This window comes from Hypanus sabinus, chromosome 6, assembly GCF_030144855.1.
Source record: "Hypanus sabinus isolate sHypSab1 chromosome 6, sHypSab1.hap1, whole genome shotgun sequence".
NCBI lineage: Eukaryota > Metazoa > Chordata > Chondrichthyes > Myliobatiformes > Dasyatidae > Hypanus > Hypanus sabinus.
In genome coordinates this window covers 145721176-145793264 of record NC_082711.1, presented here as the reverse complement: position 1 = coordinate 145793264, position 72089 = coordinate 145721176, and the positions used below count along the sequence as shown (strand labels likewise).

The following is a 72089-nucleotide window of genomic DNA, read 5'->3' as shown; positions in this document are numbered from 1 at the left end:
TAAGCATGTACTTTTTTCCTAACCTTTTAACAATTATTTGCATTTTGTAATTGACACAGCTGTCTAGTCACTAGTGACTTGGCATTTTATAAATTCTGTTTATTAACCATTATTGTTTATCAAGTTTTTATCAATATAATAAATGTAGAATAATCTTCTGGCAATGTTTTGCAACAACAACTAATTGCTTACAAAAATTATATGATTTTGAATTGAATTGAAAGCAAAATAATGAGCCTTTCGGGAATGACAAACTGTCAAAATTTGCACTACTGTATATTAACAAACAATTCTGTACATGAAGCTCAGATTTGGGCAAGATCATGATGTCACTTGTACGATGCAACTTTCAGGGAATTTGAAGTAGAGATTTTAGATGCATTGGTTGTAAATCTTCCATTTTAAGTTTCAGTATACCTCTTACGTGAAGTTTATTGTATTTTCTAATACACAGGCTAAGAGTCAGAAATGCAAGTAAATGAGTGGAGGGGAGCAGGGTAGAGTGTTGCAATCTGTGGCAATGCTGCTACTGGAGGAAGTGAGAAAATATTGTTGCATGTACTTTATTTGCAATGCAAGATAAATACATTTGTCAATGGGAAGAATCTTGAGGGAAAGTCATAGTCCTAGAGTTATAAAGCACAGAATCAAGCCCTTTACCCAACTTGTCCATGTCAATTAAATTGTCTACTTGTGATAGTTGTATTTGCCTTTATTTGACCCATATGCCACCAAACTTTTCCTATCCATGTAGCTGCCTAACTGTCTTGTAAACTCTGTAATTGTATCTGCCTTTACAGCTTCCTCTGGTAGCTCATCCATAAACCCACATCCTTCTGTTTGATAAAGATGCCCCTTAGGTCCTTCAAAAAAAACTTGATTCTGGAATTTAGATCACTTCAAAATAGTGTTCGAAACATTCAAATGTAATGAGAAAGAAACAATATCGCCATCCACCGAGTATCAATTCTTTAGCTTCCACTAGTAAATGAAATAATTGCATCTTTCCTATTTAGACTCGACTGAGAAATACTTCTTCCTTGATGGGTTAAAGCTAGCAGATATAATAGTTGCAACTGTGATAAGATACTTGTTTGGATTGGTTGTTCAATCCCCAGCTTTTTTTCCAAGGATCTGATATGAAGGGCATTGCTGGGTATGGCGTGCATCAAGGAATTTGGTACATAGCTTTAATTGGTTGTAGGAAGTAAATAAAAACTTTGCAACAGTTTTATTTAATGGATTTTAATCCAGAGGAAAAAAAATATAAGCTCTAGCTCATAGCATTATAACATGTTTTATGTTCTTGCTGTTTTCAGTGCTTATTTTCGGTTTTGTTCAGTGTGGAGGAGTGCTATTCCTTGACAGAGTAAAGACAGTACAAGATACTTGGCACAAAGGGCCAAAGGGCCTCTACTATGCTGTACAGTTCTATGCTCTATCTCTGTGTAACCTGCAGGTAATACTGTGTGTTATTGAACAGCAATAGTCATGTGACTTTACATCACTCTGGAGAAATACTACTCTTATTCTGATCATCCTACTTATACAGCAAAACCCACTGTGTTTGGAAATCTAGTCTGAAATGTAGAATGAGAACATTTCATTTTGACAGAGGGTTAGTCAATGCTTTTATTTTAAATCTACAGTTTCTATCAAGCTACAAAAGTAATAATGAAGCACGTGAAATTCCTTTGGGCAATGCAGCTACTTATAATTGCAGGTAGGTCAAATTAAAGTTCAATTGTAATTTTGATTATATAAGTAAATTTTCTTAACTTCTTTAGCAGTCCCTTAAAGAAGTAACATTAGAGGAAATGAGCAAAATTGCCATAAAAAATATAGTCGTAAATTTTCACAATTTCAGTCATTACCCCTTTCTTAAAGAAATGAATACAGCTCAACATGCGCACACATTCAAAATTTTGAAAAAAATTTAATAACTTTTAGTGACCGTTTATATTGTAAGCTTTGTGGTCACAATTCTGTATAGCAAGAAGATGCTGTGTTGCATCAAAGGATCAGTGAAGTGATGATCACATAAAATATGAATGGAATTACCAAACTTCTTCCAGCTCTGACCAAAATTTAAAATAATCACATATTATACAGTATTTGACATATATGTCTTCATCGGCATAGAAATTGTCCCTTTTGGCAGTTATCCTTTGGGCATTTTCTGCTAGGGAGTAGTTGCATAAAGGCATCTCTAGTGACCAGAGTTCAATCATGACCTTTGATGTCTGTCTGCATGAACTTTGGACGTTCTGACTGGGAGCACATAAGTATCCTGTGGACCTTCTGCTTCTTTGCACCTCCAAAAGGTGTGCTGCTGGGTTAATTGCCAACTGTATGTTCTCCCTGGAGTTGATGGGGGCCAGGAGAATCAATGGGTGGGGTATAGATATGTGAGAGCAATAAATTTACAGGGGAAGAATTGGGAGAGTGGGATTGATGAGTCTGAGAACTGGCATAGATGTGATGGGCTTAGTGACCTCCAATGTCATAAGCACTGATTGGTTTCAGAACTGCTCTGCACCTGACAGCAAGACACTGCAGAGAGTTGTGGACACAGCTCAGCACAACACAGAAACTAGCCTCCCCTCTGTGGGCTCTGTCTGCACTTCATGCTGCCCTGGTAAAACAGCATCCATAGTCAAAGATCCCATCCATTCCAGACTTTCTCTCTTCTCCCCCACTTCCTATCAGGCAGAAGATACAAAAGTCTGAAAGCATGTACCAGCAGGCTCTAGAACAGTTTCTATCCTGCAGTTATGACTATTGATGGTTTCTTAGTACAATAAGGTGGACTCTTAACCTCAGAGTGTACCTTGTTATGATCTCGTACCTTACTGCCTGCCTGTGCTGCACTTGCTCTGTATTTTAACACTTTATATTGCAGTATGTTATTGGTTTACCTTGCACGATCTTAATAGACTGTTGTGATGAATTGATTTGTATTGATAATATGCAGTCAGATTTTTCACTTTATATGTGACAATAATAAACTAATTTACTAATTTAAAGTCCATATAGACAACATCAACCACCCTGCTTTTATCAGTTTCTCAGTTAACTCTTCTGGGGGAAAAAACTCAAGCATTTATAGAGGCAGGGTTTCCACTGCTTAAGCAATGGTGACTATACCAGGCCATCCCTGCCTCTCCAAATGTACATTGATTTTATTCCTGGACATTCAAACATACCGTGCCTTGAAAAATATTCAGACTCCACATTTTGCTGTCTCATTTTCTAAAGTTAAAACATATTGAAGTAGGATTTTGAGCTAATCTAGAAAACATTGTGCATCATGTCAAATCAAAAGACAAATTCTAATCCCTGTCAACAAATGACTAAAAATTAAAAGCCAAAATTGTGAGGCTGAAAAAGTTTTCATCCCCTTTGCAATTACTGCACCTACTTTCCTACTTTACCAACTCACCCAATCTGTCGATGTAGAAAACTGGAAGGTCACCTGTTTTCAATGAATTAATAAGAATGAACATCCCTCTCTGTGTGAGGTCCAACAGTATGGCAGATTTTCAACAGACCAAATCAAAATGAAGACAAGAGCATTCAAGGCAAGACAGGGAAATGATAGTAGAGAACCATAATTCTGGGGAAGGGGACAAAACCATCTCATAGGCACTGAACATTCCTTGCTAACTCAGTGCAGTCCATTGCAAAAAAGTGGAAAAAATATGAAACTTAGCCACCGGAGAAGAATGTCATCGGTCATTCTTAAGTGTGTTGCAGAACTGGAGATGAAGTTCACGGCTCCACAATTTCGTAAGGCTTTGTATAAAAAGGGATACTTATGGAAGAGTGGCAAAGAAGAAGCCCTGGCTTAAAAAAAAGCATATCCTTGCCTGTAAGTACTTTGCAAAGCATCACTTAGGAGATACTATAAAGGTGTGGAAGAAGGCTTTCTGGTTGGATGAGACTAAAGTGGAACTATTTAGCCTCAACACTAAATGGTACACGTGGAGTAAATCTAATATTGTGCATCAGCCAGGTAACACCATCCCTACTGCAAAGTATGGTGGGGGTAGCATCATGCCATGAGGATGCTTTTCAACAGCAGGGACTGGAAATCTAGCCAGGATTGATGGGAAGATGAATGCTGCTACATGCAAGGAGATACTGGATAAAAACCTGCTAGTCTCTGCCAGCAAGCCTAAACTACCAAAGAAGTTCTTCTTTCAATTGGACAACAACCCAGAGCACATTGCCAGAGCAACGATGGAGTGGCTTCAAGTGAAGAAATTGATGTCTCGAGTGGTCCTATCAAATTCCTGACCTTAATCTGGTCTAACATCTCTGGCAAGACCTCAAGATTGCTGTCCACTGCCGCTCCCCAACTAACCTGGCATAACTTCAGTAGTTTTACTGGAGGAATGGGCAAATCCTGCTCCATCATGTTCTGCAGAGATATACTTACGCAAAAAGCCTCTTGGCTGCAATAGCTGCGAGAGGTAAGTACTGAGCAAAGGGAGATGAATACTTTAGAACAGCTGCCATTTCTGCTTTTACAGTTTTAGTTTTTCATGCTTACAATTTTCCCTGTTTTTTTGTTCTACTGTGGGAGAAAAAAGAGCACATGATTCGCTATTAAAAATTTTCAGTTAAATTGACCAAAATCCCTGATTGCAATACTCATTTATGTGAACAAAGTGTTTGGGGGCTGAGTACTTTTAAAAGGTACTGTACAAATTAGGATCATTTGGAATCTCTATCCCTTTGATTTCCAGTTTTAGTTGGTGTCCTCCACTTCTGCTTCAAGCACGTACCTCTCAGCTCAGAGCAAGGACATATGGCCGAAATACTCTGCTGTAGTGCTTTCTTGCTATTCCTGTTTACTGACTATAACATCTCATCCCCTGCTTATTGATGATCCTTCTACATGTCTTATAAATATTCAAAGACTCTTGTTCCAATGTCTTTTGAGGAAGACTCATGACATTCTGAGAAGGAATAAGAAACACCTATAAAGGGTAACCCACTTTCTGTAGGTGGAGCTCCTCAGCCTGGGAAGGCAGTCCATCTAAGAGAGGGAAAACTCTGATTTCAAACCTCCGCTGCCTTGCAGCCGTACCCACTTACGGGAAAGGCTTCGGGAGTAAATCCTGAGGACAAATCCAGGGCTGGAGTCCCTAAGGCAGTCGGATGTTGCCTTCAACCTCGCTCTGGCAACTCCTGTGATGACACTGATGCCAAGCTGTATCGGCCTTTGCCCTTCCCTTGGACAACATCGGTGTCATGGAGAGGGGAAACTTACAGCATGGGCAACTGCCAGTCTTCCATACAACCTTGCCCAGGCCTGCGCCCTGGAGAGGACACGCCAGTAGACTTACCAGGCACAGATCCATGGTCTCGCGAGACTAACGGATGCCACCACTTTCTGTAGAGACTATTCACTTTGTGAGTTAATGAACTGTTATTCCTTACAGCCCTCTCCTTGCTGCTCCTGTCACTTGTTATACTTTTTGATACAGATTTGAAGCAGAATTTACACAGATCACAATATGTTGGTGAATAAATGAGTCAAACCTAATGGCCATCATTGGTTACAAACAGAACTTTTTTGTTTTATTCTATTATAGATATCATTTGAACTTTTTAATTTGTATCTGATATGTTTTGAATAGTGTGTTTTTCAAATTGTTAACAGGTAGTTGTGTATTACTTTGCACAATATCAGGGTTACAATATTTTGATTCCACTGCCCATGAACAGTTTATTGCAGCGTCTAAATGTTAAAACTATAGTAAATTATATTTAAGAGCATAGAGGAATTTCAGATGTAATTCAACGGAAGACCCTTTATGCCACCGTCACCACCATTTTATTTTGTATTTCATATTGTTTTGCTAATCTTGTCCTATTCTTTACAGTAGATGGATGCTGGACCACAAAAGGGAAAAGGCAGTTGTAGTGTTTGATTACATCAGAAGTAGATGTAATAAATGTTTTATTTTGGCCATCTTTGTCTCCTGCAGAGAATGCCCATACTTTGGTATTTCTCCCCACCTTTGCACATGCTAGTTCTATAGTGACATCATAACAGACAGGTGTGTTATGTAACAATCATGTTGTCATACAGGTGTTGGAAGCGGCACATCTTTCCAGAAATTCTCTGACCTATCTCCACCACTAGAGAGTGTCTTGTATCTAATAATAGGATTTCAGCTCAAATTTTCAAAGAGCTAAAATTCTTCAAAATGAAATGCAAGATCCTACAGAAACCTAAATATTAAAGTTGTAGTAGACACCAAAGAAATCTCTTGCCATTAAAACTCAGATCTGCCATTTTGTTCTCTTCTGGGGTCAGGTAGAAGCATGCCTACTGAATGTTATCCCAAGAATGAATAATAAGACTCGAATCAACCCACTTCTGTCAATGATTTGAAGCTTTGAGGCATGAAGAAGCTTTGAAGTTTTTCATTAATAATGAAACAAAAGACGCAATTTCAAATTGACTGCCTTTTCTAAAATTGTCATGTTATGAATTTTCAAGAGCAAAGGCCAATCTCTTAACACGAAGAAATCTGCAGATGCTGGAAATTCAAACAACAACACACACAAAATGCTGGTGGAACACAGCAGGCCAGGCAGCATCTATAGGGAGAAGCGCTGTCGACGTTTTGGGCCGAGACCCTTCAACGGCCGTCTGCCCGAAACGTCGACAGCGCTTCTCCCTATAGATGCTGCCTGGCCTGCTCTGTTCCACCAGCATTTTGTGTGTGTTGTTGCCAATCTCTTAATGTTAGTGTCTGTGTCTGTTTTTGTCTTTCTTTTCTGCCCTTATAACACCTTGCCTCAAATGTAGTACCTGAAAATTGCTGAACTTTGATATCATAATCAACATGTATCTGACTATGATTTGATGCTTTTCCTTTACCTTTGTTTTCAGAAACCTGACATTTTGAATTGCTAAACAATCCAGCATGAGCAGCCGAACAAAACACCTTTCCATGTTTGAACAGCACCCTTAAGTCAATATCTTACACCTTTTTGTAACTATTTAAATCACTAAAAATCATTATGGAGATTTAAGGAAATAATTATTTATTTAAACTGCTACTTATTGATAAAAGATGTTACCAGGAAAATTTTCAACCTATGGGTTTGTAGTTGATCTGTCTGAGGGTTTTCTTCTTCAGTGCCCTATTATAGCCCTTGCTCCTCGAGGTAGTCTTCCAAGAGTTTCATAGGAGACTATAATCTCAGATTAACATGAAGCATCAATAATGTAATTTTAGACTAATTTTATTCTCAAGCATTTTGATCTCAAGCATTATAACTTGTTCGGTAGTATATTGCAAAAGAAATGGAATATATACGGGAAGTTATAATTTTGGAAAGGAAAATGCTCTATTCAGGCTTTCATTACTACAATATTTAATTTTCATCAATAAAATCTCCAAATAGTGATGAAGAGCCACACAGCTGATCCATACTCTTGCTGTATTGAATTACTGAATCAAATTCCACAGTCCAGATAAGCAATGTGAAAAATAGAAAGTATATTAAAAATATGTTGCATGAAATATCCAAAAAGTCCTTCCATCTACTTATTTTAATATCCCAGAACTTTCGGTAATTGCCCCCCCCCTCTTCTCTCCTTCACCATTTCCCATTCCTGTTGCCCTCCCTCACCTCTCCTTACCCTGCCCATAACCTCCCTATAGTTTCATCCTCCTTGTCCAGCTCTTTATCTCTTTCGCCTACTGAGTTTCCATCTCTTTATTTCCCCCTCACTCAGTTTCACCTATCACCTACTACCTTGTACTTCCGCCATCCCTCCTCCCAGCTTCTTACTCTGACTTCTCCTCTTTCTTTCCAGTCCTGATAAAGTGTTTTGACCTGAAACATCAACTGTTTACTCTTTTAAATAGATGCTGCCTGCCTGGCCTGTTGAATTCTTCCAGCACTTTAGTGTTGGTGAATGAGACTTCACACAATGATTCTTGACTGGCTTACCCTAGACAATCTCTGTTCTTCCAGCACCCAAGATGTCTCTAATGTTGATGTCTCATCAAGTAATCTGTAGATTTACTCAGTGACAATGTTATTAGGTACACCTGTACACCTGCTTGTTAATACAAATATCTAATCAGTCAATCATGGCAACAACTCAATGCATAAAATTATACCAACATGGTCAAGAGGTTCAATTGTTGTTTAGACCATAAAATAGAATGCGGAAGCATGTGATCTAAGTAATTTTGACCATAGAATGATAGTTGGTGCCCAGTAGGGTGGTTTCATATCTCAGAAACTGCTAGTCTCAAAGGGTTTTCATACTTAACAGTCTCTAGGGTTTACAGACAATGGTGTGGGAAAAAAAACATCAAGTGAGTGCCCTTTCTGGGGGCAAAAATGCCTTATTAATGAGAGAGGGCAGAGGAAAGTGGGCAGGCGGGTTCCAGCTGACAAGAAGGTGACAGTAACTTAGATAACCATACATTACAACAGTGGTGTACAGAAGAACATCTCTGAACCCATTGAACCTTGAAGTGGATGGGCTACAGCAGCAAAAAACCATGAAGACTAGTGGCCACTTTTTTCAGTATAGGAGGTACCTGATAAAGTGGCCACCTATTACAGTATTACACTTGATAAATCTGGGGTTGTATTTCTTGAACTCTCCAAGTTGGCATTTCACCACTCTTTGAAGCACTGAGCTTTCAACATGTTACAGCTGTTGAGAATGCAGGTGTGCTTGATCTAGGTACGTGACTAGGCCAGCAAAAATTTACTCAATGTATTTACTGTATTTCACCAGCATCTCAATTATTAAATTTTCACCCAAGAATGTTTAATGGATCTTACTGATTTGATGCTTGAGCTTCTACAAAGAATGTAACAGATTAGTGAAGCACCAACATAGAATAGAGAAGACATTTATCATCAAAGTATTCTATTTTGGAGATGCTGCTTGCCACCAATCATAAAAAGCCCTCCCACCCTTCCATACAATTTTCTTTCCACTAGTTGGCCTGATATCTTCCTTCCTAGATTATTTTACTAATAGAATTGCTGAAGAAAGATTCAAGAACAAGCCACAGGGTGTTTATGGGAAACCAGCTGGGAAGATCATCAAACTTAACTGCCTGCTCTCTCAGGCTGGGGTCCAGCATCCATCTGCACTGAAGAATAAGATGTGCTTAATGAAGCTTAATGCTCTTCAAAACACATTTACCAGGTAAGTGAATCAGTATTGCTATACCTGTACAAAATCACAAAGTCTTTCTGTTTAAGCACTTTGCACAAACATAGCACCAAGAAGATACTGAGGCAAAGGATGTATTCACCAGTACATTTTTTCCATATTTAGGGCTCTATTCTCAAAGGTCTTGTCCTTTATTTTAGTCCTCTGTAGCACATCAGCTTTATTGGTTGTAAGGTATTGCAGCTGGACTCCATCTCAATGGAGAACATGCAGAATATACAGTAATTTACATCCAAGCTGTGTTGATGATATTTTAGAATAAAGTTTCAGTTTTGAAATGAATTGTTTTCTTGTATCCCTTCTGAAAACAAAAAAAAATGTAGTTAAATGTCACAGTAATGCTAGAATAATTGAACAGAGTTGGAAAACTTATTACTATTCTGGTTTTAGAGAATTTGAATAATTGAATTTGAGTACAGGCTGAGCCTGGGTTAAGAGCTCTCGACTTATGGACACCCTACATATGAACAAGCTTCCATGATATTATCAGCATTTTGGCCATAACTTGGTGAAAGATCAGCAATATATTTCTCTGTCTGAACTGAGAGATGTTCAGGTGGTAACATCTCCAGCCAGCCACAGTCCTTCACCTGCCATGGAAATGACTTAATTAGGAACATAAGGCACCCTCTTCGGACTGAACCACGAATTATCCCAAAAGTTATTTATCATGTCATTGCAATTATCAGTATTTTATGACAAAGTTCCTTGGAAAATGAATAATAAAACATTAGACAGCTAAATTAACTCCTCACTGGTATTTCAGATTAGAATTCTAGATTTGAGAAACTAGTTTATACTTATTATTCTGCCTAGAAATCTTTCAAATAAACAAATATATACAGATTACTTAAATATTAATTTGAAATTTAAATGGGAATAGGCAATATTTTGGTAGGCCCATTTTAATAACAGACCTCCCTCCTCCTAAGTTCTAGTGTGTTTGATTTTCTGTCATTTGTTAAGAATAATTAAATAAAGAAGATACATTATCATTCCTGGATGGAATCTTATTCTTTCATAATCACAAATCCTGCAGGTAGATTCATTTTTGTTTGGTTTAGAATGTCATTGAACTGTCATCTTGCTCCATATACAGTGCAGGATTGATTGAGAGGCATACATGCTGTCTCCAGTATATTGATATAGAATTAAAAAAATAATACATAAATATTTATTATTCCAAAAATACCTAACATTGTAATGTACTTATTTGTCATTCTCAGTAAGATATAAGAAAATCAGTTTGAAGCAATTGTGTCAGTGAAATTCAGAGTGATAATTTCTATCGTGATGGAATTGATGAGCTGCCTTCTTAAAACACTGTAATGATACTATACAATGCTGCTAATTGGAGTTTCAGTACTTTGACCTATGATAATGAAACATAAGTGAAATGGTGCATAATTTGGAATGACAATTCTCCCACTCACTTTTGTTTTGCTTGTAGCTTTTGGAGGTTGCATATTAGGGAAGGGCTGGGGTAATTACTGTTGATAAAACACACTGTTGACATATTCAAGAAGATTGCATTGACCTGGGTAATGTTTAAAGTTCTTGAATAATATTAGGACTGTTGCCATCCATAGAAGTGGGTAGTTGTCCTTCAGACTCCTGTCTTGTGCCTGTACTTTGTTGGGGTCTGTGAGCCAGTCACTGTAGAATTCACAACTTCTGAGTGATACTGGAGTCAAGACATTTAAATAGTATATTTGAATTCCTGACCATTTGGTGCCCCCTGGAGTATTGTTAGTGGAGCTTTGTCTACAGTAATGGATGCATAGGAGATAGCATAAAAATGTTTTAGTTTGATAAATGACAAATGGAGATACACACTTTGCAGTTATTAATGAAAGGTTAACCTTAAACTTTCTATTGAAGAAATGTTGAAAATGATTGTATCCAGTGGCAATGGTAGGGGGGCTCAGTCAGTGGTCATTTGGGACTGATGTAATTGGTCTAAGTTACTTAGTACTTTTTTGTCCAAGGTATGATTCTAGTTACCAGTGTGCTTTCTCCACTTTTGTAGCTAGTCATTGATAGCAAACTCAGTTAAATGCTGCTTTAATACTAGGGGGTAATTACACTTATTTCACCTAGAATTCAGCTTGAATATATGTTTGGCTCAGACTAGATCAGAGTAAGTATTCAGGTGTTTTTGGTACAAACCAACATGAGCAAGTTGTTTATAAATGCCTTCCAATGGTACTGCTGGCAACTGTTCACCACTGTTATTAATTAGGAGTAAGGTGATGTGCCAGTAACAGCCAGGCTAGGTGTATCCTGCTTTTCATGGTCAGAATATACCAATGAAATTTTCCTCCTCCCTTGATGAAAGACACTCTAGTACCTACATAGAAAGTTTAGCTTAATAGTCAGGCAGCTTTGAAGCACATCACTTGGGGAAAGAAAACAGATAAGCTATTGTCATGCCCCAAATTTTCTATTGTCTTAATGTCTTTGAGGTGAATTGGATCGACTGAAGACCAGAGTTCATGTTATTGAAGACCACTGGAGAATGTGAATGGGAGAGATCCATTTAACTAACAGTAAAATTCCTCGTCAATAAATTTTATTTGCCTATAGTGACACCCAGTGGTCCATTCTAGAAGTGTGTGGTTCCAAGAGATTGTTCTATTGTTAGAGGAAGTCAAGTAAAACCTTTAGGTTTCTTATATATTCAGTTTACTATTGTTATAAAAGTCTTGAAACTTGACATGCAAGTGCAGCAATCAGCTAGTCAAGACATTGTCACATCTTCCTGTATACAAGTATTCCTTTAAAGAGGTCTATTGCAGTTATAAAGTTTTGGTGAGACACCTCCAGGTGTATGCTGTGTACACTTCTGATTTTGTTAGCTAAAAGGGAATGTCCTTGATATAGGGAGTGGAATAAAGACCTACTGGATTAGTTGGTAGGGCAGCAAGTTTCTTGTACAAGAAGGGATCAATAAGTGAGACCACACTGTTATGCGACTGGCCTGTTCGTTCCAATATCCCCTTTACTTTGGGTCTGACTACCTGAAGGTGCTGGGGATCTGGTTTTGAGAGGCTGAGGCATGTAACAAGAATTGGGTGGAGTGGATTAGGAATGTCAAACAAAAATTGGATCTGTGGAAGCTGAGGAGGACGTCATTATCAGTTGTGATATGCTGTCAGGGCTACTGTCCCTGGTGTAGGTGTGGCTTGTACCTCACTACTGATGATTTCCAGTTTATCTAGAGGCCCAGAATGGAATAGGTACGGTGGTCCACGATGCATGTCCGCAAAGAATAAGGGGTAAAATGTACCAAATGTTTCCTGTCAATCTGATGACCAGCTTCATGTGTGGCTGCATCAGGCACATGGGAACTCTTTGGTATTTTAAGGACTGGAAGTTCAACCTGTGCCTGATCTTGCAGAAGGCAGGCCTGGCTCTTTACCATGCAATATATAAGACGTTGCTGCAATACCTGTCTTATGGAAGAGTTCTTCCATGCACACACTTTTGACCACAACTCCATCAAGTAGTGGTCAGTACAGACACTGGGGACAGAGACACTTTGGATTATGTGGGTTTGTTCCTTGAGAAAACAATCCAGCCATCTGATAGAATGATTTATTGACAGACATGACCAATAAACACTAAGATCTCACTTGGATGGTGGTGAGAAGGGCCCTCCTGGTCAGAGCCTTCCTGTACAGATAATATATCACCCCAATGTACTCTGCCTTCAAGACAGCTGCAGTGGGGAGGAAACCTCTTTGTAGACTCAGGATTTACTGAGAGGGTGTAGAGATGGATCTAAGATGTCTATTATTTATTGAATTGCCTGCACTGTTTTGTGCACTTTATGCAGTCTTGGGTAGGTCTGTAGTCTAGTGTAGTTTCTTTTTTTCTGTGTTGTTTTCATGTAGTTCAGTGTCGTTTTTGTACTGTTTCATGTAGCACCATTGTCCTGAAAAATGTTGTCTCGTTTTTACTGTACCAGCAGTTATGGTTGAAATGACAATAAAAAATGACTTGATTTGACTTGAAGGGTCTGTTTTCCAGTTGATCCAGTTGTGTAGTACAGCAGCTGTGTAATAGAGGACTCTCCAATGAGCTGTTCCCAGGAAAACACATGGAGGCAGACATAACGTGCTGCTGGAAGGTCATCACCATAGTGAAAGATGCTCTTTGGTCTGCTCAAAACTTGTTGGGCTTTCAGCGCAGCGAGATGTCTAATACTGCTATCTGGCATAGCCCAGGCTTCAGGAGTACATGCTGTGAGATGCACTGAAGATTGGTGCAGCCAATGCCAAGTCTCTGTGAGGATGGAGCAGTCTGCTCCCTCTGTACATAGGCAAGGAGAGATGGGTGGGAAAACCCTTCAAACAAAGAAAAGGGTGCATCACCCCAGAGCACTACACAGCTGGCATAGTGTTATATCTTTTTATTTCATTGTAAAAAAAAAGTTAGCCATATTAAATTTATCGGCCAAGTATGCATGTTTTATGAATCATATCTTCCTTTGTATAGTTTTTAAATTATGAAATAAAAAAGATTGAGCACAGTAAGCCTTCATTCTATACAGTTAAAAGTACCAGAGGTAACCTCAATAACACTTAAAAATGCTTCCAGGGCTCGATCAGATGGACGCAGAAAGAATATTTATCCCTGGATGAGGAGTCTAGAAGCAAGTGTCACAGTTTCCCAATAAAGGGCAAGCTGTTAGGGAAAAGAGTGGAAATTCCTTCACTCCAAAGTAGTGAGTGGTTGGTATTCTTTAACTCGAAGGGTTCGGGAAGCCCAATCTTTGAGTTCATTCAAAGGACAGATTGATTGATTTCCAATAAATTGGTGTGTTATTGTCACATGTACTTAGGTACAGTGAAAAACTTACCTTTTGCACCTCAGAAGATATGGACAGGGGAATGGAGTCGAAGTGAAAGATTAATAATGATCTTGCTGAATGATGCCATAAGGTCTATTTATGCTCCTATTTATTGTCCTTACAGGGTAATATTTATGACTGGCTGTGATTTCTGATTTTTTGGACATTCAAAAGAAGTTTTCATTTTGCAGTGATTTTGGTGTGTGTGCTTCACTGTTGTGCAACATTAGTCACCTGATCAATCATAAACTGTAGAGGCACAAATCTCAGAGATAGCCCTTTTAGAACTGTATCCGATGCCGTATTTCAACTTGCAACCTCCCTATCTACAGATGCTACCAGATCTGATGAATTTCCTGGATTGTCTGTATTTATTGAAGATTTTCAGCAGCTGCAGATTTTGTTCCTACTCCAATACCTATTGTTTAGACAATTTCAGAATCAGAGTCAGGTTTATTATCACTGGCTTGTGATGTGGAATTTGTTAATTTAGTAGCAGCAGTTCAATGCAATACATAATCTAGCAGAGAGAAAAAAAATAAGTAAAATAAACAATGAAGAAGTAAATCAATTACAGTATACATATGTTGAATAGATTTTAAAACATGCAAAAACAGAAATACTGTATATTTTTCTAAAAGTCCAAAGATTAAAAGTTCATTTAGGAATCGGATGGCAGAGGGGAAGAAGCTGTTCCTGAATTGCTGAGTGTGTGCCTTCAGGCTTCTGCATCTCCTACCGGATGGTAACAGTGAGAAAAGGGCATGCCCTGGGTTCTGGAGGTCCTTAATAATGGATGCTGCCTTTCTGAGACACCGCTCCCTAAAGATGTCCTGGGTACTTTGTAGGCTAGTGTCCAAGATGGAGCTGACTAGATTTACAACCTACTGCAGCTTCTTTTGGTCCTGTGCAGTAGTCCCTGCATACCAGACGGTGATGCAGTCTGTCAGAATGCTCTCCACAGTACAAATATAGAAGTTTTTAAGTGTATTTGTGCCACGCCAACTTCCTTCACACTCCTAATAAGTATAGCCGCTGTCTTGCCTTCTTTATCACCAATCTGCACAATCTAGTTAGGAAGTCAAGGATCCAATTGCAGAGGGAGGTACAGATGCCCAAGTTCTGCATCTTCTCAATCAGGACTGTGGGAATGATGGTATTAAATGCTGAGCTATAGTTGATGAAGAGCATCCTGATGTAGGTGTCTGTGTTGTCCAGGTGGTCTAAAGCCGTGTGGAGAGCCATTGAGATTACATCTGCCGTTGACCTATTGTGGTGTCAGACAAATTGCAGTGGGTCCAGGTCCTTCCTGAGGCAGGAATTCACTCTAGTCATGACCAGCCTCTCAAAGCATTTCATTACTGTCGATGTGACTGCTACCGGGCAATAGTCATTAAGACAGCCCACATTATTCTGCTTAGGCACTGGCATAATTGTTGCCTTTTTGAAGCAAGTGGGAACTTATGCCCATAGCAGTGAGAGATTGAAAATGTCCTTGAATACTCCTGCTAGTTGGTTGGCACAGGTTTTCAGAGCCTTACTAGGTACTCCATCTGGACCTACCGCCTTGTGAGGGTTCACTCTCTTTAAAGACAGCCTAACATCAGCTTGTGAGACGGAGATCACAGGGTCATCAGGTCCAGCAGGGATCTTCACAGCTGTAGCTGTGTTCTCCCTTTCAAAGTGGGCATAGTAGGTGTTGAGTTCATCTGGTAGTGAAGCATCGCTGCTATTCATGCTATTGGGTTTCGCTTTGTAGGAAGTGATGTCTAGCATTACTTCCAGAGTTGCTGTGCATCTGATGTTGCCTCCAACCTTGTTCGAAATTGTCCCTTCACCCTTGAAATAGCCCTCTGCAAATCATACCTGGTTTTCTGGTACAGGCCTGGGTCACCAGACTTGAATGCCACAGATCTAGCCTTCAGCCTCCCGGTTCATCCATGGCTTTTGGTTTGAGAATGTACAGCAAGTCTTTGTGGAAACACACTCATCCACACAGGTTTTAATGAAGTCGTTATCAACTGCAGCATACTCATCCAGTTTCGAAGATGAATCCCCGAATACAGTCCAGTCCACCAATTCAAATCAGTCCTCACTGGACTTGTGTGCATGGCAATAAACTTCACTTAACAAAGGCTAATCAGATTAACTGCTGTTTAAATTGACAACCAGGGGTTAAAGTAACAATGATAAAGGAAAACAAGCGTATATTTGTTAAAGCCAATTATTGTTAAGTAACTCAACAGGGATTTTTGATGAGTTAAAAGAGTTTCAATGAGGGAAATGTAGTTGATTTGACAGATAGACTTCCAAAATACATTTTATAAAATCAGTCATTAGGAAGCACGTGGAATAAAGGGAGCAATAGCAGCATAGATAGAAAATTATCAAAGAACTGTTTGTTGATTTCAGGAAGGGGAAGAGTAATTAACATATGCCAGTCTACATTTGAGGATTGGCACTGGAGAGAGTCAGCAGCATTAAATTACTGTGTGTTAACAGCTTAAGAAGTAGTGAACTTTCCCATTTTATCACAGGAACATCCCTCTTCACCATTCGTAGTATCTACAGGAAGTGCTGTCTCAAGAAGGAAATATCCATCATCAAAGATCCCCTCTAAACTGGCCATGCCAAACTTTTGCAGCAGCCTTTGAGCAGGAGGTACATAAGTGTGAACCTACGTTTACCATATTAAAGAACAGCTACTTCCCTTTGACTGTTTGGTTTTTGAACCAACTGACACACTATGACCACATTGACCATCTTGCAGAATAATCATTATAGGGGTTTATTTTAACTAGAATTGATTCATTGGACTTAATTTTATAATGGCAGCAATGAATTTTACATTTGTTTCTTCTTGTAACTTAACAGTTGTGCCACCACCCTTAAAAGCCCAGACATATCTTCTAACAAAGAGATCTGCATTCACACCTTAAGGTGGCTTGGTTGTAGTTACTTGACACTTATTGCTTTTACCCTGCTAGGTTTTGGAGTTGGAGAGTGGAGAGGGAATGGTAGGAGCTTTAGGTAAAGGGAATTAATTTGCTGATCACATTAGTGAACAATGCAATTGGATTCTACTGTTAACAGGCCTTGAAACATTTGTGATTGGCAATGTTGCAGAAAATAAATTTTCTCTAAAGATATCCTTTGCATTGTAAATCACAAAATTGAAATATGGATATATTTGAAATATTGAAATATATATTGAAATATTTCAAAGGCACTTGGATGGGCACATGGATGAAAGAAACTGGAGAGCTATGTGGTAGAGAAGGGTTAGATTCATCTTGGAGTAGATTAAAATGCTGGCACAATATCGTGGGCTGAATGGCCTGTACTGTGCTGTATTGTTTTATGTTCTAAAATCTCTCGTTCTGGAGTTTCAGGTCTGATTGTTTGAAAATGTAGTCAGCCTAGTGCAGCTGGCTGAGTGTAACCAGGACCTCAATACTGAGCATACTGGCCTGAGAAAGGACACTGACATTGGCTCATTATTCCTTCCAGAGAATTTGGAGGACTTTGCAAAGCTGCTGTTGGTAAGGCTTTCTCAGAGCCTTGAGATGATGCTGTAAGGTACTGGAGTCCAGAAAAATGGGCAAGAACATTGATCACTGTTGCCAGGAGATCATATAATTTATACTTAGTCCCAGGCCTTGATCTTCAAGTATCCTTTTGGTCAATCAACCTGAGGCTGTGCTTCACATTGTAGATAATGATCAATTTCTTTTCCAATGCCCGCCTCACACAGTGTTGACTCCAAGGTGGGCATTTTCCAGGTTCTCACAGATCTCTGTCTATTGAGATGTTTGCAAGTAGTCAATGTTTACAAGCTGTTGAATACTTCAGGTATCATCTGCAGAAAGTTTTCAAAGAACTGATTTCGTAGGTGCAAAATTGTCAAATTTAATTCAGTCAGAGTAATGATAAAGTAGTTCATTTAGGGAAGGCAAGCAAGGCAAAAGAATACACAATAAATAGTCAGAAACAAAATCATGAGAAAGTTTGCAGATGCTGAAAATCCAAAGCAACATACTCAAAATGCTGGAGGAACTCAGCTGGTCAGACAGCATCTAAGGTAATGAATAAACAGTCAATGTTTCGAGCCGAGACCCTTCTTCAGTCCTGGGAGAGGTGTGAATAATTTAGATAACTTCCTTGGCTAGCATAAACACTGGGGTGAATGATCTTTCTATGCTATAAAATTTGATGATGTGCATTGATCTAATACAAAAACAGTTTGTTCAAAATATAAAAAATCCACTCAGAAATGTAGAAAATAAAAAATATTTAGGACCATGGTTAGTATTAGGAAAGTCAATGAGTTTATTGTTTCATGGTATATATACCAATTGAATAACCAGCCCATCAACACTTGCAATCAAAGCTGACTTTGAATGAGAAGATGGTTAATATCTGTAAAAGTGTGCTCGGATGTGAAATTACCCAAAAGAATCATCTTCAGAAAAGGAAGATAAAAGCTGAATACTGAGGAAGTAGTAAACTTTATTAAATGCAAACACACTTAAAACTCATGAAAACATCTAGAAACAGGTTTAGCATTGAGAATATATAAACATTATGTATAATATGTTTTACATTTTGTTTCATTTCTTAGCATTCCAAGTGAAGGCCACAAAGGATATTGAAGATTATTATCAGAAGGCAAAAAGGTCTGCAGATGGAAGAAGAATTTCCGCTGGGGATCATTATGAGAAGGCAAAAAAAGATCTCAGTGATGAAGAGGAATATGAGGATGATGATGATGAAGATGCTGATCATACTGATTATAGTGAAGCTAAAGCTGAACAACAAGTGCAGAAAACAGGAAAAGCATTGGACGAGGAAACAGAGAAAAGAAAATTTGCCAGGGAGATTGATGATTATGTGCGTTAGTTACAACTAAGGTTCCAATTCTCTGTCAGGTGTTCAAAATTTGATTGGTCAACAGCAGCTACTTAGAAGTAATAAGAAAAAAAATAAAGATTTCTACATGTCTCTTTGCTTTTGTTAGTCATACAGTTTGCATTAAAAGTATGATGAATTATGATCACATTCCACTATAGACCCATTGTGGTGACAGGCAAATTGCAGTAGGCCCAGGTCATTGCTTAGGCAGAAATTGATACTGGCCCTGACCAACCTCTCAAAGCTCTTCACAGTAGATGTGAGTGCAACTGAACGATAGTCTTTGCGGCAGCTCACCTTGCTCTTCTTGGGCACTGGTATGATTGTTGCTCTTTTGAATCTCCAATGCAGCAGAGAGAGATTTCTCAAACATTCCCACTAATTGTTTACACAGGTTTTCATTGCCCTACCAGGTACACCATCAGGGCCTGACGCTTGTAAAGTTCACCGTCATGAAACATATTCTGACGTCAGCCTCCAAGACAGAGATCACAGGGTCACCAGATCCTGCAGGGATTTGCACAGATGTAGTTTTATTCTCCTTTTCAAAGTGTGCACAAAAGGCATTGAGCTCACCTGGATCTGAAGCAACACAGCCATTCACTGATGATAGGTTTCGCTTTGTAGGAAGCATTGGCCTACAAACTCTGATGTACAGAACTGTCATGCATCCAATTCCCTCTCTGCCTTCAATCAGAATCATTTTATCACTCTTAAAATAGCCTTCACAAACACGAGAACGTCTTGTTGCGTACCCCGTAACTGGGTCACTTAGCAGCAAAGATAGAGAGGTCCGTTGAAGTCTGATGGTACTATTTTTAACAGTATTTATTGATAAAAATACACAAAAATAATATCAATGCAAACATACAGATGATATACGTCGTCAATACTAAATCTAAAAGCACGGGTATAATAATAATAATCGATAAGGAGTAGCTCTATCGTTGTCTAGGGGATAATGTATTGTCCGATGGAAAAATAAAAGTCACTTTAGTTCATTCAAGCTGCAACTTTTTGGCTGGAGAGAAAGATGGGTTAAAACTTGCCCATTCCTTTTATGATGTCAATCCTTCGAGAGTCATTGGGAGTTGATTTCCCCATTGTTAGCTAAAAACCGTTCTTCTGTGGTCAAGGCACACCGATTCCGGGGCAAATGGAAACGGACGCATGTGGCCTTCCCACCGGCTTTTGCTAATATGGGATCGCTAGCGTTTCTTCTGGTGCGTTTGAGGGGCTGTTCCCACAGACCCTCTTTTATCCTGACTCACAGGGTCGCAGATGTCAATCAGGTTGGGATGATGCCATACCCCAACCAGCCCACTTTGCCTGAGGGCTTCCACGTAGCACAGTATTTTAATACACAATTCCGTCTCCAAGAGACAATGGCCGTTTCCCGTAGCTTTATATCGCCGGGGTGGTGGGGGGGGGGGGGTCAAGACATTCCAACTGTCTCTCTCTCATTTCCTGGGTCTCCTGACCCAAATCAATAGCGATCCTGCGACTCTCAAAAAGGAGGGGGGGGGGGCTGCAGGTGTAACAGTCCAAAACAACGCACACAAAATGCTGGAGGAACTCAGTGGGTCAGGCAGTATCTATGGAATTGAATAAACAATAGATGTTTTGGGCTGAGACCCTTCTTCAGGACTGGAAAGAAAGGGGAGACACTCCAGAATAAAAAGGTGGGGACAAAGGAAGGATGCTAACTGGAAGGTGATAGGTGAAGTCAGACAGGTGGGCAAGGTAAAGGGCTGGAGAAGAAGGAATCTGATAGGAGAGTGGACTGAAGGAGGAGGGGACCCAGGGGGAAGTGATAGGCAGGTGAAAAGACAATCAAAGCCAGAGTAGGGGAGAGGGAGGTAAAATATTTTGAACTTAACATTTATTATTATTTATTATTGTCACATGTACTGATTAGATTCAAACTAAAGCCCAGCTCCCTTCTAATTGTTGCAAAGACACAACATAGAACCATAGAACACCAAGCACAGTACAGACCCTTCAGCCATCCATGTTGTGCTGACCCATATAATCCCTAAAAAAAAGTACTAAACCCACACTATCCCATAACCCTCTATTTTTCTTTCATCCATGTGCCTGTGCAAGAGGCTCTTAAATACCTCTAATGTTTTAGCCTCCACCACCATCCCTGGCAAGTCATTCCAGGCCCTCACAACCCACTGTGTAAGAAAACTTACCCCTGATGTCTCCCCTAAACTTCCCTCCCTTAATTTTGTACATATGCCCTCTGGTGTTTGCTATTGAAGTCCTGGGAAACAGGTACTGACTATCCAGCCTATCTATGCCTCTCATGATCTTGTAGACCTCTCTCTCGTCTCCTCTCATTCTTCTACGCTCCAAAGAGAAAAGTCCCAGCTCTGCTAACCTTGCTTCATATGACTTGTTCTCCAAACCAGGCAACATCCTGGTAAATCTCCTCTGCACCCTCTCCATAGCTTCCACATCCTTCCTATAATGAGGTGACCAGAACTGAACACAATACTCTAAGTGTGGTCTCACCAGAGATTTGTAGAGTTGAAACATAACCTCTCTACTCTTGAATTCAATGCCCCTGTTAATGAAGCCTAGCATCCCATAGGCCTTCTTAACTACCCTATCAACCTGTGCAGTGACCTTGAGGGATGTATGTATTTGAATCCCAAGGTCCCTTTGTTCATCCAAACTCTTAAGTAACTGACAATTAATCGTGTACTCAGTTTTCTGGTTTGTCCTTCCAAAATGCATCACCTCACACTTGTCCGGATTGAACTCCATCTGCCATTTTTCTGCCCAACTCTGCAGCCTATCTATATCCTCTTGTAACCTTCAACCACCTATAGCTTCATCCACAACTCCTCCAATCTTCGTGTCATCCGCAAACTTACTCACCTATCCTTCCACCTCTACATCCAGGTCATTTATAAAAATCACAAATAGCAGGGGTCCCAGGACAGATCCCTGCGGCACTCCACTAGTCACCGACCTCCAGGCAGAATCCTTCCACAACTACCCTCTGCTTTCTTCCTTTAAGCCAATTTTTTATCCAAACAGCCAAGGTTCCACTTATCCCATATCTCATGACTTTCTGGATGAGTCTCTCATGAGGGACCTTGTCAAATGCTTTGCTAGAGTCCATGTAGACCACATCCACTGCCCTACCCTCATCAATTTCTTTTGTTACCTCTTCAAAAAACTCAATCAGGCTCATGAGGCACGATCTTCCCTTCACAAAGCCATGTTAACTATCCATGAGTAGACTGTACTTCTCCAAATGCTTATAGATCCTATCCTTAAGAATCCTTTCCAGTAGTTTTGATACCATTGACTTAAGACTCACCGGTCTATAGTTCCCAGGTTTATCCCTATTTTTTAAACAAGGGAACGACATTTGCCATTCTCCAGTCCTCTGGCACTTTGCCTGCAGCCAAAGAGGATCATGGCTAATGCTCCTGCGATCTCTTCTCTCAATTCCCACAACTACCTGGGGTATATCATATCCGGCCCTGGGGATTTATCAATCTTAACATTTTTAAGAAGATCCAGCACTACTTCTTCTCTAATCTCCACATTGTCCAGCACACAGGCCCGCTCTACTTCAACCTCATCCTGATCAAGATCCTTTTCACTTGTGAATACTGAAGCAAAGTATTCATTTAGGACCTCCCCAACCTCCTCTGCCTCCAGGCACACGTTGCCTTCTTTATCCTTTAGCGGTCCCACCTTTGTTCTCGTCATCCTATTCTTCACATACGCATAGAACACCTTGGGGTTCTCCTTAATCCTACATGCCAAGGCCCTCTCATGCCCCCTTCGGGCTCTCCTAAGTCCTTTCTTTAGCTCCTTCCTGGCTACCCTATATTTCTCATAAGCCCCTCCTACTTCCTGCTTCTTATATCTAACATATGCTTTCTTTTTCCTCGACGAGTTGTCTCACATGTTTCGTCAGCCACGGTTCCCTTTTCCTACCAGTTTTTCCTTGCCTCAGTGGGACAAACCTATCCTGAACCCAGCTCAAGTGGTCCCTAAACTTCTCCCACATTACTTCTGTGCTTTCCCCTTTGAACATCTGTTTCCAATTTACTCACTAGTTCCTGCCTCATCGCTTCAAAGTTAGCCCTTTCCCAGTTAAGCATTTTACCATTTCGTCTGATTTTATCCCTTTCCATAGCTATGCTGAAGCTAAGGGTGTTATGGTCACTCTCACCAAAATGCTCCCCACCAAGAGGTCTGTCACCTGACCAGGTTCATTACCCAGAACTAGATCCAGTATAGCCTCTCCTCTCGTTGGCTGGTCCACATACTGTGTCAGGAATCCTTCTTGAACACACCTGACAAATTTAGCCCCATCTATCCCCGTTGCACTCAGGAGGTGTCAGTCAATATGAGGGAACTTGAAATCACCCATAACTACTACCCTGTATTTCCTGTTCCATTCTAAAATCTGCCTGCTTATCTGCTCCTCGGTGTCCCGAGGGCTATTTGGGGGTCTATAGACTACTCCCAGCACAGTGATTGATCCCTTCCTATTTCTGACTTCCACCCAGACTGACATGTTGGAATAAAAGGATCAATTGATTATTTACTTATCCATTCATTCATTCATTCATTTATTTTTTGATAAAGTCCTTCCAGCACTTCAAGCCACACCACCAACAACTCGATTTAACTCTAGCCTAATCACAGAACGATTTAGAATGACCAATTAACCTACCAATCAGCATGCATTTGAACTGTGGGAGGAAACTGAAGCATGCATAGGAAACCCGTGCGGTCACAGGGAGAATATACAAACTCCTTACAGACAGTGATACAAAAGGAATGTGGATTGCTAATACTTTAAGATGTGCGCTGGCCTGTTAGGTGACTGAAGAAGGGTGTGTACCCTCCAGATCAACCCTACAGCCATCCATGACAGTGGCTGGCTAAAACTGTCAATGTTTTGCAACAACAACAAATGTACTAGAAGAACTCAGCAGGTCATGCAGCATGTGTGAGGGAAGAAACTGTTGACATTTAGGGTGAAAAATCTGCATCAATTCTTTTCCCTTCATTTATGTTTGTCCTTTGCTTCCTTGCTTTTTCCTCTCCATGCATAATCTCCGCTTTCTTTATTTTCAGCGTGATGCTAATGTCACTGTTCCCATTTCATTATCAAATTATCTCACGAAAATTCAATACGAAAAGAGGTCCTTCACAATATTAGTTTGAAGGAAGTGAATATTTCTTTTAAAGTCAAGTTAAGGACAAGGAGGACTATTTCAGCCACAATTTCTCCCATTCGGCATATCCAGGCACTGGAAGTCAAGCAGAAATGCCCATTTGTCTGTATACTTCATCAGAATCCAGGGGGTTTAAACTAGATTTGTAGGGGGAGGGGAACCAGAGTGTTTGAGCAGACGGTGAGGTGGAGGAGGATAAAGGTCATGCAAGAACTGCAAGTGTAGTGCATGGAGTAAAGCCAGATCTAACATATAAAGAGGCTTTGAGGAAAGAGAAGCAGAATAAAGGGTGTAAAGGTAGTAAGGTAGAAGGGCTATAGTGGGTGTACTTCAATGCAAGAAGCATCAGGAACAAAGGTGATGTACTGAGAGCTTGGATACATACATGGAATTATGATGTATTGGCCATTACGGAGACTTGGCTGGCACCAGGGCAGGAATGGATTCTCAATATTCCTGGATTTCAGTGCTTTAAAAGGGATGGGGGTGGGTGGCATTACTGGTCAGGGATAGTATTACAGCTACAGAAAAGGTGGGTAATGTAGCAGGATCCTTTTTTGAGTCAGTATGGGTGGAAGTCAGGAACAGGAAGGGAGCAGTTACTCTGTTGGGGGTATTCTAAAGGCCCCTGGTAGCAGCAGAGATACCAAGGAGCAGATTGGGAGGCAGATTTTGGAAAGATGCAAAAACAACAGGATTGTTATCATGGGTGACTTTAACTTCCCTAATATTGACTGGCACCTGATTGGCACCTTAGTTCCAATGGTTTAGATGAGGCAGAGTTTCTTAAGTGTGTCCAGGATGGATTCCTCACACAGTATGTTGACAGGCTGACTAGGGGGAATGCCAAACTAGATCTCATATTAGGTAACAAACCAGGTCAGTTCACAGATCTCTCAGTGGGTGAGCATCTGGGGGACAGTGACCACCGCTCCCTGGCCATTAACATTATCATGGAAAAGGATAGAATCAGAGAGGACAGGAAAATTTTTAATTGAGGAAGGGCAAATTATGAGGCTATAAGGCTAGAACTTGCGGGTGTGAATTGGGTTGATGTTTTTGCAGGGAAATGTACTATGGACATGTGGTCGATGTTTAGTGATCTCTTGCAGGATGTTAGGGATAAATTTATCCCAGTGAGGAAGATAAATAATGGTAGGGTGAAGGAACCATATGTGTCAAGTGAGGTGGAAAATCTAGTCAGGTGGAAGAAGGCAGCAAACATGAGGCTTAGGAAGCAAGGATCAGATGGTGCTATTGAGGAATATAGGGTAGCAAGAAAGGAGCTTAAGAAGGGGCTGAAGAGAGCAAGAAGGGGGCATGAGAAGGCCTTGGCGAGTAGGGTAAAGGAAAACCCCAAGGCATTCTTCAATTATGTGAAGAACAAAAGGATGACAGGAGTGAAGGTAGGACCGATTAGAGATAAAGTTGGGAAGATGTGCCTGGAGGCTGTGGAAGTGAGTGAGGTTCTCAATGAATACTTCTCTTTGGTATTCACCAATGAGAGGGAACTTGATGGTGAGGACAATATAAATGAGGTTGAAGTTCTGGAGCATGTTGATATTAAGGGAGAGGAGGTGTTGGAATTGTTAAAATACATTAGGATGGATAAGTCCCCAGAGCCTGATGAAATATTCCCCAGGCTGCTCCATGAGGCGAGGGAAGAGATTGCTGAGCCTCTGGCTTGGATCTTTCTGTCCTCGTTGTCCACGGGAATGGTACCGGAGGATTAGAGGGAGGCAAATGTTGTCCCCTTTTTCAAAAAAGATAGTAGGGATAGACCGGGTAATTATAGACCAGTGAGCCTTACATCTGTGGTGGGAAAGCTGTTGGAAAAGGTTCTTAGAGATAGTATCCATGGGCATTTAGAGAATCATGGTCTGATCAGGGACAATCGGCATGGCTTTGTGAGGGGCAGATCGTGTCTAACAAGCCTGTTAGAGTTCTTTGAGGAAGTGACTAGGCATATAGATGAGGGTAGTGCAGTGGATGTGATCTACATAGATTTTAGTAAGGCATTTGACAAGGTTCCACACGGTAGGCTTATTCAGAAAGTCAAAAGGCACGGGATCCAGGGAAGTTTGGCCAGGTGGATTCAGAATTGGCTTGGCTGCAGGAAGCAGAGGGCTGTGGTGGGGAAAGTACATTCGGATTGGAGGGTTGTGACTAGTGGTGTCACAAGGCTCAGTTCCAGGACCACTACTTCTCGTGATTTTTATTAATGACCTGGATGTGCGGTTAGAAGGGTGGGTTGGCAAGTTTCCTGATGACACAAAGGTTGGTGGTGTTGTGGATAATGTAGAGGATTGTCGAAGATTGCAGAGAGACATTGATGGGATGCAGAAGTGGGCTGAGAAGTGGCAGGTGGAGTTCAACCTGGAGAAGTGTGAGGTGGTACACTTTGGAAGGACAAACACCAAGGCAGAGCACAAAGTAAATGGCAGGATACTTGGTAGTGTGGAGGAGCAGAGGGATATGGGGGTACATGTCCACAGATCCCTGAAAGTTGCCTCACAGGTAGATAGGGTAGTTAAGAAAGCTTATGGAGTGTTAACTTTCATAAATTGAGGGATAGAGTTTAAGAGTCGTGGGTAATGATGCAGCTGTATAAAACTCTGGTTAGGCCACACTTGGAGTACTGTGTCCAGTTCTGGTCGCCTCACTGTAGAAAGGATGTGGAAGCATTGGAAAGGGTACAGAGGAGATTTACCAAGATGTTTCCTGGTTTAGAGAGTATGCATTATGATCAGAGATTTAGAGCTCTGTTTGGAGAGAAGGAGGATGAGAGGAGACATGATAGAGGTATACAAGATATTAAGAAGAATAGATAGATAGCCAGCGCCTCTTCCCCAGGGCACCACTGCTCAGTACAAGAGGACATGGCCTTAAGACAAGGGGAGGGAAGTTCAAGGGGGATATTAGAGGAAGGTTTTTTACTCAGAGAGTGGTTGGTGCGTGGAATGCACTGCCTGAGTCAGTGGTGGAGGTAGCTACACTAGTGAAATTTAGGAGACTGCTAGACAAAGTACATGGAGGAATTTAAGGTGGGGGGGGGGATATATGGGAGGCAGGGTTTAAAGGTCGGCACAACATTGTGCTGTACTATTCTATGTTCTATTAGAAAACAAAGTGATGAAATTAGGCATCAGCCCTATGACTCTTTTCTGTGCTATATCTTACATTTTGGCTGTTTTTGGGATTGGTTTGGGGGATTGACAGGAACTAGCAGACATTTCATTGAGTGGTTTAAACTGGGCAGTTTCAGCACCACTTCTATGGACTTGGCACAGTTGTTCGTCTTACTAGAAAACTAAATAACTGCTGAAATTAAGAACAGAAAATATTGGAATTATAACATTGTAGGAAGAGAACCGGAGTCAACGTTTCAAGTTGAAGACCGTTGCTTTTCTTTTTATTTTCGTTTTTGATATATCCATGATCTCCGAAAAAAAGCTTGATGTAAAAGTGTTTAGATAGTCCCCAATCCTGTAGAAGTAATGGAACTGAGGAGTCCAGCCCCGAAAGCATATGAGAGGAGTGCTGAACTTAGTGCAAACAGCTGTAAAGGAAAATAAGACCCTCGTCTTTGACTGGAAACGTTGTCTATGGCTGATACGTTCCGAGATAATTGCCCCCAGTGCCAAACCGCCCATCATTTCACCTGCTTAGTCCAGTCACACTTGCAGTTCCCTAACCATTCGTAGATTTCCTTCGAACATAATAGGCATTTATTTTACAGCAACTTTATGGCTTATCCTTCAGCAGTTCGAATCGACAGATCTGCCTTCATGGCCTTGCATTCCTTCTGTTTTAAACTTCAAAGTTTTCGGGGAAAGTAAAACGCCCACTAAATGATATGAGCACTGACTCCAAATTGTCCTCGGGAAGAAATCTCAGATCCCTGAGCTGACAAGACTTTGATTCCAGGAACTTTGAGTAATCGGAAATTACGCAAAATCGGAAGTTTTAACGCGTGTCCGGGAGAAAGCTGCGGCAGCATTTCTTCGGGCGGCTTTATTGAGAGCGTTGACGAGGGATGGAAGCAGCAGGTAAATTTCTACAACTGTAAAGTGGGCAAGGAAAGTAGGCGTTCGGGCCGCGAGGTATTGGAAGGGCCGGAATAAAGTTCCCACGGAGTGCAATTTATGTCGTACAGTTTGACGGCGAAACTTTTCAGGTTGGCGCCTGAATAATTTAGACGCGTAAATCTGCGCTGTCCTGCCGGGCATTCAGTGAGCTGTTGGGAGCTTCTGTTGCCATCTCCACGGAATTTCTTGAATTCAGTCGGGGGAGGGAATAATGCCAAAGGGGTACTTGAGAAAAAATTGTGACAGAAGTAAGTAGGCAGGGTGAACAAAGGGAAGTAAAAGTGCGGAAATAAGGCTGATAATCAAGGCTTCTTATCAAATGCATACAGAATTCGCAACAAGGTGGATAAATTAACGACAATAATAGAAGACAAGCCTTCAAGGCGACCAGATCTGGTGGGGATTGAGTGTTTAAGCATATCCATCATTTCAAAGAAAAGGGAGGTCGTGTCGTGCCATTGCATCGGGATGAGATCAGCATCGAAAACATGGGGGGAACAAAGCGAGTAAAGTTGGGGGGGAGGGTGTGATCTCTTGGAATTGCTGAGAAGAAAGGGGGGATATGTGTCTGGTGGCGGAAGTTGCAGAGGGTTGTCGTTTGAATGGAGAAAGGGTAAACTGGAAAGCGAGGAACTAGGAAACTTCCCAAGTCCGTGAAGAGAGGGAGGGATGAAAACAGAGGTGGGGGAAGCAGATGAGATGTACCCGTGCGAAGCAAATGCGACAGAGAGGGACCTCCTCAGAAATGGAATTTGGTCCTTACAACAGCCACAATTTTGTTGCATGTAGTGAATATAGCCGACGGAGTATGGGGCTTGTAGTGCTTGCAGAAATCTGATATTTATATATCTTTGCTGCCTAAAGATGGCATTCATTAGATTAACTACTCCTTTCATGATTCTTTTACATAAATTCAGGACATAAATTCATAAATTCTTATGTTTGAGTGGTTTCTTTGTGGGGGAAAAGGGACAAGGATTGTCCCTTTCATCACAGCCTGTGGTCTATGATGACGTCCACTCTGAAATGATTTGGTTACTTTGAGAGTTATCGAGAGACTGATGTTATTTAGACCATAGGAGCATAAGACGGATGAGCAGAACGCGGCCAATCGGCCCATCGATTCTGCTCTGCCATTCCATCATGGCTGATTTTATTACATCTTCAACCCATTCTCCTGCCTTTTCTCCATAACCTTTCTTACCAATCAATAACCTAACAACCTTTGTTTTAAATATACCCAAAGACTTGGACTCCACCAGCCTCTGTGACAATAAATTTCACAGGTTCAACACCCTCTGGCTAAACAAATTCCTCCTCATCTCTGTTCTAATGGGATGTCCTTGTATTCTGATGCTGTAGTCAATGCTCCTCGACCTGTCCCACTATCGGAAACATCCTCTGCACGTCCACTCTATCTAGGCCTTTCAGTATTCGATAGGTTTTAATCTCATTGAGAAAACAAAATTCTGAAGTTTTCCATTTATTGAAAGTTTTACAAGTTCTATTAAGCAGATTGAGGATAGCTAAAGGAATCTTATTTAATGAATTATCTGTGGGAACTTGAATACAGATTACTTTGATCATTAGAACACAACATAAGAAAATAGCAGGAGTAAGCCAATCAGCCCCCCTCAAGCCTGCCCTGAAATATGATCTGTCCCAAGCCTCATCTCCTCTTCTTACCAGTTCCCAATAATGATTTTTTCTCTGCTCTTTCACAATGATCTAACCCAACCTTGAAACTTCTTAATTCTTAATTTTGTCTAAAGGAACTTTCCTCGTCTCCAGTAACATACCATAAATCTTAGATATTGAACCCTTATGAAAAGGTGTCAAACTAAAAGTTATGTCTAGTAAGTTCTTATCTGAGCTTATAGGGAATGTATATAATTGAGATCTTATAAAGTCTCTAATTTGTAAATATCTAAAGAAGTGAGTTTTGGGTAAGCCATATTTAGCTGACAATTGCTCAAATGAGAAAGGTTTCCTCCAACAGACAGATCCCCAAAATATTTAATACCCAACCTGTCCCATTCCTTAAGAACTAAATCAGTCATGGAGGGTTTATATAAAAAAATAGAATAAATGGGGCTTGAAAGGGAAAATCTCAATAAACTTTGGTTTTCTAAATTGTACCCAGATCCTCATAGTATGTTTAACTATTAAATTATCAGTTAGTTTACTTACAGGTAAAGGAAGTGAGAATCCAAGAAGAGAAATAATAGAAAATTTATTAACAGAGTTAGCTTCTAAAGAAACCCATACTGGACAATCTATACAATTAATATAATATAGCCAAAATGTAAGATAACTGCCCAGTAATAAAACCTAAAATTAGGTAAGGCTAAACCTCCAGACTTTTTAGATTTTTGTAGATGAACATTATTTAAATGAGGATGTTTTTTTTCCCGTATATTTTCCATATATAAGAGGATAAAATAGAATCGAGAAAGTCAAAAAAGGATTTAGGAATAAAAATGGGTAAAGCCTGAAAAAGATATATAAATTTAGGTAGAATATTCATTTTCATAGAATTAATTTGTCCATTCAGCGATATTGAAAAGGGTGACCAATTTAATGATATCCTTTTTACATGATTCAATAAAGTAAGAAATTTTTTCTTTCAAAATAACTTCTTTATTGATCCAAACTTCACACACTCTGTGGCAGATAGTTCTAGAGGCAGAGTACACACTCTGAGAACAAGCTCATTGTTGCCTTTGTTTTTAAATAGCATTCCCAAATCATACAGGACTGGATTATTTGCACTGAGAAAGCAAAAAGTGTTGTAGGAATTACATTGTGACCATATCTGAGGGGCAATATTAAGTAAACAAAGTAATGAAGTGGTACACAATGAATAGTGTTGCTCAGTGAAACAGAGCATACGTGCATAGGTGTAGAGAGGAGAGGCTAACAATGCTCTGCTTGGTCTGGGTAGGAGTAGAGGTCCAAGTTGAAGCTCTGCAGGAGTAATTTTGTTCTAGATATATGAACTGCAGATGGGGCTAAAGTCCACAAAGTACATAAGCTTATTTTTATAGACTATCCTCTTAGTTCAATGAATTCCACTGATTGGCAATTTTTTCATAAGTTTTTCTTTTTCAGAATTTTTTGTCTGGTTATGGTAGAATGCAAATATAGGTTCAAACTACTTGTATCATGTAGGAATTTGGAGAAATAAGAAATTAACTTTTATTGAAAGTAATGCATTTATTTGCGTACAGTGCTGACGTTCTGCAATAGTTCAACTAAGTTAAAGATGTCTTGTTGATGATTTTCATTTGTAATGTGTTTCGAATTCCCGTAACTGGATTACTAGCAAAGATAGAGAGGTCCGTTGAAGTCTGATGGTACTATTTTTAAAAGTCTTTATTTATAAAGGGGCACAAAAATAAGATTAATACAAACATTCAGATAATATACGTCATCAATACTCAATCTAAAAGCGCGGGTATAATAATAATCATCAATAAGAAATAGCTCAATCGTTTGTCTAGGGGATAATATATTGTCCGATGGAAATATAAATGTCACTCAGTTCCTGCAGGCTTCAGTCTTTGGGGACCGCTGGGTTTTCACTTGTCGGAGAGAGAGAGATTTGTGAGAAAAGAAACTTGCCTGGGTCTTTTATGAAGCAAATCCATTGAATTGGGGAAGTTGGTTCCCCGTTGTTAGTTCAAGAACATCGTTTCTGTGGTACCCGCCACCGGCCCCCAGGCGAGGGAACCAAACGCACATGGCTTCCTTCAAATGGCTTCCCGCTACTACGGGATCGTTAGCGTTTCTTCTGGTGCGTCTGAAGGGGTTGCTCCCCCAGACCCTCTTTTATACTACCTCACGGGGTCTCAGATGTCAATCAGGTTGGGATGATGCAATCCCTCTCTCAGCCAGCCCACTTTGCCCGAGGGCTTGCACGTAGTATAGTCCCCAATGCACAAACGTGGTCTCCAGGAGACAATGGCCAGGTCTCTCTCATTTCCTGGGTCCTCTGAGCCAACCCAATAATGCTCTTGCGATTCTCACAAAGGAGGGGGCTCCCCCACCCCTTCGGCCCCTCAGAGCTATGGTGCTTTCATAACAAATGGAAGTCTGAGGCTTCTCGCTTAAGTATCCAACAAGAATCAGCCAGCGTTGATGGATTCCAGTTGCACCAATATCGTTTCTTCATGACCACAATATCCTGGTGAAACCTTTCACCATGCTTGTTGCTGACAGTGCCATGATTTGCAGGGAAGAAGTCTAAATGGGAATGCAGAAAATGAATCTTTAGTGACATGTTGCATTTCATGGTTTTGTATGCTTGAAGCATGTTGTCAACCAGCTGCATGCAGTTTGGTGCTCTGCAGTTGCCAAGAAAATTTTCAACAACCTTCCATGTGATTGCAGAACCATATAACTGGTGAAACACTTGATGTCACAACTGGCCTAAGACTTGAAATCATTGCACAGTCTAACAGGAAATGCTGTCCTCCACCATGTTAGCATTAGCTCATTCACTGAAAGTGATATTGTACAAAGTCCCCATTTTGTGTTATTAGGTCACTTGAATCTTAGTTTTCTTCTGAATTGATTGCCAAAAATAGATTTTTATTGAGTGCTTTCATTCCTTTCTGAATTTGATTTTAGACTTCTATTATACTGCATTCCACCTGAGCAAACATTTTTACATTTTAAAAATTCCCAGTGACTCTTCTTCTCTCATAATCCTTAAAATGCCTTTCATTCTACCTCTGAAGTTTCCCTCAGAAGGGAATTATTTATGTATTTTAGTAATCTAAGGAAAATATTCTTTTTACTTAATTAAAGTGTAAATACAACAAGGATATGTTTTCTGTGACAATATAGGAACTTCAGACACATGAAGTTTTAATGGCCAAATGAATTGGACAATGAACATCATTATTAACTGAGATTTTATAAGGCGTTGGCCAGACTGTATTTGGAGTATTGTGCGCAGTTTTGGGCCCTGTAGCTAAGAAAGTATGGCCTAGCATTCAAGAAGGTGCAAGAATAATCCCAGGAATGAAAGGGTTAATGCTTGATGGCTCACTGGGGTTTAGAAGAATGAAGGGGGATCTCTTTGAAATGTGCTGAATATTGATAGGCCTAGATAGAGTGGATGTGGAGAGGATGTTTTCAGTACTGGGAGACTATAAGACCAGAGGGCACAGCCTCAGAATACAAGCACATCCCTTAAGAACTCAGATGAGGAGGAATTTCTTCAAAGTTCAAAATAAATTTATCAAAGTACGTATATGTTCCATATGTTGCCCTAAGATTCATTGCTTTGCAAGTTTTAGATGTAGCTTTAGCCAGCAGTGAATCTGTGGAATTCAGCGCAGAGATTCAAAGCAGAGATTGATAGATTCTTGATGTATAAGGGTGGCAAAGGTTTTAGGAAGAAGACAGGAAAATATGCTTGAGAGGGAAAATAAATCAACCATGATCAAATGTGTAGTAGATAGATGGGCTGAATGGCCTAATTCTGCTCTAGTGACTTATGGCCTTACCTCCTCTTTGCTCTGCTCATGGGCAAGGCTTGTCCTTGAGAGGGAAAACAAGTATAGTATGTTACCATAGTACAAGAATGTACAACCAGATGTTAGTAATAGGCCTCTCACTGCGTTTGTATGGATATACTGTTAGAAGTACACCACTTAATCAACCTGTATAATAATACTGTCAGCAATACACTTGCTTGCTGAAATTGTATATTAATAACAATAACAATAATTCACTGATAGGTCTAGCAGAACAAATTTTAGCTGTTATTGATAGTTAGTAAATTAGAAAGCAATTTGTGACATGTTTTACTGATGGCTTCTGATGTAATTCAGTAACCTACACTTAGATCCAGAAATTTGTTGACAGAAATTGTGGTATTTTCATGTGGTAAAGGAGTGTGCTGCCAAACTTCCTTAACTTCTCTTCATTCTCGTCTTTTGGCTCTGAGGACAAGGGGAGAGGTGGATTCCCAGTTGATCAACCTTGTTGGCCTATCATGGGTGGACTGGTTGGTGGTCTGCTCTTAGCAGCTCATATTCTTTTCTGATCAAGTGAAGTGTGCCTTTATCACGTCTGGTGTTTCTGATGCTTACCAAGGATCTTTGGCCATAACTGGCTGACAAGTATAAAATTTGTTTGAGGAATTGTGGAGGTTAGACATATGAAGATCATTGATAGCATTGAGAAGAACACAAACAATATTATGATGAGTTTCTCATAAAGCATTTTGAAGGCATTATTGGTGGTACCTCTCCAGTCTCTTTATAGCTCATTATACAACTTTGATAAAGAAGGGTAAGGATGATAAACAAATTATTTCCTGGGATGTTGTTGTTTTGTGAAGGTGAAGTGAAACACTAACTCTGTTGAATCATAACACTGCAGCTAAGTTGTGGGGAAGGATGACCACCTACGTTCAGGAAATGCTTGACCATCTCGGGGCTCTGTCCCATGATGTTCAGTTGTGAGGGGCTGTTTGTGAGCCTTTGAACAGTCTGACAAAGGAGCTTTAGTATACTTAATATTGACCAAAATTTCCAAGCTTCAATAATTTTCTGGAGTGGGCTATAGGTCGCGTGTGCAAAAACAGGATGAATTGGAAAATTCACTTATCAAGTGGAGGCCGAAGTGCTCTGTATCCATTCTGTATTTGAAGGTGATTCCAGAGGGAAGACTCTCTTTACTGAGGTCAATGATAATTGCTATGTAGGTGTTGAATTAGCTATTCATTTACTCTAGGTTAACTAACAAGCAATTCTGTCTTCAAACCACAATCAAGAATACTGTCATCTAGTTACGCAGGAGCCTTAAGACCTCAGTTAAGTTTTGTCAGATATCCTCTCTTACAAACCTTCACAGTTTATAGAATCAAGAGAAGGGTTTATGTACAATTCCTTTAGGATCCATGCTATGAAGATCATGTGAGGACCTCTTAATTAACCTATACATCCACCTACCTCATCTCATCTGTGGCCACAAATTTATTATTTCATCATGCAAGTTCCCGGCAACTATACCAGTTTCTCTTTGTTTTATTTTAATATAACAATGGCCTGACAGGTTAACCCAATATGATCACTGTAAGTGGATATCCATCCAGGATATGGATGTCCTGAGAGGGTTTAGGTTATTTTTTTTTAGCGGTCTGAGAAGAGGGAATTCCAAAAGGGGCTGGCCTGAGACAATCAACACACACAAAATGCTGGAGGGACTCAGCAGGCCAGCATTTTGTATGAGTTGCTTGGATTTCCAGCATCTGCAGATGTTCTTGCGGTTGTGTCCTATGACCGTACCGCCTGCCGAATTACAACCTTGCTCATTTCAGGTGCAGTCGCATATGTGTGGATACGCTGGAGGCCATCAGCTTCACTGGTCCTGGCACAGTCAGAATCCAAATCCGATTTATTATCACATTATGTACAGTGTGAAATTTGTTGCTTTTTTGCCACAATGCTAGAATTTTTCTTTTGCAGCTTTGTGGATTCCCGCCGCAGGCCTGCAAGTAATTTGCTTTGGTGTGTGGCTAACAGTAACAAACTTGTAAGAAGGAGATCCACTACTTTGTGGTAAGGAGAATCCAGGTCAACTGGAGATCCCCATCTATTACTCTATCTATCTTAGCAACAACTGGGATCTCAATGTTTTTCCACAGGGGATGTTGGAGGCTGTGCAGTCTTGCGACCTGACCTCATGGGTAACCCTATCAAGAATATGAGATTCTGGATGAAGTAGCCAGAGTCATTAAAACCTACAGCCTTCTCTGCCATAATATTCTCAGTCCAGGAAGAAGTTCTGATTTAGTAATAATTTGTTCAGTGATGCTGTAAGGTAAAAGCTTTAGTAATATTTCAAATACTGATGTTTCCTAGTCATATCGATTAAAGGTCTTGCTCAGAAATTCTGTAAATTAACACTGTTTGTATCTATCTATCTAACTCACCAAACTGGTACATTATCACAACTAGTTTCTTATTAATTCACACTTCTGGAGTGGCACTATCGGTGATATTCTACTTTACCTTAACACTGTTGGCAATAATTCACCTAAAATCTAAATAATATCTGTGCAAGTAATCCTGTCCAGCAATGTTGGATTTTGTTATGTAATAACTTTGTATAAACCTTCCACTGGTGTATCACAAATTACCAGGCATTGTGTTTTGATTTCCGAACTGTAATTCCACTGAGTGAATTCCACGTTGCAGATTTTGTACAGTAACACAGTTATTAATTACTCGTCTCATTCAGTCTGTGTAAATCTTCACTAATTGAAGGTGCATATTAATATTATACACTTACATCCAGCTCTGTTGTATTTAAAATGACATAGAACAACAAAAAAATAAAAAGTTTGTTATCTTATTTCAGATAAGAGGCTGAAAAAGCTGAGGACCGACCTGGTGAATGGTCTCACTAAGGGTGTCATTGCTGATCTGGTGGATGAAATGCAAGGAGAAGGAGTGATCAACACCTCTGAATGTGAAGAGATTCTCCAAGCAAATGTAACAACCAAAGACAAGGCTAGAGGTCTTATTGATACTGTGTCAAGAAAGGGACCTCGAGCTAGTGAAAAACTAATTCAGAGTCTGAATAATGCAGATAAAGAGCTGTGCAACAAGCTGGGACTTTCCCCGGTGGAAAGTAGGTGAACCAATTAAAAAAAAAATGATCATGGAATTATTATCCAAATACGAACAAAGTATTTAGAGAAGAACTGAAATGATTTCTTGTTAAGTGATAATTCCATTCAAACAATAATCCCATGCGATGGGCTGTGTAGTCAGAGCATTGGTGCCAAGCCTGGTAGAAGTGTACTCACTCTGAGTCTGAACCAGGGCCTGTGTGCTCATACTGTCAGTCCCAGACAAGAGACTGTGTGTGAGCAGTGCGAGTTTTGGACTAAGAACTGAGTGCATGTACCATCAATCCTGGACCTGGACCTATGTGCTCAAGCTGTTAGTCCCAAACCAAATGAGCTGCGTCACGACCAATCACCAGAAATTCTATTTTGACTTTCTAATTGTACTTAATACCAGGTGAATTCCCTGTCTATGTTCCATTTTAAGAATGGATGTACCTATCTGAATGCACAGTGCTCATTTGGATTTGTGAGAAAATAAATGTGCACATCAGTTGCAGGCATCTCAGGGCAGATGATCTGCCTGGATGTTTCTTCCCCTGTATAACTGTATTTCAGGCACCTCGCTCTTTGATCTGGTCTTGTTTTGTACTGAAGTTTTGTTCTATGCCCAATCCCAATCTGCCACAAAAGTTTTTCTTAAATAAATGAACTGAACCCTTACATTTTATATCTGTCTAATGTGTGTATTTAATGTATTTCCTCATTTTATATGTTTGAGGCATTTTCATACATCCCAAGTGTTTGGCAGCTGTCTTTAGACGAGTTTTGCTGGCAATGTCTGATCTCTAAATAATCTGGAGCTGATCTGACCCTTTATTGCCATTGTGTATTCTGTTTCTTATCAAATAAGTTTCTGAATATTATAATCACAAAGGAAAATATTGTAAATCTTTCTGATGGATCTGAAGTGGATGTAGTTAGTTGTAAATTACTTACAAAAAAGAAATACTTAGGGTGCAGGACCAGAGTTTGCTGATACTTTAATCTTTTTAATGATCCCTTGAGTACATAATAAAATCATATTCTATGAAGTAATGATATATGCATTGGAGTTTTGCCAGAAGAAATGTAGCAAGAAACCAACAAATTCCAGCAGGTTATATCCCAAACCCTCCAGTTCTTGGCCGGTCACAGGTCTTAAAACATCAAGCATCCTGTCATTACAAATTCATTGCCCAAAGAGTCCATTTCAGCAAATAATTCCTTCAGTACTAATTTTATATCAGAACTAGATTCAACCTAACAGACTGACTCTTAAAGCCTATTGGCCCACCTGTATCTGTTCACTTCATCCATGCTCCATTCAGAAGCAAGTTATTCCACCACGGTGAGCCCTGCTGGTGGTGGAGGTTAACACTGCTGTCCTTACAGCTCCCGGGACCAGGTCAGTTCTGACCTTGTGTGCATCCTGTGTTGAGTTTGACTGGCCTCCCCATGACTTGCTGGGTGTTCCAGATCCCACTCACATCCCATAGATATGCTGTTAGGTTAATTGGCTGCTGTAAGTTCATTCTTAGCCAGAAGTGGCAAAGGAATCAGAGAAGAGTTGATGGACATGTGAGTGAATAAAGTTGCAAGGAGGTAGTAAAGTGTATCCAAGCCATAATCTGTCCTAAAGTCAGTCAATCCCAGAACCTGACCTCCCAGTGACCATAACTTGCAAGTCCAGTGTGCCATGGTGGTTAGTCCAACCCTGCTTCGACTGAGAATCTTATCATTCTCAAGTCATAATTGTCCAACAGCTGTTACTCTGACCATGGGCCACCAAGTAATCAGATCATTACCTGCGATCTATCATTTCCAAATTACTACCAGATCAGCATTTGGGCTCTCAGGTCTGAATATTCCCAGAGCCTGGCTAGCTCAGCAGTCATGCGTGTTGCATTGGACAGTGAAACTTTCCAAGGGCATTCAGGTCATCATTCTCTGCCAACACTTGCTGCAATTGCTTATCTTTCAGTATTCCTTCTCCCCACTGAAAGCTTTTGGTGCGCCCAGATTTTCTCTTCATGTTCATTGTCTTTGCGATGGTTAACGGTCATTAGTATGTTAAGGGTCTTAATGTCTCACTTCTAAATATGGAACAAATAAGATTAGAAGCTTGTACAGTTACACACCTTCAAGGCTCCGTTGGTAAATTTCTTATTGCAGATTCTGTACTGATACAGGACTGAAATTAGGATGCTCTGTTTGTAAGAAACTACATGCATGTGTACAGCTGCTCCATGTTTGTAAGTTGCAGTAAATAAAGAACTTCTTATTTCTGTGCTTTACAGACATGGGATCATCTGTCCCACCCACTCCACCAGCTCTAGTGATCCCCACAACTGGTGAGTGGATAACTCCATGTGTACAGCAGCAGTATGATGAGCTTTCTCAGAAGACGGAGGTACTGTGCTAATGTTCTGAGCTACTAAAATCATGCAGTCAGTGAGATACATTCAATACAAATGATTAATGCGGCTTCTGAGCATATTGAAGGATGCAATGAAAAGCGCTTGGAACAAATTTCATTTCATATTTATGTTGATTCCCCTAGCAGTATAAAATTAAAGTATCATGTAGAACTAACTTACGTGTTTGGAATGATAGACTCCCCTGGAAGAAGTCATTGGAGCAATCTGGACTCTGCATAAAGTGGTGTCATTTCAGAACTGCCTCATGAATTTTCCTGCTTTTTTGGGTCAGGTGCTTTTTTTTTCCTACTGTGATTTGTTAATACCTTATCAAATAATGCAGAGTGTAAGTCAATAGAATTAAATGTCAGCAGAAGTAATGTATTCATCAATGGCATAGAAATAAATCTGCAGCATAGAAATAAGAGATAAAAAATAATTTGACCTAACAATGAAATAAGAAAAGTCAAATTAATTAAGGAAATGTGCAGAAAATTATCTTAGTTATTTCAACTACTCCAAAAATAATTGTCTTGAAGAGATAAGTAGGAGATCGGAGAATATTGAGTGTATAGTGTCCATACGAATCAAACAAAGGCAAATTTATTTCTGCAGATGGTATTAGGGTAGTGGTCACCAACCTTTTTAAGCCCAAAATCCCCTACCTCGGCCTTAGTGAAAGGCAAGATCGACCCCAAATCAATTAGTTACACACATGCGCACCATGGCAGATAAGACCAGAAGTAAAACCCCGCAAACCGAAAGTAGAAATAATGTATGAACAGCAGGGGTCACTACCCTTTTCTTTGTACCACGGACCAGTTTTAATATTGACAATATTCTTGTGGACCGGCCGACGGGGGGGGGTGTTAAACATGACCGGAATACAGCGATACTCGAAGCAGGTTCCTTATGTCCAGTCTATTCCACAACTTAGTTTACGTGGCTATCAGCACTTAGCTTCTGTCCCACTTGCTCACGTTTTTTCCGCTGGAAAAACTCAGTGAGTTTGTCTTTAAGTGCAGGGTGCTTGGACTCAAGGTGCCGAAGCAGTTTTGAGGGCTTCGTTGCCTCATTAGACAGCCTCCAGCCCGCCCGCCTCCAGAAACCTTGGCCAGGTGCGATTGTTCCCGTACCGGGGGGCGCAGCGGTTGCAGTCCAGAGAGAGCGACCGACTGACCGACCGAGGAGTGCGACAGGGCGCCTCGCCCACCCTTGTAGGATCTATCGGCCAAGGGATGAGTTTCAGCAGATCGCAACGAGTTAGCTGCTCTGCTACTTATGGAACGCTGAGCCCAAATTAGGTCGTCTGCGGATATTTTAGCACCGGGTTCCCCACGAGCATTCGGTGTGGTAAACAGGTTTAGAGGCAGCACCCATCTGTCCGCGCTCCGGGCCAGTAGCAACGGCACTTCCTGCCAGCCACGCGAGGTGGCCAGTTACCCAAGGCCAACCAGTGATCCCTGGCACGAGGGTATCACTGCGTTTAGGCGACTGATGACCTCGCGGGGGTTCAAGTTCAACAGTGGGTGTGGCAGGGAATGAGGAAAGGTGCAGCTGACTCATATTGTTTCCTCACAGCCCGGTGGTTGGGGACTACTGAAGTACACTGTGTAGTGTGAGGGAGCTACACACACGCGCACTGGGCAGAAAGAACGGAACTAAAACCCCGCAACCCGGAAACAATCTCTCAACAGTATTTGTGTATTTTTAAAAAAAAAATTTCGGGATCTACTGGGAAAGTCTCAAAGATCGACCAGTCGATCGCGATCGACGGGTTGGCGACCACTATGTTAGGGAGTGAACCAGAGAAGATACCATCAGTGAATCTAGGTAATAGTGATCAGAATGTAATGCACTTAGGAGAATAGATGAGAAAAAAACACGTGCAGAAAGTAAGGTAATTGGAGAAAATCGGACTTTGTGAATAAAAACTGGGAAACAAAATGTTTCAGGACAACAGTGGGAAACAATTAAAGATTAAGCTATCAAGAGACCTGAAGAAAAATATATTCAACCAAAAAATAAGCAGTATGCACTGAAGAAGCAACAAGGAGGAATACGGTATACATGTACAGTGATTATATATTTAACCTAATATATTCTTGTGACTTGAGGTCAAACCATTTTAACCAAGTTTGATATTTTCATAAGAGTTATTGTACAAAATAGATTCTTTTTGACATTCCTCATAATAAAAATAAATCGGAATACTGTATCCGTGCAGTATATTTTTAAATTAACTAACATAAAATAAACTTTCATAAATTACATTTAAATTTAAATAAGATAATGCCTGTTGGTAGGGTTAGGTGAGATGGGGGGGGGGGGGTGTTAGAGCGGTAGGTGATGAGACAAGGAGAAAAGATTGTCTCTTTATTCATCTGTTGATGCTATTAGGCCTTCTATTTCAATCCTATCTTGTCTCCTCTTTGGAGACCTTATCGAACAGTTGTTTCTTTCCCCAGCTCCTGTTATGGCTTTCAATTTGAAATGGTGATTTAAGTGTTGTACTCTTCCTACCTCAAATAGACACTTGTGGCAATGTAAACTAGTGTGCTCTGCTTAACATGCTCTTTCTCCCCACAATATATGCCTCAAGAAATTGATTATCGAGTTGAGTTGCAAACTTCCATTCAAGATAGTTCCATACTACCAACAGGCCAATGCCAAGTTTTAGTCCTGAATTCAGCTGACACAAAGCAAAGTATTTGTTTAGTGGGATAAAGCATAAAAAAACACAAATAGGAGGAGCAGGACACTCCGCCCATTGAACCTGCACCACCATCCTATATGATCATAGTTAATCTGAATCAGGCCTCATCCCCTATTCTGTATCAATTCCTCTAGCTCTTGCTTGATATTTTGGGGAAAAAATATCTACTGCTTACTTAAACTTGCCCATTGACCCATCCTCCACAACCTTCAGGGATAGTGAATATTTAAGAGGCCATCACCCATTGTGTGAAATTCCTGCTTATCCCAGATTTCAATGACTGCTTCTTTATTGGTGACTGTGTCCTCTCATTTCAGATTGTTTTTCTCTAATGAAAACATCTCAATGTCTACCTTATCACAACCTCTTGAGATCTTAAGTGTTATAATTAGAACACGTCTGAACTCCGAAGAATGTAGGTGTAACTTCTTCAGCCACTCATGATGGAACAATCCCCTCACTCTACGAATAACCTCTTTTGGGCTCCCTCCTAAATTGGTATATTCCCTTTAAGTAAAGGGACCAAAGCTGTATTCCAAGTTTCAAAATGCATTCATTATCCAAGTATGTATATAGTATACGAAGCTGAGACTCAGGCAGTCACGAAACAAAGAAACACAATGGAACCCATTTGAAGAAAACATCAGACATCTAACACACGAAGAAAAAAAGCACAAAACACTCAAACAGCAAAAAGCAGGCAAATAACACACAGGATATTAAACATCAAATGCCAGAGTCCCTGAAATGGTCCAGGAGCCACGGCCACCAAATCAGTTCAGCGTGGCAATGTCGGTGACTGCAGGTCATGCCGAAGAGCTTCATTCAAATCACACAAATAGCAGCAGAAGAGTGACCAGAAACACATGGAGCATGAACCGCAGAGTCCTCCAAAAATGAGTCCTCAGTCACGGAGCACGTTCGGTGATGGGGGACATTAAACATCAAGCCACAAACTGCGCTGAGGCGCTCGAACCTGCACCTTCCTCTGGCAGCAGCAAGAGGGGGCCGGTCAAATGAGGGCAGACGGCTCTGAAAACCCACTTGTCTTCCATTCTTGTCCTCATTGATTTCAATCTTACTTGATGTTTTAATTTGCAAGAATAAATGGTGCTGACCATGGGTTTGCGTTCCGCCATTAGGAAACTATGGCTGCACACTCCACTCCCAACCTTGCCATATTTCCCAGCAGATAGCAAAAGCGCCAGATTGCTCAGGTGGCCTAAAAATAAATCAACAAAATGGACGTTACAGGCTGCAATCGATCGCAGTTCATGAGAAGTATTTTTAAAAGAATTTGGAAGTGGAAGTGGCTGTCTGCAGGATGTCACTGTCGATTGTTGGAGCAAACTTGTCTACTTTTTAGATGTAGCCTTACCATCAGCCTGTAAACCTGAGTGAGCAAACTTAATAACTGGATCATTGCTTTGGTAACTAACCGACGGACTAAATGCTTGAACCGTGAAGGTTTCTGCTTTTAACTTGACGAAGTGAACTTTGATCTTACCTACACCAATGCAGCCAAAATTGGAAGGTGTGCATTCTCCAGACGATGGTGCATTGTCTGCAGGCACAATTTTCTGACCCATAAGATTTATTTTTGATTCACTTTTTCACTTTGTTGGGATGTGTATCAGCCCCTTCCGTCAAATGAAAGCCCCTCCTCCATGTGTTAGGAGGATTACTCAGCTGTGAGAGAGCCCACAGCCTCGGTTCACTTTGTATCCAGAAACAAGGAAAGTTGAGCAAGGATAATAGTGTAATAACCTAGGACTCTTTAGCATCTCAGCTCTGACAAGGACAGGTATCAGGTATTGTCACTGACCTAAATTGTAAAATTTTGTGGAAGTCAAAATGTTTTGTGGCAGCAGTACAGTGCAGGCATAACAAATTACTATATGTCACTAAATATATATATAGATAGATAGATAAATAAACAAACAAACAAGCAAGCAAGCCGTGTACGAGAGGAGTAGTGAGGTAGTGTTCACGGTTCCTGGACTGCTCAGAAATCTGATGGCACAGGGGAAGAAGTTGCTCCTAAGAAGCTGAGTGTGGACATTCAGGCTCCTGGACCTCCTCCTTGCTGGTAGAAAGAGAAGAGGGTATGTTCTGGGTTGTGAGGATCAATGATGAAGGGGGCCACTTTCCTGAGGCCCTGCCTTTTGAAGGTATCCTTGATGAAGTGGAGGCCTCTGGCTGAGTCTACAACCCTTTGAAGCCTCCATACCAAGAAAGCTCTCCACAATACACCTGTGGAGATCGCTTGTCTTTGGTGGCATGCCAAATGCCCTCAAACTCTTCATGAAGTGTAACTGTTGGCGTGCCTTTGTCATGCTCGCATCAATATGGTGAGCCCAGGATAGATCCTCTGATGACATGCTCAGTATGTCTAGGGCCTAACATGACACTTCGAGTCAGCAACACCCAAAGCATCTTATAGCACAAATAAAATATTTAAGCCACATCCTGAGTTTGCTTTTGGGCACCATCAGTTGCCCAAATAAGGGAAAGACCAATACTGTTCTATGAATAGCTAGCTGTTACCATGGATACTCTTTAAGTCTACCTGTTTCTGTCTGTGCAGACAGCAGGACCCTTTAAAACTAGCCACACTTAAATAAACTTAGTAAAATCTTGTATATAAAATGATACAGATTTTAAGCAAAACTTCAATATTAAGCCAAGCTCTAAACATAATTTCATACTTAAAAGACTTTAAGGGGTAATTTTAGCTTTTATGTGCATTGGCAATCTGTTTAAACTAGGTCTTACACTGCATCATCACAAAGCTTTGGTTAAACCACAGGTTGACACTACAAACAGCTCTGGACACTGCTTTATTGAGAAGGTGCAGTGCAAATTCACAAGTGGTACATCATTGACATGGTTATAGTAGATTGTGTGATTGAGATGAGTTACCAATCCTACAAGTAAATTTGCACTTATTGCACAGTTATTTTCCCAAATAAACATCCTTAACTTTTCTTCTAGGTATACCCAGTGTTGCCAAAGAACAACAGGAAACGGCTGGCCCTGATAATTAACAATATTGAGTTTACGAATCCTAAAATGGCAAGGCATGGTGCAGAGGTGGATGAAAAACAAATGCAGAAACTGCTGAATGGCTTTGGGTACGAAGTGGAAGGGCACAATAATTTAACAGCAGAGGTAAAGCTCTCTTTCATGCAGCAGACAACTCAGTACTCCCCATAAATCTCCATCTGTTTGATTGCATTCTCTAACTCAATAAGTTTTCTTTCCTCAGGGTGTCCTCTGTATAACCATCTCTGATATCCTTCTCAGCTGTTACGGATGGATTTGATGCTGTTTTCTGATAAGGACATTTTATTTTTGTGCTTTATATTATGGATTCAGAAGTCAGAAGAAAAATTCACAGAGGGGACCTGAACTTCGGTCCCTCAGAACAGCTAGGAAAAGTCTTGAATGTGGATTGCTCCACAGAATCCACATGGTCAGGACAGTTCAGCCTTGAAAGTGATGACTCTAAGATGCTCAAACACACTTGAGGCATAAAGCAAAAACTGTTCCTTCCCAAGCCGATGATATGACATTTGACCCCTCAAACACAGCAAAATTCATTTTATTTTTAACAAGACCAGAAGCCATAAGACAATGGAGCAGAATTAGACAATTCAGCCCATTGAGTCTGCTCCACCATTCCATCATGGCTGATTTATTATCCCTTTCAATCTCATTCTCTTGTCCTCTCATTGTAAACTTTTGCGGCTGGACTGATCGAGAACCTATCAACTTCCACGTTACACGTATTCAGTGAATTGTCCTCTACAGCCATTGAGGCAATGAATTCCACAGATTCACCACCCCCTAGCTAAAGAAATTCCTTGTCATCTGTGTTCTAAATGAATGTCCCTCTATTCTGTGGGTATGCTCTCTGGCCCTAGACTCAACTGCTATAGGAAACATCCTCCCTACATCCACTCTGTCTAGGCCTTGCAATATTTGATAAGTTTGATGAGATTCTCATTCTTATAAACTCCAGCGAGTACAGGCTCAGAGCCATCAAATGCTCCTCGTCTATTAACCCTTTCATTCCCAGAATCATTATCATGACCCTTCTTCTGGACTCTCTCCACATCTTAGATAAGGAGCCCAAAACTGCTCACAGAACTCCAAGTGCAGCCTGACCAATGCCTTAAAAGCCACAGCATTGAATCCTTGATGCTATATTCTAGTCCTATCGAAATGAACGCTAATATTGCATTTGCCTTCCTTACCACTAACTCATCTGCAAGTTAACCGTTAGGGAATCCTGCACAAGGACTTCTAAGTCCCTTTGCACCTCTAATTTTTGAATGTTCTCTTTATTTAGGAAATTGTTGATGCCTTTATTTTTCCTACCAAAATACATGGCCATAAACTTCCCTACACTATATTCCATTTGCCACTTATTTGCCCATTCTCCCAGTCTGTCCTTCGTCTTTCTGTACACTCCCTGCTCTTCCAACTATCTTTGTATCATTTGCAAACTTGGCCACAAAGCCATAAATTCCGTCATCCAAATCATTGACATATTGTGAAAAGAAGCGGTCCCAATACCAACGCCTGCAGGACACCACTAGTGACCGGCAGCCAACCAGAAAAGGCCACCTTTATTCCCACTTTTTGCCACCTGCCAGTCAGCCAATCTTCTCTTCATGCTAGTACCTTTCCTGTAATACCATGGCTCTTATTAAACAGCCTCATGTATGGACAATGTTAAAGGCCTTCTGAAAATACAAGTTAACAACATCCACTGACTCTTCTTTGTCTGTCCTGCCTATTATTTCCTCAAAGAATTTCAACAGATTTGTCAGGTAGATTTCCCCTTAAGGAAGCCATGGTGACTTTGACCTGTTTTATTATGTGCCTCCAGGTAGCCCCAAGCGTCTTCCTTAATAATGGACTCCACAGTCTTCCCACCCACAGAAGTCACGCTAACTGGCCCATAATCTTGTTTTCTGCATCCCTCTCTTCTTAAAGAGTGGAATGATATTTGCAATTTTACATTCCTCCGGAACCGTTCCAGAAGCTAGTGATTCTTAAAAGATCATTACCGCTGCCTCCATAATTTCTTCAACTATCTCTTTCAGAATGTGATGTGTAGTTCTGCTGGTTCTATCTTCAAACCTTGCAGCTTCCAAAGTACCTTCTCCTTAGTAATAGTAACTACATCACTTCTGCCTCCTGACACTCTTGAACTTCTGGTGTACTGAATGTGCCTTCCACGGTGAAGAATAATGTAAAATACTTTGTCCAGAATTTCTTTGTTCCCCCTTTATTACCTCTACAGTGTCATTTTCTAACGGTCTGATACCGACTCTCTCCTCTCTTTTACTCTATATATCTGAAAAATCTTTTGGTATCCTTTTTAATATTATTGGCTAGCATACCTTCGTATTTCTCTCCTTATGACTTTTTAGTTGCATTTTGCTTTTCAAAAGCTGCCCAATCCTCTACCTTCCCACTATTTTTTGTTATATGCCTTTTCTTTTGCTTTTATGCTGTCTTTGACTTCCCTGATCAGCCACAGTTGCCTTGTCCTCCCTTTAAAATATTTACTCGTCTTTAGGATATATCTATCCCATGCCCTCTGAATTATCCCCAGAAATACCAGCTCCTCTCTCATGCCTCTATAAATCCCTTTATTTCACTGGGTTACTGATACATCTAACTCTCTCTCAAACTGCAGGGTGAATCCTAGCATATTATGATTACTGTCTCCTAAGCGTTCTTTTACCTAAAGCTCCCTAATCAAATCTTTTTCATTACGCCACATCTAATCAAGATTTGCCTTTCTCTTACTGGGCTCAGCCACAAGCTGTTTTGAAGAGCCATCTCAAAGGCATTCTACAAATTCCCTCAGCACCAACCTGATTTTCCCAATCTACCTGTGTATTAAAATCCACCAACACTATCATAATGTTCCAATTATTACATGCCTTTTCTGTCTCCCATTGTAATTTGTAACCCACATCTTGGCTACTATTTAGAGGCCTGTATGTAACTCCCATCAGGGTCTTTTTTGCCCTTGCAACTTCTTACCTCTACCCACAAGGAGTCTACATCTTCCAATCCTATGGCACACCTTTCTAAGGATTTGATTTCACTTCTTACCAACAGAGCCACCCTTCACCCCCCTCTCCTTATCTGCCTGTCCGTTCGATATAATGAATATCCTTAGATGTTAAGCTCGCAGTATGAACTTCTTTTAGCCATGACTGATGCCCACAACATCATAATTACCAATCTCCAACTGCTGTACAAGATCATCTACCTTATTCCGTATACTGCATACATTCAAATAATACACCTTCAGTCCTGTTTTCATCAACCTTTTTGATATTTCCCCCCGTTACATTTCAACTCATCTCACTGACTGCAGTTTTTCCCTATCATCTGCCTGTCCTTCCTCACAATCTCACTGCCACTACACAGCATCTACACTGCCCCTTCCTCAACCCTAACATCTGGTTTTCTAGCTGGCGCGTGGCACAGGCAGCAATCCAGAGATTACTACCTGGAGGCCCTGCTTTTCACCTTTTTATGTAATTCCATGTATTCTCTCTTCAGGGCCCTCCCTTTTACTTCCTACGTCATTGACACCAAGTTGTACCACGACTTCTGGCTGCTCACCCTCCCCTCTTAGAATGCTGTGGACCTGATGAAAGATGTCCCTGGCCCTGGCACCTAGGAGACAAAATGTCATTTGGGCTTCTATTTCATGTCCAGAGAATCTCCTGTCTGCTCCTCTAACTATGGAATCCCCTATCACTACTGTACTCCTCTTCCCCCTCCATCCCTTCTGAGCCTCGGAGCCAGACTCCGTGCCAGAACCTGGTTGATGCAGCTTCCCCTGATATTGAATATCAGAATAGAAAGTTAATGTACAAAGGGAACTTGTGGTTCAAGTCCATAGCTCCGTTAAAATGTCTACAGAGGTTCATAGAATGGTAAATAAGATGTCTGGCATTCTTGCCTTTATTAGTTGAGGAACGGTTCAGGAGTAGAGATGTTGCACCTTTATAGACCATTATCTGAAGTATGTATTCAGTCACAGTTGCTCCATTATAGGAAGGATGTTGAGGTTTTGGAGAGAATAAAGATGTTTACCTGGATTAGAAGGCATGTGCTATTAGAAGAGGAGGGTTTGGGATGTGGCAGAAGTTGAGAGATTTGATTATCATCTGATCTGATTTATAAGATTATGAGAGTCATAGATAGATTTGACAGCAAGTATGTTTTTCCCAGGATTGAAGTGTCTGATACCAGATGACATGCATGTCAGGTGGGAGGGTTTATGTACAAAGGAGTTGTGAAGGGTAAGTGTTTTACGCAGAGAATGGCAGGTGCCTGGAATATGCTGCCTGGGGTGGTGGTGGTGGAGAGAATACAATAGAGGCATTTAAGAATCTCTTAGATAGCCATGTGAGTGTGCAGGAGATGAAAGGCTCTGGACTTTGTGAGGGCAGAAGGGATTAGTTTTATTAGGCATTTGATTAGCTCGACACACGTTGTGGTTCAAAGGGTCTGTTTCTGTTCTGTACTGTTCTATGTTCTGTGTGCTTTGTTCTAATAGATAGTTAACTCCAATCTTGAGGCATCACCTTTTGAAACAGCCCTCGATGGTGGGGAGGCTGGTGCCCATGATGGATCTGGCTGAGTTTACAACCCTCTGCAGCTTTTTATGATCCTGTGTGCCCATGTATATCTGTGAACAGAATTTCTCGACAATATTCGAGAATTCCCAGTCTTTATTTGCAGTGTAGCACAATTAACCCTTGCTGAATAAACTTGTACATTCTAGTTGATTCTTTGTGATGGATGGTGACATTTTAAAAGTATTAAATTATGTAGCATAAAATGTTATCTCCAGGATATGGAGAAAATATAATACATTCTATAGACTTCCTAATCTCACACAACACAGAATTGGATTACAGCATCACTTCCCTCACTAAACACATTTATGGAGTTCCATTGTATCAGACGATTTTACATTATAGTTTGTGTTATATAGCCATATTATAACATGAATGGATCATTGGATGTAAAAAAATTCTTTATTAATAATCACAAGAGATTCTGCAGATGGTGGAAATCTAGAGCAACAAACACAAAATGCTGGAGGAATTCAGCAGGTTGGGCAGCATCAATGGAAATGAATAAACAGGCAATATTTCAGGCCGAAACCTTCTTCTAGGTCATGGCCCAAAACATAGAGTGTTTAATCGTTTCTGTAGATGCTGCCTGACCTGCTGAGTTCCTCCGGCATTTTGTGAGTGTTGCTATTGATAATGTTCTTGTTAAGTACCAACCTTATATTTTATAGAATGGACTAAGTAGATTTCAGGAAAGAATATGCCCTGTTCAAAAATAATGATATACCTAAAATTATGTTTCAGGCGATGAAGGAAGCACTGACTGCATTTTCAAATCGAGAGGAGCACGTGCAGTCGGATAGCACCTTTATAGTTTTAATGTCCCATGGACTCCGGGATAAAATCTGTGGCAAACGTCACAGTGAAAGTGAGGAAGATACTTTTCACATTGACCAAATTTTCAATATTTTAAACAACAAGAACTGCAAAGGGCTGAGAGGAAAGCCAAAGATCATCATCATCCAGGCCTGTCGTGGAAGTGAGTGCTCTTTGAAAACTCTTCTTACAAACCGGCTCAGCGCAGGCATATTATGGGCAACAAATTACAGCAGGGATTCTTGAAATAATGTTTAGCAGAAAATGGGTTCCAAAAAGAAAATAGCAGCCCTTTGTAAAATAAATCCTTCGGAGAGAATTTGCTCTATTCATGTGTATTGAATGCCTATTGTAATCCCGTGTACTAAAATCAATGGACTCAAATGTGTAGGAGACTTGCGCAAGAATTTAGTGGCCAAATACTTAATTTTTTTTTAATATATAGGGAATAACAGGCACTGTATATATTAGAAAGAAATCGTATTCTTTGAGAGTAACGTTTGCATGTTGTAGGAATTGTAATAGAGATGCTTTTATAGGAAATACTGTACATATACATTCCAAGAATAATATCCTGCACATATATTTTGAAACATAATAGATGAAGGGATTATTTGTTCATGAGGGGAAAAACAATGCTGAGTAGATGCTCATGTCAGAGTCACTAGTTTGAGAGTCAGGGTTGAGTATGCATTACCATAACTTGAGTTTGCCTGCAGCTAATATACAGTATCAGAGTCTGCCAGATTTATCGTGCTTTTCAGACACAGTTACTTTACCTCCACTTTGACTGGTACTGTGGAGTGTCCTCGTTTGAAAGAGATCCACAGTGACCCACAAGGAACCTCTCTGACGTCTGGATGTAGCATTGAAAATCCTGATGAAACAGTCCAGTGGAGATGGTTTCACTCCCCTAATCCTCTTTCCAGCTTTTGCCTTATCTCATCCCAGATCTTGTACTCAATCCATCCCCATGCCCTTGACTAACCCTGCCCTTGCTGTTACGCCTCCATAAAAGGACTGGAAAGGTTTGGTAGCACACCACTTACTCTTCCTAGGTAAAAGCCAAAGGGCTTTCCTCGAATAGAACTTATCCCAGAAAATCACCCAATGTTTTTCAAAAGTCCTGCTCACAATTCACTTATAAATTAACTGGAAATAGGAAAAACATGTAATTGGGATGCCAGGTAGGTGGAGTGCGTAGGTCCTACCTGTGGGAGCTGAAGGAGACCTAGGCAAATGCATCTGCACGAATGTCTGCATCTGGAGGATATTCGGTACAGATTCAAGTTGCCGTCCAACAGGCACAAGGTCCATGTGCCCGTACAAGTCAGAACAAAATCTACAGGGAGGAAGGTGAGTGGGATCATGGCACTGTGGTACAAGTAGGGCAGGAGCGGCAAGGGGCAGTATAGTTAGGTGGATAGATATCTGCCTACAAGTTGAATGACTTAACGCTGCAGATTATTGGATCCTGCTGACAGGATGATAGAAGCAAAACATATCAAAAGTGCTAGATATATAGTGAGAGAGCTGTACCCAGTAGATCTACAAGTGCTGGGGTTTAAGCTGGGTTGCAATTTCTCAACTGGTATAAACAAAACAGGCAAATGGCCTCTTTTGCAGTTATAATTGTTAGTTGTGATAACGTGATGAGAACAGTATTTGGAACTACCATAATCTTTGTCCAGAAATTCAGAAAGTGCTATCACTATGGGTAGAGATACAAGATAAGAAGGGTTAAAAGTGCAAGTGAGTATAGTTTTATGACCTACTTAACTATATTAATCTAAAGGGATTTCAGCAGAAGTAGAAAAAAATATTGTGGGGGGACTTTAACCTAATGCAGGTTGGCTGAATCATTTTCAAAGAAATAGTCTGGGGAACAGTTCATGGAATGCATTTAGAACAGCCTGTTGGAGCAGAACATCATTGAATTAATTGGGAAAGGTTGTGTATGTGGTATATACAACAACTATCCTTTGGTCCCAGATGTGTGGGAAAACCAATTAAGGCTGGCAGGGCAGGAAAGCCAAGAACTCTTTTTCAGTTTTTCAACAAATGAAATAATACCAACACTACTAATAGCATTTAAAATGTAAGTACCAAGGAAATGATACAAAATATTTCAATAAATACTGTTGTGCTCTAATAAGATCATAAAATCTCTGTGTTCTGTATTTTACTTTAACCCTTTTAACTGCAGCTCCTGGAAATGCTCTAATCTCTCCCTCTCCCTCTCCCTCTCTACCCCCCACCCCTCATCTGATGTAGACAATTCTATTTGGAATTACCTTGCATGCTGGGGATCCTTGTAGATTGCTTCCCCTTTTATACTAAAAATCACATCCCCAACAATCTGAGTGACACAACTTCCCTTTTAATTGAACCATCTCCATCCTCAATAGGTACATTTAATGTCAGAGAAATGTATACAATAAAAATCAATGTAGAAATTTTCTATGTCCATCACTTGCACATCACATATGCTTTGATGGAGAAAAGTCTGAGTTCACCAGCTGTCTAAAACCTGTTGAAAGGTATTTCCTGTGATGTTTACCTTCACAAACATCTGTTGAGGACACAGCTAAATTAAGCCAGCTTGTTTGCAGTAACAAATACATCAGAGCTTCCTTACATGAGACATGGGAGCAGAATTAGGCCATTCAGCCCATTGAGTCTGCTCCGCCGTTCCATCATGGCTGATCCTGGATCCCACTCAACCCCATACACCTGCCTTCTCATCATATCCTTTGACGCCCCGACCGATCAGGAAATGATCAACTTCCATCTTAAATATACCCACAGACTTGGCCTCCACCGCAGTCTGTGGCAGAGCATTTCACAGATTTACTACTCACTGGCTAAAAAAAAAATGCCTCTTTACCTCTGTTCTAAAGGGTTTCCCCTCAATTCTGAGGCTGTGCCTCTAGTTCTGGATACCCCCACCAGAGGAAACATCCTCTTCACATCCACCCGATCTAGTCCTTTCAACAGTCGGTAGGTTTCAATGAGATCCTCCCGGATTCTTCTGAATTCCAGTGAGCACGGGCCCAAAGCTGCCGAACACTCCTCATATGTTAACTCCTTCAGTCCCAGAATCATCCCCTTGAACCTCCTCTGGACTCTCTCCAATGACAACACATGCTTTCTGAGAGATGGGGCCCAAAACTGTAGACAATACTTCGAGAGCAGCCTAACTAGTGTCTTATAAAGGCTCAGCATTATCTCCTTGCTTTTATATTCTATTCCCCTTGAAATAAATGCCAACATTGCACTTGCCTTCTTTACCATAGATTGAACCTGTAAATTAACTTTTTGGCAGTCCTGCACGAGGACTCCTAAGTCCCTCTGCACATCTGAAGTTTGAACCTTCTCCCCATTAGTTAATAGTCCGCACTATTATTCTTTTTACCAAAATACATTTTCATACATTTCCTACTCTGTATTCCATCTGCCACTTTTTTGCTCATTCTTCCTATTTGTTAAGGTCCTGCTGCAATCGCATTGCTTCCTCAGCACTATCTACCCCCCTACCTACCTTCGTATAGTCCGCAAACTTTGCCACAAAGTCATCAATTCCATTGTCTAAATGATTGATGAATAACGTTTTACATGTTTGCAACTTACTGAAACCTTGATTACAGGCATCTGTACAGACATGCAATATAGCTCTCCACATTATTGTGAAATTGTAAGCGGTGAAGCTTTGTTTCACCATGAGTTATGTATTCTTATTGAGGGTATCTGATTATAGTGAACTAATGATAAACTAAGAGATTAAGCACTCAGTGGCCACTCTATTAGGTTCAGTTGTACATCTGCTCATTACAGCAAATATCTAAGCAGCCAATCGTGTGGCTGCAACTTGATGCATAAAAGCATACAGACATGATCAAGAACTTCAGTTGTTGCTCAGACCAAACAACAGAATGGGAAGAAATGTGATGTAACTGCTTTTGATTCGGAATGTTTGTTGGTGCCAGATGGGGTGGTTTGAGTATCTCAGAAACTACTGAGGTTTAGTTGTTGTTCAGACTAAACTTCAGAATGGGGAACCTGGCAGCATCAATGGAAAAGACATTTGACATTTTGGGTCAAGACTTGATGAAGATAGCAGACTTTGTCATCAACACATCGGTTATAATCAATACCTGTTCACAGCTTCAAGTCTGAGAGAAGTTTATTTATGCCGGGAGAGCACTAGTTCCTTTTTCAAAACTTTGTCAGTTCATCTTGGTCCAGAATATCCGTTTCCTTATCCTGAGACCATGTCCCTATTTCCAGATTCTACTATATGAGTAAAAATCTAATCAGCATCTAACTATGAATCTTGCCACAGTCACTACAGAACAAACATGTTCAATCTCTTCTCCCCTCATCTAAGGAATCAATCTTATGAATCTAAACTACAGTTTCCTACTTATCCTGGCAAATGTGTTCTCTCTGGAGTTCTACATAACTCCAGAAAGACCTCCTCCTGCATTCCCTTCTGAGAGAGACAAACAGCTTCCTTCCTAAGTGTTTGTATGCAAAACAAGATTCATCAATGCATTTACATTTACTACTTCTTTCTGTCTTAACAAAATTAGTTTTTCTAGTTTTCCCACCGAGGTCTCAAAGTCAATATTTCACTTTCAAAATTCTTGTCCATTTTGCTAACTGCAACTACCTGTCATTGCAGACTCCTTACATCCTCCTCATTGGCTTACCTTTCTAGTTAGCTTTGTATCATCAGTAAACGTGGAGACATTACACTTTACTTCTTCATTTTGGTCATTAATATAACTTACGAATGGATTATGGCCCAGCAAATGGTGCCTATTAATAGGCAGGAACAAAAAAAAACATTTGACTAACTAACAGTGTTTAACATTGTTCCATAAATGTTAAATGCTATGTTAAATGCTCTACATGTCAGCTGGGACAGCACAATTATGGAAGATCATAACTAATACTTCCACTATCACTACTGCCAACTGTTTTGGTTCCTAGGATTCAAGTTATTAGATTCAAGGAATGTGGTAGCTTTTAATCACTGTAGTTGCTCCAGTAATTTATTTTGGTGATAAGAATGATTTTCTGTGCCTCACCATCCTTTAAATCCGAACTCCTGACAATCTCTGCTACATTTACTATGCTGCAATGTAGTCAGCTATTTGCTTAACGCCTCTATTATTTTTTAATTTTTCCATCATTACATCTCTTCTATTTGCACCTAAGATTTATTTTTTCTGATTCGTTTCCTATTTGATAATCCATTTCTTTCTGATCTAGTGGTCTGTCATTTCTATAAGATACATGGCAGTTTGTTACCTCTTCCTAAAATGCTTCCAATCCTTGGGTTTAATTTGCTCCTTGACCACACTATGAGCATCTTCTTTTTATCTAATGGCATCCTCAACCTAATTGGCCATAGATGGATCAATATTTATGTGGAGTTTTGATTACTGCTTAGATTGGATGCTCATGAAGAATTCTGTAATATTTTGTGAAATTGGTGCTTATCTACTAGCAAACCTTTTAGTTTAATTTCCCAAACAATTTTACATATTTTCCTTTCTTAATCATAGAATGAGTTTTATGTTGATCTTTACTCCTTAATTGTTCCCCCTTCAAACTGAAACAACACAGTGACAATTTTCCATACGCACTCAGTGACCACTTTATGGGGTACCTCCTCTACCTAATAATGTGGCCACTGTGTGAACGTTTGTGGTCTTCTACTGGCTGTAACCCATCCACTTCAAGACTTGATGTGCTGTGTGTTCAGAGTTGCTCTTCTGCACACCGCTATTGTACCGTAGTTACTTTTGTTACGGTTGCCTTCCTATCAGCTTGAACCAGCCTGGGCCTTCTTCTCTGACCTTTCTCATTAACGAGGCATTTTTGCCCACCGAATTGCCATTCACTGGATTTCTTTTCAAATTTTTCACACTATTCTCTGTAAACTCTGGAGATTGCTGAGTGTGAAAATCCCAGGAGATCAGCAGTTTCTAAGATACTCAAACCACCTCGTCTGGTATCAACAATCGTTCTGTGGTCAAAGTCACTTAAATCACATTTCCCCATTCTGATCACAAGCAAGAGTAGGTCTGCAGATGCTGGAAATACACACACAACACACACAAAAAGCTGGAGGAACTCATCGGCCAGGTGGGACACATAGTGGAAGCGTGCATCAAGGAGCACAAGAGGTGTATCCGTTTGGGTTACCTGGAGAATTCAGCGATAGCAGAAAGTCGCATTTGACAGACAGACAGACATACCTTATTGATCCCAAGGGGAAATTGGGATTGGCTATAGGATTGACTTCAACAGCACAAAACTACTGTGCCATGCCAATGGCTTTTGGGACTGCCTAGTAAAGGAAGCCAGTGAAATAAAACTAGAGGAAAAGAATTTTAACAAAGACCAAGGTCTCACACTAAGTAAGAACAGGAGTTCAACTGTAAACAAGATGGGAGAGTGGAAACCTGTTTGGATGAGGATTAACCAATCAGGAGGGACGGAATACAGGGGTATAAAAACTGGACATACTCAGGCATCATCCCTGATGTTGCTGGGACTTGAGGACCTGAGTTATAGGGAAAGGTTGAATAAGATAGGATATTTTCCCTGGAGTATAGGAGAATGTGGTGAGACTTGATAGGGGCATACAAAATTATAAGGGGTATAGATAGGGTAAATGCAAGCTGGCTTTTTGTATCTAGGTTGGATGAGACTGGAACAAGAGGTCACAGGTTAAGGGTGAAAGGTGAAATATTTAAGGGAACCTAGAGTGAAACATCTTCACTTAGAGCAGGAATTCCCAACTTGGGGTCCACAGGCCCCTTGATTAATATTGAGGGGCGGGTCCGTGGCATAAAAAAAGTTGGGAACTGTTGACTTAGAGGATAGTGCAACTGTGGAACGAGTTGCCAGAGGAAGTGGTGGATGTGGGTTCCGTTGTGTCTGTACACAACTACATATCAATTAAATAAAAGCATACCCAAGGGAAATAGCTTTAACTGGTATATTCACATTGCAGTTGACGACAGAAAGAGAGCACAATGTGCATGTGTGGGCAACAGCGCATTCACAGACAACAGATCAATACGTAGTGCTAAGAGGGGGGGGGGGGGTATTGCTCAAAAAGCAATAGATCCCTACATTACAGGTTTGATTGCAACATTTTAGAGAAGTTGGATGAGTTCATGGATGGGAGAGTTATGGAGGCCTATGGTCAAGTTACAGTTGATGTTACTAGTCAGAATAACAGTTTGGCATGAATTAGATGGGCCAAAGAGCCTGCTTCTGCACTGACTCTAAATGCTGAATTCCTACTATTTAATCACTTACTGTACCAAATGGCAACTGATCCCGAGGCTCCAAGAATTCACCTTTATGAGAGCATCCATTTTACATTGGTTATCCTTTACAATTTCATTGGTTCAATGTAGATAAAAAATAGTGCAACATTGCTGCACTTTTATTTTCCATCTTAAATTACTCAGAGAGAAGGAATATTGATAAGATTACCAGAAAGGCTGTTCCTGGTGATCTGGTGTGTTCCTGTAAATAATTTTACTTTGTGGAAAAATACTAATCAGTCATGACATGACGTCTGTGTTATTGCTGCAGGTTAATCTCCATCATTAAGTTGTGCAATTGCTTTGCAGGGAGCCTTGGTCATGCCTATGTCAGTGATTCAGCAACTCCTCAGCCCCACATTGAGTACGAAGAAGAAGGTCCTTTTTACCAAGTACACAAGGAAAGTGATTTCATCTGTTTCTGTTCCACCACACCAGGTAACTAGGCACTTCATGAGTAAGTGTGTTTTGCAACAGCATGACTGAGTTCATTTCTGGGAACATTCTAACTTGGTTAGCCATTAAAGAAGGTAACAGAAAATTGAAGAGATTGGAACTGGCAGGAACCTTGTAGAAGTGACAGGGATCTGAGAGATTGGACCTGTTTGAAATCTTGTGTCCTTCAAAGCTTTGTTTCAATTTACCACAATTAGGAGGGGGAGAGGCTTGTTAGCAAAAGAGTAAATGCTTACACCTGTCATTAAAATAATATACTTGGCTCTTAACTCAAGTGCACAGAAAGTCTACCTTGCCACAATTTAAAGTAGAACAGCTGAGTTTTTTTTCTCTAGTGTTTCCTATTCAACATCACTTACAGATTATCTTAACAGGGACGTAGTATTGAAAAAAGACTTTTGCCAGTTGTCAGGGATTTTATTTCTTGTGACTCTAAAAAAGCTCTAAAAAGATTATAGTATTTTACATGTGGTTCAAAAGATAGCTTGTGTGGCCCCGAGATCAGTGTACCAACTCAGAAAATTGGGGTAATCACCACAAGTAGTTAGGTAGGGTAGATTATCACTTAGGAAATTCCCAGGCACACAGAGGATCACATTGTCCTCCCTTTCCTTTGTTTTTGCCGCGCATCCTTTGGAACTGCTCTGTAACCAGTGTGGAGCTGGTTCTTTAATCAACTGGATGGGGTGTTTACTGACACCTTCAACCTCTGCTTTGACAGTCTGAAGTACCCACCTATTTCAATCATATCAGTCACAAGAAGAATGTGGTAACCTGCCTGAATGACCATCTTGCAGCAGTGCTTATTGTACATCAGGGGTTCCCAACCTTTTTATGCCATGGTCCGGTACTGTTAACCAAGGGGTCCATGGATCCCAGGTTGGGATCCCGTGACTTACATCCACTTTAAAGAGGTGCATTGAGAGGTTGGTCTTGGGCATATCAACTCCTGCCTGAAGGATGAGTTGTATCTTCTCCAGTCTGGCTACCATAACAACAAATCAAAAGCAGGTGCCATTTCATTGGCTCTTCGCAGCTCGGGAACATCAGGACAATGAAGATACATACACCAGGATGTTCTTCATTGACTACAGCTCAGCATTCAACACTATCATCCCCTCGGAACTAATCACTACGTTCCAATACCTATGCCTCCATACCTCCTTGTGCAACTGGATCCTTGACTTCCTCACTTGCAGGACCCAGTTGGTATGGATTGGTAACAGCTCCTCCACAATCATTGTCAGCACTGGTGCACCACAACTGTGTGCTTAGCACCCTGATCTACTCAATTTATATTTAGGACTGTATGGCTAAGTACAGCTCTAATGCCATATTTAAGTTTGTGGATGACACCACTGTCATCAGACCACCCTGTGCATCAATGACAGTGACACCTGTCTTCCTGATGGGCTGAAAATCTTCTGTGCACGTTTTGATGCACTGAATACTGTGCTGGCAAGAAAGACTCCCCCTCCCACCATGGTGCAGGCACTCTGTCAGGCTGGAGAATGCTGTGAGGAGGATCCTGGCCAGGATTAACCCACGTAAGGCTGTGGGGTCTGACCACATACCCAGCCGTGTGCCCAGAGACTGTGCAGCCCAGCTAGCAGATGTTTTCACTGACATCTTTAACATCTCCCTGAATCAAACCGCTATCCCTGCAGGCTCACCTCGACTACCATCATCCCAGTGCCCACAAGTCAAAATCAAGAAAACGGGGGTCGCAGGAGTTTCTGAGTATGTTTGCTGTTTTAATGAAATATTTCTAAAATATATAAATAAAAAAGAAGTTAAAATATAATTTAATTGGAACCCTAAATGAAAGTATTGGGAAAATATGGCAAATTAGGCAGCAAAACAGCTTAGCTTGTGTGTGTGTGTAGGGGGTGGAAGGCAGCACGTCAGTCATTATCTCTGCTCCTGCAAGACCACGCACAATTCACCATTCACACCCTTACAGGCAGCCCCCTGAACCCTGCTCCACATCCACCCCCAAATCACTGATTCGACAGTGAGCGGACGGGCGTGACCCTGCAACGTGGTCCACCAGCTATGGTTATGTTATTATCGATAATTACATGTTTGCTGAGAAGCATCTATATCTAATTCTAACTGAAAGACTGCCAGAGGTTGCCAGGTTTTCTGTAACAAAACCCTTATCAGAAAGTGACTAATATAGAAAGCCTGGCATAACCCATGTTGTAATAATCTATTTCAAACAGCTATGAGTATTGCAAGCCTACTGAGAATTGGGTGGGGCTGCCTGCAGCAAGTGTGAAGCAGGAGGCTTCTTCTGTCTGCCTTCCTTACCTGCGTGTGTTATGATACTTATAAAACGTGACATGAAGGCTGCACCTATTGCAGTGGAGTCCTCTGCCAGAAACGACGAAACTGCAGAAAGGAGAGAACACGTGTAGTCACTATCTAACGCTACAACTTCTGTTAAATCCCTGACACATCATATTTTGAATTATTTTATTTTTAGTGATCATATTTTGATACTCATTATACTTAGTGAGTACACACTGTTTATTGCCAAATAGAATTTGCATATATAATAGCATTAAAAATATTTATCTCATGTATCTGATAACTGCCTAAAAAACTAGTTTTATTTTTAGATGTATATTCAATCGATTTGCAGGAAAAACTTCTTAACTTGCGGTTGTGCAACTAGTTGTTTTTCCACATCATCCGACACTTCCATCAACACGTCTTGATGCTGATGACTTGCTCAAGGGAATGGCTTGAATAGTGTCATATGCACTCTCATTCATAACAGTAAAAATTACGAAAGAAACTGTAGACAGGAAATATAATGGCTTGTACAACTGATGGTGCTACTTCAACGGTAGGAAGATACAGAACATTCTTTGCTCGTTTAGCAATGCTATGCCTGACATTTCTTTGCATATAATGTGTCATTCACCATCAGCATTTGGTTGCAAAAAAATTGAGGGGACGTTTGCACAACGCCCTTGCTCCTGTAATAATGCCTGACAGCTTCATCAAATCAAATGCACTTGAAGATCATCTTCTTCGACAATTTTGTGAGGAAAGCTAAGAAGATTTTGAATGGCCATTAAACCTGATGAGGTCTGATGGTTATCTGAAGGCAATTGTCTTGGTCGTTTTGTTGCACTTTAGGATAGTATTGTAGCCTCTCTAAATGATAAGCTGCTTGGAGAGCAAATTGTTACCTGTTGGATATATTTGAAAACAAATTTATTAAACAAACAGTTTCAAGGAAAAAACTGCAATCTCGTATCATGCAAAAAGGCTATTACTGCTTTCCTTGGAAAACTCAAACTGTTCAGCAGCGATATTGGTTGTCTCAAATTTATGCAGTTTTCTTCACTGGCCACTCCTAAAATAGATTTGCAAGATGCTGAACTGATTGTACATCTGGACCATTTGAAACACTGATGTGGAATTTCAGTTCAGAGACTTGCTGGAGATGCATCTTCCCGACTAGGTGGTTGATCCATCTGGGGTCAATGTGAATGATGTTGACACCACATTGCAAGTACAACTTACTGAGCTGCAGAGTGATGTTACAGCTCAAGCAAAATCCAAACACTGCAAGCAACATTTCTGGATAACTCGTGATGTTCAAAATAAGTTACCACAGCTTTGGGAGAAAGCAGGATTGTTTTATATGGGATTTCCCACCTCTTATCCAGCTGAATGTGGTTTTAGTCAAGCTCTTCACCTGCTATCAAAAACTCTTAACTGTGGTGATGTTGTGAAAAGAGGTGATCTTTGATTATCTTTAACCAAGTTGCAACCAAAAACTCGCTGGATTACATCAGTCACAAGGATCTCTCAAAATACCCAAAGTAACAGTAATAAGTGCTTTTTGTTGCTGGTTGGAAAAATATTATGTGTATTATAAATAAAACATCCTATTCAGAGCTTTGAAACAGTTTTACTTTCTTATGCATCGGTAAAATTATATTTAACATATGGTAATACCTATAACCTGTTAAAACATTAATATTGACTGTATACAGTTTTAGAATAATTACTACCATTGACCATATAAAACTTTAACAACTAATAGAGACTAAGGAGGGTTGGGGCCACAGACGTAAATGAAAGTCACAAGGTGGCTATGAGCAGGGAAAGGTGGAGAACCACTAATTGATGGTGATACACAGATACATTGATAAGAAAATTACCACCAACTTTAAGCTCTGGCTTTCTTCCCAGCAGGGAATGCAGCAATCCTACAGCGTTATGTAAGTTCTCACCCAGCTTGTGACAGAGCACATAGTTCTTGTCTTAGCGGTGTAAAAAGCGTTGTGCTGCTTTTAAGTGTATCCTTGTACTATTATTTTTGTAAGGGATCTGACTGTGCCTCTCAGACCACCTCATCATGCCCTTTGCACCGTATTTGTTCACTTGCACTAGACTTTCTCTGTAACTATAACACTGTATTGTGCATTCTATTATTGTTTTCCCTTTGTGCCACCCTGATATACTTATGTGAGGAATTATCTGTCTGGATGACATGTAAACTAAGCCTATTGCATGGTAGATATGACAATAATAGCTCATTACCAATTAGCACAATTAAATCCAAGTTCACATATATTTTACTTTTTAAATAATTGAGTTTAATGTACAGTAAACTGCTAAACTGAATATTATTCAATTAATTTTGGTTATCAGGAAAAAAAAAGTTTACTTTTAATGCTATACTGTTATCTCAGGAAACCTGGATAAATTCTGAAAGTACATGACATATATTCCATTATGTGTATCAAAGGAGAATTTTGGTGACCTTGCATTATAAGCTGGCAACCGAGTGATTTTACTGTTGTTCTGCTGCTCATCAATCATCTAATCAACTGGCACTGTCCGTAAGCTGGTTCATTGTTGTGGCTTCTTTGCCTCTGACGGCTGACAGAAATTCTCCTTTTTCAGTACTAACACTGATGATCTTGTCTCTGCAGACAGCGTGGCCCTTAGGCATCCTGAGAAGGGAAGCATATTCATCCAGAACTTGATTGACGTTATGAGGCAAAACGCAAGCAACGATCATATTGAGGAGCTGTTCTTCAAGGTAAGAGAGGACGAATAGCTGTTGCAGGGATTATTGAGATCATTGTGGGATGGGAAGTGACAAGGTAATTGCTTCATAGGCTCCAGCAACACTACTCCTTTGAACTAACCACCAGCCAGGAAGCAGGTGGTATCGTTATTTTCAATTTGTTCTTCCCCCTGGAATATGCCTGGGCAATCCACAGCATTTTTCAGTTCATTCTCCTGCCACAAGCAGAATCAAAGAGTGAGAGAGAAGTGAAGACCTATTATGCATTACAGCATGTTTCCTTGCCTGAGCTCCTCTTAGAATATTTTCAAACCCATCACCTGCAAATTCCAATCTTCAAATGTAATCCCTCCAAAATCCAATTCTGGAATCTTAATAATGAATGCAATTGATTAAAGATTACGGGTCTCCCTTGATTTATGAATGTTTGATTCATAGATCTACTTCAGTTTTCATATTCTTGATGATACGGAGAGGCCATTCAACCCATCAAACCCATGCTGGATCTCAGAACATTGCCATTTGTCCCAGCTCCTGTTATTTTCCTGTAACTTCTCTTGCATGTTCTTTAATTCTCTCCTAATTATCTTGCTATTCACGGGAGAAATTAACAGTATATCTGCCAGTTAACCTACCAGTTCATTCTGGTACACCAGGGGAAACAGATATGGTCACAGTGAGAAAATGTAAATCCAAACAGATAAGGCAGGAAGTAAGATCAAACCCACATTGTTAGTGCTACATGACAGTGCACAAACAGCTGCACATTGTGCCATACAATTGACTTATTAAGGTACAATACATATCCACTATTTATAAAAGCAGCCACTTTAAGAAAGGTCACTGTTTAACTGATGGCTGCTCCAGAGTACATTGCTTTTACAGTAGACCGTTGACTTAAATATATATTAAATAAGCCACAGATGATTGATATAATTGACTGTGGACACAGAAATAAAATTTAATTGGGTGTGGAGCAATGTTACTCCAGGAAATGAATCACATGCTACAAAGAGCAGGTACATAATCAGGAGGAAATTGAAAAAAAGATTAAGAGTGTAGTTAGGAGACCAGAATCAATTGCAAGTGCCTTGAGTTTGATGAGGAAAGATGCATGTTTGTAAGGAAAGAATATAAAGGGACAATGTATCTTCTGAAAGTGGTTTGAGCATTTCAAGAAATATACCAATCTGCTTAATTATTTTTCTAGTTGAAGAGATGGAGTGTGTGAGAGGAGAACTTTTCCAAAAGTATTGAAACAAATGATTGATGATAGTAGCTACTCTCCTAAGCAAGTGCTTAGTGTGGATGAGATGCTGCCTGTTTGGAAGAGGATACCCTCGCACACATTTATCTCCAGGGATGAGAAACTACTTCAGGCTTCAAAGCTGCCAAAGTTCAACTTGTTTTTCTCCTTGGAGCCATTGCTGAAATTTTAAGCCTCTCTTAATTTACCATTCCTAACCAGAGAGCTCTAAATGAGAACTCAAAGGCCATCCTTCTAGTTATGTAGCAATCAAACCAAAGAACCTGGGTGTCAGTGCTAGTTTACCAAGATGATCCTACTTTGATTCTCTTCCCACGCTTCTCCAAGCAATATTGCATAAGGAAAAACCTTGGCAACAAAGTCCTGTTCGTTGTCAACAAACAAAATGTCATCAAGTTAACATTAAAAACATGACTAACAACATCTAGGTTGCATTGTCGCCACTTAATGCCATTCCATTGTTACTACCCATGTGTATCAGATGCTGTAGTTGTGTTTCAGGTTTGCTGTGTCTTTTGAGTATGAGGCATGCATTTTGGAGTCAAGTGGCAATGACCAAACCAGAACTAGATTGTCATTGACTGTGTCAGTGCCTCTAGTGATTATATATGATGTAGATTATGGCCAGAGTCTGCATGACTTCCATGAATTTAGGAATCTGAAAATCTCCAAGAAGTCTGATCAAGTTGACACATAGGGCAGGATTTGAGGACGCAGACAAGGATGACATAGAAACATTTCTGGAATTGCCTGGTGGCAGAGGAGTTACTGGTGTTACATGGTGATGGGCTCAAAAGCAATCTTCTAGAACTTGATGTCACCGAGGAGCAAACAGCCACAGTGTAGAACCACTGCCATCAAAACACGTCAGAATGAAAAGGCTTCCAGAGACAAGCTGTCAACTTCAAAGGCAAACATTCCAATATGGTGAGCAGCATAAGATGTGGCCACATGATTGAAGATGCTCTGCTTTGACATTAGGTCCTTATGAGAAGAGAAAGATAAGAACTACTATACTCTGAATTTCAATAATACCTTCCCTAAGACTTGTTCATCATCCACCAGGAACTGGAAAGAACCATCACCTTCAATATGAAAGTTCCATCAAGCTCAGATTCACCAGCATCACCTTTACCTGAACACCAGTGACAACACTGCCTCTTGCCTTCCCTGCTCCCTCCTGGGCTTAGAATGCTACCATGAACTAATAATGAGTTAATAACTCATCTCCTTCTACCTTAGGCCATGAACTTATCATTCACCCTGATGAGTTATTAACTTCAAACTTTCTGCATAATTACTCAATGAGTTGACCTGCATGTGCATGTAATGAACGCTGTATAATTCATCTCCTTGTACCTTAGGCCACAAACTTATCAATCACCCCTGCTGTGGATACTTTCGGCACGTCCAAAATCCGTATGCTCCACAGCCGCTGCACTAAGTGTGTAAATGTAGGAGGGGACTATGTTGAAAAATAAATGTGCTAGGTTTTCTAAAATTGAATCCTTCTACCTTAGGCCACGAACTTATCAATCATCCCTCGTATCTTTCCTGCAATACCGTGGGCTCTTAACTTGTTTTGCAGCCTCATGCGTTGCACCTTGTCAAGGGCCTTCTGGAAACCCAAGTAAATAACATCCACTGACTCTCCTTTGTCTATCCTGCCTGTTATTTCCTCAAAGAATACCAACAGATTTGGCAGGTGAGATCGCCAAGAAAACAAGCTGAATTCAGCCTCTGGCTTTAGAGACATCAGCCTTAGGTCTTACTCCATTCCTGTTCACTTTCTGTATCTGCCTTTCATTTCACACCCCTCCTCAGTCCATTAATCACCTCAAAATCCATTTTTGCCACTCTCCTTCTCTCCATACTGGCCACCTTGTGTCTCCACTCTCAGTCCTGATGCAAGGTTTTGACCTGAAATGTCAACATCTTCGTTCCTTCCTCAAATGCTGCATGACTCACGGTGTTCCACCAGCCCAAATACCAGCATCTGCAGTCCCTGGTGCCTTACTATCTGCCCTGTTTGTGTCTCTCATAGTTTTTTTTTTATATCTCTTAGTTCCCACCTCCCACCACTCAGCCTTGCTTTATCCAAAGAAGTCAACCAGTTTCTCCTCATAAATGAAACATATTATTGGTGCATACCCTCCCTTTTTCAGTGAAAACCTGCTGCCAGCTTATAAATTTAGAGCCAACAACCTGTCTCTTAATGTGAACAAAACAAAACAGATAGTTGTTGACTTCAGGAGGGCACGGAGCAACCACTCCCCGGTGAATATCGACGGCTCCTCGGTAGAGATGGTAAAGAACACCAAATTTCTTGGTGTTCACCTGATGGAGAATCTCACCTGGTCCCTCAACACCAGCTCCATAGCAAAAGGCTCCGAAGCATTCGGGCTCTCACTACCAGACTATGTAACAGTTTCTTCCCCCAAGCCATCAGACTACTCAAAACCCAGAGACGGGACTGACATCAATTTATTGCCCTCTCCTGTGCCTATTGTCTTGCTTATTATTTATTGTAATGCCTGCACTGTTTTTGTGCACTTTATGCAGTCCTGGGTAGGTCTGTAGACGAGTGTAGCTTTCTCTGTGTTGTTTTTTTTTATTATGTAGTTTAGTCTAGTTTTTTGTACTGTGTCATGTAAACCATGGTCCTGAAAAATGTTGTCTCATTTTTACTATGCACTGTACCAGTCGAAATGACAATTTTACTTGACTTGACTTGAGACTTGCTGCCTTACTGTCTGGAGTGGATACCAGAACTGTACATGACACACACAGTAGCCTTCATATGCAGTTAGTAAAATTGCTTAAAGAACTTTCGCATTCAAAATATTTTTTAAATAATTGAAGTTTACTGCAGAATTCAACTCCTGTAGACTGCTATTCTAATAGGCTAAAATATAGTTCGTATCTCCCTGTACATCCATTTTTAGTTTTACTCTGACAGTGCGTTGTGGAGAGTGAGCAAAGGAGCAACAGAAAGGAAGGGGCAAGTACCCTGTGTGAGAAAAGGGAAATATTAGCAAAAATAATGAAAGCTGTAGGGAGTATGTGACTGAGATACTGAATGATTAGGAATGTATATCCTGGTGCCGTGCTAAGCTTGTGTTGTGGATTCATGGGCACCACTGACAATGTTAGGACCTTTTGCTGTAAATCTCATTTAGTAACTGGAACTTCTCCTTTTTTACCCCCCCCCCCCCCCCCCAGGTGCAGCAGTCCTTCATGGAATTTACCAGACAACTGCCTGTGAAGGAGAGAGGCACACTGATGAAGAAATTCTACCTGTTCCCTGGTTTTTGACACCTTGGTTCCCAGAAGTGAACCAACCCCGAAATCCAGAGCACTGTGTTATAGAAATCAAAGCTCAGCTGAGTTACTTCTGCAGTAGAATATCAGAATATACATTGGAGATTATTTTGAAGTATTCCTTAGGATGTATGTTGATGGGCTGGGAAAGAGCGGGTGGTTATCTCCACCCGGCAAGGTGAAAGGTATCTGTGGTACCTAGATACCTGATGCCTGTTTGCTTCTGATCATGTTAAATTAATTGGGGGCTTTTAATTTGCTTTGATTGATTGCATATTACTTCAGATAGTCTCAAGGAGAGCAAAGTGAACTAGTCCTCTGCATTTTGTACAATTTTCAATTCTCACTGCATCGGCAGTGAAGCTAGAGCTCAGTTCTTCAGCCTGTCCAGGAGGCCAAAGGCCACCATTGCTGTCGATCCACACTCTCTGAAGAACTATATATCTTTTTCTTTTTACAATATTTTTATTCAGAAGTAAAAAAATTTACAGAGTGCAACACATAGATACATCTCAACATAACTTGTGTACATTCATACATTGTAATAAAATTGATCAAAATGTTATAGCATAACACATAAAGGTATACCACTCTGTAATCAAAAATTTAAAGATAGGTTATACATCATAAAAGAAAATTTTTTATATATATAAAAAAAGTCAACCCCCTACCAACTACCAAAGAAAAAAGCTGATGGATGACAATGGATAATTAGAAAAAAAAACATATTCACTTAAGAAGAGAAGATAAAAATATACACAAAAGTCTGTGCACTGTTAAACTTTATAGCTTGGAAAAGTAATTTAGGAAAGGTCCCCAAATATCATAAAAAGATTGTTTCGAATTTAAGACTGAGCAGCGGATCTTTTCTAAATTTAAATACGACATAATATCACGTAGCCATTGAAGATGTGTAGGAGGGGTAGACTCCTTCCATTTAAGCAAGATTGCTCTTCTTGCTAAAAGAAAGGTAAAAACTAAAACCTGTAGGTTAGGAGTATTTAAAGTTATATCTTAGACAATGGACAATAGGTGCAGAAGTAGACCATTGGGCCCTTCGAGCCTGCACCGCCATTTTGAGATCATGGCTGATCATCTACTATCAATACCTGGTTCCTGCCTTGTCACCATATTCCTTGATTCCCCTATCCATAAGATACTTATCTAGCTCCTTCTTGAAAGCATCCAGAGAATTGGCCTCCACTACCTTCCGAGGCAGTGCATTCCAGACCCCCACAATTCTCTGGAAGAAGAAATTTTTCCTTAACTCTGTCCTAAATGACCTACCTCTTATTCTCAAACCATGCCCTCTGGTACTGGACTCTCCCAGCATCTGGAACATATTTCCTGCCTCTATCTTGTCCAATCCCTTAATAATCTTATATGTTTCAATCAGATCCTCTCTCAATCTGCTTAATTCCAGCGTGTACCAGCCCCAGTCTCTCTAACCTCTCTGCGTAAGACAGTCCAGACATCCCAGGAATTAACCTCGTGAATCTACGCTGCAATTCCTCCACAGCCAGGATGTCCTTCCTTAACCCTGGAGACCAAAACTGTACACAATACTCCAGGTGTGGTCTCACCAGGGCTCTGTACAAATGCAAGAGGATTTCCTTGCTCTTGTACTCAATTCCCTTTGTAATAAAGTCCAACACTCCATTAGCCTTCTTCACTGCCTGCTGCACTTGCTCATTCACCTTCAGTGACTGATGAACAAGGACTCCTAGATCTCTTTGTATTTCTCCCTTACCTAACTCTACACTGTTCAGATAATAATCTGCCTTCCTGTTCTTACTCCCAAAGTGGATAACCTCACACTTATTCACATTAAACGTCATTTGCCAAGTATCTGCCCACTCACCCAGCCTATTCAAGTCAGCCTGAATTCTCCTAACATCCTCATCACGTCACACTGCCACCCAGCGTAGTATCATCAGCAAATTTGCTGATGTTATTCTCAATGCCTTCACCTAAATCGTTGACATAAATTGTAAACAGCTGTGGTCCCAATACCGAAACCTGTGGCACCCCACTAGTCACCACCTGCCATTCTGAGAAACACCCATTCACTGCTACCCTTTGCTTTCTATCTGTCAACCAGTTTTCTATCCATGTCAATGTCTTCCCCCCAATGCCCTGAGCTATGATTTTACCCACCAAACTCCTATGTGGGACCTTATCAAATGCCTTCTGAAAATCGAGGTACACTACATCCACTGGATCTCCCCCGTCTAACTTCCTGGTTACATCCTCGAAAAACTCCAACAGATTAGTCAAGCATGATTTACCCTTGGTAAATCCATGCTGGCTCAGCCCAATCCTATCACTGCTATCTAGATATGCCACTATTTCATCTTTAATAATGGACTCTAGCATCTTCCCCACCACTGATGTCAGGCTGACAGGTCGATAGTTCTCTGTTTTCTACCTCCCTCCTTTCTTAAAAAGTGCGATAACATTAGCCATTCTCCAATCCTCAGGAACTGATGCTGAATCTAAGGAACATTGGAAAATGATTACCAATGCATCTGCAATTTCCAGGGCCACCTCCTTTAGTACCCTAGGATGCAGACCATCTGGACCTGGGGATTTGTCAGCCTTCAGTCCCATCAGTCTTCTCATAACTGTTTCTTTCCTAATGTCAATCTGTTTCATTTCCTCTGTTACTTTATGTCCTTGGCCCATCCATACATCTGGGAGATTGCTTGTGTCTTCCTTAGTGAAAACAGATCTAAAGTACTCATTAAATTCTTCTGCCATTTCTCTGTTTCCCATAACAATTTCACCCAATTCATTCTTCAAGGGCCCAGCATTGTTCTTAACTATCTTCTTTCTCTTCACATACCTAAAAAAGCTTTTGCTATCTTCCTTTATATTCCCAGCTAGCTTGTGTTCATTTTTCTCCCTGTATTGCCTTTTTAGTTAAGTTCTGGTGTTCCTTAAAAACTTCCCAATCATCTGTCCTCCCACTCACCTTAGCTCTGTCATACTTCCTTTTTTTTAATGCTATGCAATCTCCGACTTCCTTTGTCAACCATTGTGGCCCCTTTCCCCCCTTTGAATCTTTCCTTCTCTGGGGGGGTGAACTGATTTTGCACCTTGTGCAAATCTTCATTTGCAATAATACCAAACAAGGCAGTAAGGGGATTTGGGTCAAATTGGACCCCAAACATGAGGTGCTAGCTTTAAAAACATTCGTACTGACCTTTATGAGGATATTTGTGCCGGTAGTCATTGTTCCTTGTTTATTTTCATTTAATGTTCACTTATTTCCTCTTGTAGCTTTGTGATCTTCGCTGCTGTCACTCAGGCTCATGCAGACTGCCCCCACCCCACTCCTTCACATGCCAGCTGTTCCTTGCCTACATTCAGCAAAATGCACAACACATTCCAGCCAACAGAAATGCTCAATTTAAGAACTCTAAGGTGGCATTCACAGTGCCTGTTGCCTGAAAAACTTGAAAGGTATTTATTCCTTCGCATAAAATTCCACCTTGTGCAGTCCAGCGTGACATAGGTGCAGGCGTGCGTCATTCAGCAACTCATACCTTCTCAAAGACCACAAGCTCAAAGAGAGTAATGGTAAGGGTTCAAGCAAGAGAAAATCTGCAGACGCCAGAAATCCAAAGCAACACACACAAAACGCTGGAGTAATTCAGCAGGCCGGGCAGCATCTATGGAAAAGAGTAAACAGTTGACGGTTCGGGGCGGAGACCCTTCCAAATCAGTGAGAGGGTTTCACTAAACAGTTGAAGGGAAATTTAAAAAAATTTCTTCAGGATAGGCATCCCTGGAAGAAACTTCGCAGAGTAGTAGTAGTAATAGTAGCACAAACACAAGAATACCTGCAGATGCTGGAAAACACAAAGCAACTCACTCAAAAAGGGTCTCGACCCGAAACATCGACTGGTTTCTCTTTTCCACAGATGCTGCCTAGCCAAAAGAGTTCACACAATTGGTTATTGGGAGGAGAGTATTTCCTCGGGACATAGAAAGAGGCCATTCAATCCATTGAATCCACACTGGGTCTCAATTTGACCTATTATCCCATTTTCTCTCTCCC

The 72089-nt window shown here is 40.6% G+C and overlaps 1 protein-coding gene and 1 long non-coding RNA gene across 5 annotated transcripts; one reads left to right on the top strand and one right to left on the bottom strand.

Moving 5' to 3' along the window:
* The first annotated feature begins 27744 nt into the window (after positions 1 to 27744).
* Positions 27745 to 71883, top strand: LOC132395933 (caspase-1-like). 4 transcript variants are annotated; one of them, XM_059973141.1, is made up of 9 exons: positions 27757 to 28269; positions 35972 to 36147; positions 36688 to 36960; positions 39238 to 39350; positions 45068 to 45244; positions 50500 to 50734; positions 58233 to 58361; positions 63341 to 63450; positions 67928 to 71883. In XM_059973141.1, exons 3-9 carry the CDS (start codon positions 36765 to 36767, stop codon positions 68018 to 68020), a joined length of 1053 nt encoding a protein of 350 aa, XP_059829124.1. In that variant the 5' UTR covers positions 27757 to 28269; positions 35972 to 36147; positions 36688 to 36764; the 3' UTR covers positions 68021 to 71883. The 4 variants fall into 4 exon arrangements, with proteins under 4 accessions (XP_059829126.1, XP_059829123.1, XP_059829124.1 ...); XM_059973142.1 differs by lacking the exon at positions 27757 to 28269 and adding an exon at positions 33374 to 35885; XM_059973140.1 differs by lacking the exon at positions 35972 to 36147 and having other exon boundaries at positions 27752 to 28269.
* Positions 31547 to 71362, bottom strand: LOC132395934 (uncharacterized). The gene is made up of 3 exons (XR_009512791.1): positions 71232 to 71362; positions 60693 to 60773; positions 31547 to 32553 (listed from the first exon to the last, which is right to left on the bottom strand). It is a non-coding gene; the product is annotated as an uncharacterized LOC132395934 (long non-coding RNA).
* Positions 71884 to 72089: the final 206 nt, after the last annotated feature.

Coding starts and splice junctions, on each gene's coding strand:
- LOC132395933 (XM_059973140.1), top strand. Junction 36,961..39,237: donor GGGACTTTCCCCGGTGGAAA/GTAGGTGAACCA, acceptor TGTGCTTTACAG/ACATGGGATCATCTGTCCCA. Junction 45,245..50,499: donor ACAATAATTTAACAGCAGAG/GTAAAGCTCTCT, acceptor ATTATGTTTCAG/GCGATGAAGGAAGCACTGAC.